Here is a 72,089-nt window from a genome sequence, read left to right as displayed (position 1 = left end):
CCTCTGGAGTTTCCTTCCCCTGGAAGTCAGGATCTGCAAATCTATTCATTTGTTCAAGCATTCCACTGCACCCACCTGGAATCCATGGTGATGGAAGTATTGCCCCATGCCTAGAGAGTTAAGTATTCCTCTCTGTGTCCAGAGGCAAGTACTCCTTTATGCCCAGGGACAGTATTCCAACTGGAATATTGCTCACCTCCTGGTGCTGGGATACTCAATCTCCCCTTGCTGCCTGGGTAATGATATATTCCATCTTGCATTTGCAGAAGAATGAATTTTACGTTATTTTAAGAGTAGCAAGTAGAACCCTGTAGACTGAGGATTTGAGCATTCCACTCTGTGTAGAAACAAGCACCTCATTTGGAGCTCAGCAACAAGTACTTACTCCCTCTGGAGTTGAGAAACAAGCAAACAAACACTGGGAGTCAGGAGACACAAATCTCATTCCAAATGGGAAATGCAGTCATCACACTTGAATGCAGGAAAGAGTAAGCCAATAAGGCAAATATTTTTTTTTTTTTTAGTGAGGCAATTGGGGTTAAGTGACTTGCCCAGGGTCACACAGCTAGTAAGTGTCAAGTGTCTGAGGCCGGATTTGAACTCAGGTACTCCTGACTCCAGGGCCGGTGCTCTATCCACTGCGCCACCTAGCTGCCCCAATGCAAATAATTTTTTAAAAATCTTAATAGTATTTTAATTTTTCCAGTTTTACATGTTAAGATCCAACATTCTTTTCTTTTCTTTTCTTTTCTTTTTTTTTTTTGTGGGGCAATCAGGGTTAAATGACTTGTCCAGGGTCACACAGCTAGTAAGTGTCTGAGGCTGGATTTGAATTCAGGTCCTCCTGAATTCAGGGCCAGTACTTGACTGCACCATCTAGCTGCTCCTCAACATTTGTTTTGTAAGATTTTGAGTTCCACATTTTTCTCCCTTCCTTCTCTCCTCCATCCCCAATACGTACAATCACATTAGACGTTTCTGCATTAGTCATGTTGTGAAAGAAGAATCAGAACAAAAGGGAAAAACCTCAAACAAGAAAAGTGAAAATGTATGGTTCAATCTTCAATTCAGACCTCACAGTTCTTTTTCTGGATGTTGAAAGCATTTTCCATCAAGAGTCCTTTGGTGTTGTCTTGGATATTGCTGAGAAGAGCTTAGTCTATCCTAGCTGATCATCATACAATATTGCTGTTACTCTGTACAATGTTCTGGTTCTGCTCAATTCACTCAGCATCAATCCATCATCAGTCCATTTAAGTCCTTTCAGGTTTCTCTGAAATCTACCTGCTCATCATTTCTTACAGCACAAGAGTATTTATTCAGCCATTCCCCAACGGATAGGCATCCCCTTGATTTCCAATTAAGACAAAGAATTGTTGAGCAACAAACATTGCCCTTGGGATCAGGAAGAGCAGGCATTTTACTTGGAGTAAAGTGAAGACACAAGGTTCTTTCGGAGTCAGGACACCCAATCATCCCACTTGGATTCAGAAACAAGAAGAAAATTTTACTTTTGGAGGTACGAAATTTCTACTAGGTGTCAGGATGAGAACACCTCCCACTTGGAGTCAATTTCTACCAGGAGTCCAGGACTAAGTCAACAAGCATTTATCTTTCCTTTATTTTCTTTTCTTTTTTTTTTTTGGTGAAGCAACTGGGGTTAAGTGACTTGCCCAGGGTCACACAGCTAGGAAGTGTCAAGTGTCTGAGGCCGGATTTGAACTCAGGTCCTCCTGAATCCAGGGCCGGTGCTCTATCCACTGTACCACCTAGCTGCTCCTCAACAAGCATTTATTTTTTTTTAAATTAATAAAGTATTTTATTTTTTTTACATGTAAAGATAGTTCTCAACTTTTGTTTATACAAGCTTTACAATTTCAGATTTTTCTCCCTCCCTCCCTCCCCCGCCCTGCCCTAGACAGTAGGTAATCTGATATAGGTTTTATATATATATATATATATATATATATATATATATATATATATATACACACATAATAACATTAATCCTATTTCTGCATTAGTCATGTTATAAGAGAAAAAATCAGAGCAATGATGAAAAACCTCAAAATAGAAAAAAACAACAGCATCAAAAACAAAAGAAATAGTATGGTTCATTCAGCATCTCTACTCCACAGTTTTGGTTTTTTTTTTTCTTGGATTTGGAGATCCTCTTCCATCACGAGTTCCCTGGAACTCTTCTGTACCATTGCATTGGTGAGAAGAATATAGTCCATCACAGTAGGTCAACACTCAATGTTGATGATACTGTGTACAATGTTCTTCTGATTCTGCTCATCTCACTCATCATCAGCTCACGCAAGACCCTCCAGTCAACAAGCATTTATAACCTTTTTTCCCATTTGTTTAGAATTTTGTTTTTCCCCAATTACATGTAAAAACAGTTTTTAATGTCCATTTTTAAAACTTTGTGCTCCACATTCTCTTCCCCCCGAAGAAGGCAAGCTATTCAATATAACTTCATATGTATAGTCATGCAAAACATTTCCATTATTGGATTGTAAAAGAAAACAGACCAAAAAACCTCAAATAAACTGAAAATAATTATGCTTCAATCTTTATTCAGACACCATTGTTTCTTTTTCTGGAGATGGATCACATTTTTCATCATAAGTCCTTCAGAGTTGGCTTGGATCTTTGTATTGCTGAGAAAAGCAAAGTCATTCATAGCTGATCATCCTACAATATTGCTATTACTTTGTATACAGCCCATTTCACTTTGCATCTGCTCATGTAAGTCTTTCCAGATTTTTCTGAGATCCTGCTCATCATTTCTCACAGCACAATAAGTGTTCCATCATCACATCCCACAGTTTGTTCCGCCATTTCAACAAGCATTTATTAAGAGCTTACAATGTATCTGGCAGTAGGAAGCATCAAACACTCCCCTTGGGGTCAAGTACAAAGCATTCCCCTTGAAGTGAGTATTAGTAAATCACCTATTGAGTTCTCCTTGGAGACAAAGCACAATTCACAATGGAGTCGAGACCCAAGCCTTCTACCTGATGAACATAAGCGAGCATTCCCTTGGAGTCTGGATACAAGCCCAGCTGGAGGTGAGGAGACATAAGCATACCACTCCAAGGCAGAACCCAAGTAGTTCCATAATCCTAGAGACCTAAGTACTCTGTTTCAGCAGAAGCTTACATTTCCCATGGTGCCTATAGACTTAAACATATTGCCTCAGTTTTTGGAAATGTAAGTATTGCCCTGTGCCTAGAAAAGTATTGCTTAGGCCTAGAGACAGAAAGATTCTTCTTGGTACTTTGAGACTTGAGTTTTACTTTGTTCCTAGAGAAGCAGGTATTCCTTTTGGTGCCAGGAGACTGAAAGAAAGTTCGCCTGGGTTCCTGGAGATGCAGTTATTGCTGTCTGCCTGTGGAGAAAATGATTCTCTTTTTTGTGGGAACCAACCCCAAAATTAATTTTAGAAAGAAATGCCATTTGGTGGAAAGAGCCAGAGAAAAAAGTGTGTGGGGTGGGGGAAAAGTGATTCTTTAACCTAAAGTCTTTGCGAGGTTTTGTTATAGAGTTCAGATGAAGACAGGACATTACCCTGATGGACTTCACCTAGGCAGTCGGTTTTCTCCAAGAGAAAGGCAGTTTGAGATGGACCCCAGCTGGTAAGTGGATCTATTTGGGAGAACAATAAACTCCACCTGCAACAACCCAAAAGAAGCACTGGCTGGGATGTAACCCTTCCATAGAATCATCCTGATTCATTCACTTTGGCCTCTCTGAGGTCATGCTGCCCTTGACAGTAAGCTTTTTGGGTTCAAACAACATTACTAGAGGGTAAATAATCCAGCATTCTTGGTGCCTGTAGAAAACGATTCCTTTTGGAGAAAGGATTCCTTTTGGCACAAAAGGAAAAAAAAAGTATTCTTGGTGTCAAAAGAAAAAAGGATTCTTTTTGGCATCTGGAAGGAAAAAAAAAGGAATTTTTTTGGTGCCTGGAGAAGGGGGAGAAAAAAAAAAAGAAAAAAGGAATCCTCTTGCTGCCTAGAGGGAATAAAATAAGATTCCTCTTGGTACCTGGAAGGAAAAAAAGATTCCTTTAAGTTCCTGGAGGAAGGAAAAAGGATTCTTCTTGGTGCCTGGAGGGAAAAAAAATATTTCTGGTGCCTAGAGGTAGGAAAAAAAACCTGAACCAAGGATTCCTGCTGATGCCTGGAGAAAAAGAAAAAAAGGTTCTTTTCATTCTTCTTGGTACCTGGAAGAAAAAAAGGATTCTTCTTGATGCCTGGAGGAAAAAAAAATATTGCTGGTGCCTAGAGGTAGAAAAAACCCCAAAACAAGGATTCCTGCTGATGCCTGGAGAAAAAGAAAAAAAGGTTCTCCTTTCCTTCGAGGAAAAAAAGAATTCTTCTTGGTACCTAAAAGAAAAAAAAAGATTCCTCTCAGTTTCTGGGGGGAAAAGGATTTCTCTTGGTGTCTGGAGGGAATAAAAAGGATTTCTCTTGGTACCTGGAAGAAAAAAAAAAAAGAATCCTTTCATTTCCTGGAAGAAGAAAACATTCTTCTTGGTGCCTGGAGGAAAAAAGAATTCCTCTTGGTACCTAAAGAAAAAAGGGATTCTTCTCAGTTCCTGGTGGGGGCAAAAGGATTCTTCTGGTTCCTTGGTGAGGCAAGTAGTAGCTGTGTCTGGAGATCCCTCTGTAGCTACAGAAGCATGCTGTACCCTTCATTTTTGGAGACTCAAGGAGATAGAAATATTGTCCTGTGCCAAGTGAACTCGGTATCCTTGGGCTCTCCAGACGCAGATGTGTTATCCTGTGTCTGGAGACAAAAGTATTCTTTGTGCTTAGAAGGGAAAAAAAAAAAGATTTCTTTTGCGGCCTGGAGAAAATAAAAGAATTCCTCTTAGTTCCCAGAGGTAAAAAGGATTCCTTTTGGTACCTAAAAAAACCACCACGATTCTTTTTGGTGCCTGGAAGGAAAAAAAATTCCTTTTGGTGCTTAAGGAAAAGAGGATTCCTCTTGGTACCTAAAAGAAAAAAAAAAAGGATTCCTTTTGCTGCTTGGAGGAAGGGGAAAAAATTTCTTCTTGGTACCTGGAGGAAAAAAAAATTCCTCTTGGTGCCTGGAGAGGCACATATTACCCTTTGTCTGGAGGATCTCTTGTGGCCACACAAGCATTCACTATCCTTCATTCCTGGAGACCCAAGGATTCTCATCCATGGAGATGTAAGTATTGTCCTATGCCTAGTGAAGGAAATACTACTGCCTTCTGCAGAGGCTGATATTATTCAGTTTCCTTAGAGAAATTGCCTAGAAAAGCAACTCTTGCCCTTTTGGTCCATGGTGATGATTCAACTACTTCCCATTGATGCCACGTGATGTTCACATTCCTCTTGAGCCACATGATGTCCACATTCCTCTTGATGTCCCCAAATTTCCCTTGATGCCAAGAGATGCCCTTTTTGACTACAGATGAAACCATAACCCTTGATGAGTCGATATGTAATCATTTTCCTTCATGAACGGTGATGTAATCATTGAAGAAGCATATCCCTTGATGCAAACATCCCAACAATTTCCTGGAGAATCAAATATCCTACTTGTTTTAGAGAGTCACAGGTTCATGGACAGTCAAAGCCCTCTTGCTTTTTGAAGAGGTCAGTGGTTCCTTTGCTTTCTGTAGAGGCAAGCATTCCAGTTGGTGTCCAGAAACGCAAATATTCTAGGAAATTCCAGTATTTCTCTTGATGCAATAATTTCAATCATTTTCTGGAGAATCAGATATACTACTTGTTTCACGGGAGTCAGACACAAAAAGTCTCATTGCATTCTGGAGAGGCAAGCATTCTATCTGGTGTAGAGAAATGCAAATATTCTAGGAAATTCCAGTATTTGTTTTGTTGCAAGTATTCCTATAAGTTTTCTGGAGAATCAAATTTACTAGTTGTTTTATGGGAGTCATGTGTTTAGAGAGGTAAAAAAAAATCTTGTCTTCTGGAGAGGCATGCACCCACTTGGAGTCTGGAAATGCAAGTACTCCAGGATAATCCAGTATTTCCCTTGATGGAAGTATTCCAATCATTTTCTGGAGAATCAAATATTCTACTTGTTTCATGGGAGTCAGATGCAAAAAGTCTCATTGCTTTCTGGAGAGGCAAGCATTCCACTTGGTGTTTGGAAATGCAAATATTCTAGGAAAGTCCAGTATTTCCCTTGATGCAAGTATTCCAATCACTTTCTGGAGAATTAAATATTCTACTTGTTTTATGGAGTCAGAGGCAAAAAGAGGCAAGCATTCTGCTTGTTGTTTGGAAATACAAATATTCTTGGAAATTCCAGTATTTCTCTTGATGAAAGTATTTCACTAATTTTCTGGAGAATCAAATATTCACTTGTTTTGTAATATCCTTGCCTTCTGGAAGTTAAGCATTCTGCTTGGTGTTTGGAAATACAAATATTCTTGGAAATTCCAATATTAATCTGGAGAATCAAATATTCCATTCTCATGGTAGTTACAAGGGCTTTGGAAAGGCACAAAGTCTTGCCTTCAGGAGAGGCAAGCATTCCACTTGTTTTATGGGAGTCAGTCAAAAAATCTCCTTGCCTTCTGGAGAGGCAAGCATTCTGCTTGGTGTTTGGAAATACAAATATTCTTGGAAATTCCAGTATTTCTCTTAATGCAAGTATTCCAATCATTTTCTGGAGAATCAATTATTCTACTTGTTTTATATCCGTGCCTTCTGGAAGAGGCAAGCATTCTGCTTGGTGTTTAGAAATACAGATATTCTTGGAAATTCCAGTATTTCGCTTGATGCAAGGATTCCAGTAATTTTCCGGAGAATCGATTATTCTACTTGTTTTATGGGAGTCCAGCAAAAAAATCTCCTTGCTTTCTTTTCTGGAAGAGGCAAGCATTCTGCTTGTTGTTTGGAAATACAAATATTCTTGAAAATTCCAGTATTTCCCCTGATGCAAGTATTCCAATAATTTTTTCTGGAGAATCAAATATTCTACTTGTTTTATGGGAGTCAGAGGCAAAAAATTTCATGGTCTTATAAAGAGGCAAGCATTCCACTTGGTATTGAGAAATGTAAATGTTCTAAGAAATTGGTTCAGGTAAGTTCTAGAAATTTGACACCCAGAGAAGAAAATATTTTGCCTGTTTTTTTTCCAAGTCTCACTTGGCTTATGGGATCATAATTTTTTCCCCCCTGCCTGGTTTCTGGAATCCACAATTTTTTCCCCCTGGAATCTAGAATGTTTTTTCCTACCTTTCCACTTGGTTTTCTGAAATACTAGTTGTTGTTTTGTACCCCCTTCTGTTTGGGTTTCTGGAATTGACAATTTTTTCCCCTGTGTTTGGCTTAGGGGAACAAATGGGGGAAAATGTACCCCCCACCAAGTCTGGTTTCTGGAATCTACAATTTTGCCTTGTGCTTAGTTTCTGGAATATAATTTTTTTTTCTTCCCTGGATTTTTGAAATCTACAATTTTGTCCTGTGCTTTATTTCTGGAATTCGCCCCCCCCCCTTCTGGAACCTACAAATTTTTTTCCTGCTTGGTTTCTGGAATCCACCATTTTCCTGGAATCTAGATTGTTTTTCCCTACTCAGGACCCTCCCCCCCAACTGTTGGCTTCTGGATTCTCTACCCCCACCCTTCTACTTGGTTACTGAAATACTAGTTGTCTCTCTCTTCTCCCCCCCCCCTTTAGGTTTCTGGAATTTACAATTTTTTCCCTGTGTTTGTCTTAGGGAACAAATGGGGGAAAATGCACCCCCCCAAGTGTGTTTTCTGTAATTTCCCCCATGTGCTTGCTTTGGGAATATAGTTTTTTCTGCCTGGTTTCTGGAATATTTTTTCTTGCTTGGATTTTGAAATCTATTTTGTCCTGTTCTTGATTTCTAGAATTTTTTTCTGGTTGGTTTCTGCAATCTACAATTTTGCCTTGTGCTTTAGTTTCTGGAATATTTTTTTCTTGCCTGGATTTTTGAAATCTACGATTTTGTCCCGTGCTTTTTCTGGAATTTTTTCCCCCTGTCATGTTTCTGGAATCTAGATTTTTCCCCCCTACCTGGTTTTTAGAATCTACAATTTTGTCCTATGCTTGTTTTCTGTTTTTTTTTTTCCTGCTCAATTGCTACATTTTTCCCCCTGCCTGGGTTTTGAAATCCACAATTTTGTCTGTTGCTTGGTTTCTAGAATATTAAATTTTTTTCCTTTATTTCTGAGATTTACAATTTTACCTATTCATGCTTCTGGTTCCGTGCTTAGTTTCTGGAATATTTTCCCCGCCTGGATTCTGTTATCTATGCCCCACTCTGGTTTTTGGAATATTAATCCCACCTGATTTCTGGAATTTTCTGGAATATTAACTTTTTTCTGCCTGCTTTCTGGAATTTCATCTGGAATCTAAAGTAGAGGGTATTAAAAAATTTAAAAAATAAAAATAGAGCGTATTTTCCCCCTTTATACTTCGTTCATGGAATGTCATTTCTCTACCCCCTTTTTTGGGGGGGAAGTTAAATTTTTTCCATTTGGTGACCATAAATACAGATTTTTGTGTTGGTAAGTATTGATTGGTAAGTATAATACAAATTTGTATTCTTTTTGTGGCTTTGGTAAGTGCCGCTTTTTCTCTAGGTATTGATCACATTTTTATGTGCCTTCTCGGACATTCAAGCCTCCTATGTTTTGTGGAATACAAATTATTTGGCTGCTGGGAGACCCAACTCAACCTCCTTGCTTTTGTGGAAGTTTTTCCCCCCAAAAGAACTTGTGGCATGCAAACTTGCTTATCAGCTCAGACATACAATCATTCCCTTTTTTCTCTTGAATAAAGACTTACAGCTGGGGGTTCTAATTCTGCCTCCTTGACTCCTGGAATAAATGGTTTTGTTTTATTGGTGACTGGGAGATCCAATCATCTCCCTTGATTTATGGAATACAAATTTTTAAAAAGATCTATGACTGGAAGAGCAAATCGCTTCTTTGTAGGTAGAATACAATTTTAAAAACTGATAGCTGGGACAGCCAACCAGTCCCCCCTTTATCTGTGGAATATAAATTTTTTAAATTTTGCAGCTGGGAGATCCAAATCATCCTCTTTGATGTGTAAAATACAAATGTTTTTAAATTGGTGTCTGGGAGATTTAATCATCCCTTTTGATTTGTGGAATACAAATCTTTGGCAGCTGGACAATATAATTGTCCCCCTTGCTTTTGAAATACAATTTTTTAGTCAGATTTAATCATCCACCTTTGTGAAATACAAGTTTTGGGGTTTTTTGATTTAGCACTTGTTTTAATTTGGTAGCTAGGAGATCCAGTCATCTTTGATTTGTGGAATACAAAATCTTCAAATTGGCAGCTGGAAGACCTAATAATCTCCCTTGTTTTCTGGAATACAAGGCCCCCCCCCCCCAATTTGCTAGTTGGGAGATCTTTAATTTGTAGAATACAAGTGTTGGCCTTTTTGGGGGGGGGGGCGTGTTTTTTATCTGGTAGCTAGGTGATCCAATCATCCTCTTTGTGGAATACAAAATTTGAAAGTTTGGCAGCTGGGAGTTCTCATCATCCCTCTTCATTTGTGGAATATAAGTGTTGGTTTTTTATTGTTTTTTTTTGTTTGTTTGTTTTGTTTTTTAATGGCAGCTAAGAGATCCTATCCTCCTTGATTTGTGGAATACAAAATTTTTTAATTTGGCAGCTGGGAAATCTTATCCCCCTTAATTTGTGGAATACAAAGTTGTTGGCTTTTTCATTTTTTGTTCCCTTTTATGGAATATAATTTTTTTAAAATTTGCCAGCTACTTGATATTTTGTGGAATATAAAGCTTTGGGTTCGTTGTTTTTTTTTTTTCATTTTTCATCTGAAAGATCCAATCATCTCATATTTTGTGTAATACATGAAATACAAGGTTTTTTGTGTTTTGTTTTTTTTTCCAATTTGGCATCTGGGAAATATCTTCTATTGTGGAATATAAAGTTTTTTTCCATTTGGCATCTGGGAGCATCTAATCATCTTTTGTTTTGTGGAATGCAAGGTGTTTTTTGTTTTGGTCTGGAAGATCTAATCATTCCTTCTTGGTTTTGGGGAATACAAGTGGTGTTTTTTTTCCCCCACTACTTGGTAGCTGGAAGACCTAATCACCCTTAATTTGTGGAATATAATGTTTAATCTGGCTGCTGGGAGATGTAATCACCTTCCTTGTTATGTACAATATAAGGTTTTTAAAATTTGGCTACTGGCCAAATTTTCAGCTGGTCACTGGTTTGTGGAATATTGCTCTTTTTTTCCCTTTATTTTTCAATTTGGAAAGAAATGTTTTCCTTTGAATTTGGTGGCTGGACATTCTAAATATATCCCTTGCTTTTTAGGATAAAAGTTTGTAAATTGGTAGCTGGGAGATCTCATTGGTTTATGAAGTACACATTTTTACAGTTCTGTGGCTGTGATTAGATCATTGACTCCCTTTCTCTACCCTTTAGTTTGTTGAGTGCAAATGTTTAAAATTTAGCTGCCGTGAGAAATAATTGAACCCTGTTTCCTTGGTTTATGCAATTCAGGTTGTTGTTGTTTTATCTGGCAACTCATTGATGGAATTGCTCCTCTTAGATCACAAAATAATCTGTTATTTTAATTGGCTGTTGGCAGTCAGCTCCCTTGGTTTATACAAGTTTTTGCTGCTTTAATTTGTATCTAGAAGATCTAGTTGATCCCTTTGGATTATGTAATACTCATTGTTTTATTTGGCTGCTGGGAGATCTAATCAATTGTCTTGGTTTATGTAATACAAGTTATTGTTTTAATTGGCACCTAGGAGATCTAATCTTCTTGGAATATAGAATGTAACAGAAGTGGATGTTTAGCTGGCAGTTTGAGAGATCCAGTTGATTCCCTTGCTTTATGCAATAAAAGTTTTTGCTGCCTTTATTGGCAGCTGGGAGGTCTAATCAGGCTCCTTGGTTTAGGCAATAGTTTGTTGTTTTAATTGGGAACTGGGAGATCTAGTAGATCCCGATTGTTTATGCAATTCCTGTAAAACAAGTTGTTTTAATTGGCAGTCTGGAGATAACAGATGACTCTCTTGGTTTAAGCCATACATGCAATACAAGTTGTTCCTCTTTTAATCGGCCACTGGGAGATCTAATGAATTCTCTTGGATTGTGTTATTATACAAGTTGTTTCTATTGGCAGCTAAGAGATCCAGTGATCCACTTGATTTAAGGAATGCCGATTTTTGTTGGTTTAATTGGCAGCTGAGGCTGCTTTGTGGAAGAAAAGTAGTGTTGCTTTTGATTGTATTTATTTTAGAAGGTTGTAGATCCAGTTATACTCCTTAGTTTGTGTGATAGATGTAATCAGATCCAATTGTTCTCCCCTCCCCCCTTTATGAAATACCAGTTTGTTTTTTAAATTTGGCTGGAAGCTCCAATTTGATTTTTTTTGGATTTGTTGTGAGATCTAATCGCCTTCTTGGTTTGTGGAATGTTAATGGTTTGTGGAATATGTTATTGGTTTGTGGAATATGTTATTTTCTTTGGCAGCTGGGAGATAAAATCATCTCACTTATTTTGTGGAATACAAAATTTCCTTTGACACCCTGGAGATCCAGTTATCCTTGGTCCTTGGTTTACGGAATACAAGTGGAATACAGTATTGTGGAATATTGGCAGCTGGAAGATCTATTGGGCTCCCTTTTGTTTATGTGGTGGCCAGAAGAATGAACCATCCTCCATTAGTGGAATACAAGTTTTGTTTTGTCTTTTTTTGGGGGGTGGGAGGGGCTGCCTGGAAGATCTCATCATCCTCCTTGGCTTGGAATACAAAATGTGTCATTCTCTTCATCTGTGGAATACAAAGTTGTGGTTTTTTCCCTTTTTTTCGTTTTGTTTTGTTTTTGGTGCTTAGAAGAAATCATCAGAATATAAGTTTTGTTTTTTGTGGGGTTTTTGTTTTGTTTTTTTTTTTTTTTGGTGGTTTGTATGGTGCTTGGAAGATCTCATCATCCTCTTTGGTTTGTGGAATACAAAATTCATCCTTCCTCATTCCTGGAATACAAGGTCTCTCGGGGGGTTTGTTTGGTGCTTCGAAGATCTCGTCATCCTCCTTGGTTTGGAATACAAAATTTATTCTTTGGAATACAAGGCGTTGTTGGTTTTGGGGGTTTTTTGGTTTTTGGTTTTTGGTTGGTTTTTTTTTTTTGGTGTGCTTGGAAGATTTCATCATCCTTGTATTGGAATATAAAGTCTTTCGGGGGGTGGTTTGGTGCTTGGAAGATCTCATCATCATCATCCTTGGTTTGTGGAATACAAAATTTATCATTCTTCATTTGTGGAATACAAATTCTGGCTTCTTTTGGTGTTTGTTTTTGGTTTTGTTTTTTTGTTTTTTGGGTGTGTGTGTGCTCAGAAGATCTTTGGAATACAAAGTTGGGTTTTTTTATGGTTTTTGTCTTCTGTGCTTAGAAGATTTCATCATCCCTGGTTTGGAATACAAAATTTTTATTCGTTTGTGGAATACAAGTTTCGAGGTTTTTATTTTTGTGGTCCTTGGAAGATTTCATCATTCTTGGTTTGGAATACAATTTTTTTTATTCGTTTGTGGAATATAAGTTTTTGTTTTTGTTGTTGTTGTGGGGTTTTTTGTGTTGTTGTTTTTTTTTTTTTTTGGTGCTTGGAAGATTTCATCATCTCTGCTTTGGAATACAAATTTTTTATTCATTTGTGGAATATAAGTTTGGGGTTTCTTGGTTCATTTTTTGGTGCTTGGAAGATTTCATCATCCTGGTTGGAATACAAAATTTTTTCATTCGTTTGTGGAATACAAGTTTTTTTGGTTTTTCCTTTTGGTGCTTGGAAGATCTTATCCTCTTTGGAATACAGCATTTATTGTTCTTTGTGGAATACAAGTTTTTTGGTATTTTTATTTTTTGGTTCTTGGAAGATCTCATCATTTTTCTTGGTTTGGAATATAAAATTTTTCCCTCTCCACTTATGGACTATAAGCTTTTGGGGTTTGTATGGTGCTTGGAAGATGTCATCCTCTTTGGTTTATGGAATATAAATGTGTGTGTGTGTGTGTGTGTGTGTGTGTGTGTGTGTGTGTGTGTGTGTGTGTGTGTGAGAGAGAGAGAGAGAGAGAGAGAAGGCGAGAGATTGGTATTGGTAAGAACCCACACCATTTAGGTAAGTGCCAGTTTTTCTCTTGATATTTGGAGTATGTAAATATTCTAAAGGATCCTGGGACAGAGTGGGGAGAAGGATTATATCTACAACACAGGAAGTCTCCACTGAGGAGAAACTGTATTGCAGAGTAAGAGTTAAATTATACTTTAGATATGACTCCCCATCGTCTCTTTTTTTTAAATTTTGTTTTTTTTGTTTGTTTTTTGGTGAGGCAATTGGGGTTAAGTGACTTGCCCAGGGTCACACAGCTAGTAAGTGTCAGTGTTCTGAGGCCGGATTTGAACTCAGGTCCTCCTGACTCCAGGGCCAGTGCTCTATCCATTGCGCCACCTAGCTGCACCCCCCCATCCTCTTTTATAAAGCTGAAAGTAACATGACTGGATTTGGAAGCAAGTGGAATTAAGAGGCCTTTGGTTCAACTGTCTAGTCTGTTACCTAGAAGCAATACCACATCTATATGACATGTCTCCACTTAGTTGAAAGTGTATTGCAAAGTAAAAGGAAAAATATTCTACTTATAACACTACTCCCCACCCTCTTTTATTAAGCTGAAAGTGACATTAGAGGATTTGGAATCAGGTGGAATTTAGAAATCCTTGGTTTGAATCTCTTGTCACTTTCTCTCTCTGGGCCTCCATTTACTCCTTTTTAACAGGCTTTGAGATTCAGTTGATCTTCAAGGTCCCTTCCACTTCAGAATTCTCATAATCCTACTTTCAGCAGTCTGCAGTAAAAAACATTTAAACAGAGAAGCAGCCTTTAAAAGGACCTTTCCAGTCCTCATGGCTTTGTAGTAATATGTATAATTTGTTTTCCAGGTATGTTGCAAGCCCTGCATTCAAGAGCTTGAGCAGTCCTCCAGGTCATTGGTCAGATCCTTTCTTTGTGGATTTCCAGACCAGAATCATAACTCTTGAAGGTATGGTGCTTCTCTCTTTAGTATCTTTAAGGGAATATCTTGTACAAATTAGATTTGGGGTAATTTGGAAAATATTTGCATCAGTGTTTATACTCTCTGGGGGCTTAAAAGGGGGCATTCTTTTCATTCTCTATGTTCCTTATTCTTTGAGATGTAGTGGGCCATTCCATGGGCTCTTTAGCCAGTTCCCCCCTTTTGCTTGTTTTGACTTCCTTGAAACCCATTCCCAGTAGTGGTATTGCATTAGAAGGGCATAGTCAAATTAACTGTACAAATTGCATTCAAAAGATTGTGCCCCTTGTCATCGCCACAATTCTGGTGGGAGTACGGCTGTTTCCCCACAACCCTTGCCAAGACTGAGTTTTATCATTCCTGTTTACTTTTTGCACTCTTGGCTGGGCATTAGATGATCCCCCTTTAAAGAAGCTCATAGTCTATTTGCAGTCTGTGCCTCTGTGCATTAGCTCAGAAAATCCTTTGACTGATGGATACCGGGCAGATGTTAGCTGCTGTACTATTTCCCATTTTCTTTTCAGTGAAAAAGAGCTGATATTTGAATTAAAAAACTGATAGCCTCTTGGCCAGCACTGTAGGATAAGAGGTTACCTGACATAGAGCCTAGGATCTGTGTCCCAATCAGGTCTGTGACATTTCAGGATAACAATATGCACTCCTTGCCTCAGATTCAAATGTGATGGTGCAAAGCAATGCTCACCCAAGATAATGGCCATACCATCGCCTTGTATAAATCTTGAAATCTAGAATTCCAAGGGATCTTAGAGATTACTGAGTTCATTCACTTCATTTTATAGAGTGTCGAGGGCTAAAATTCTAGCTAAACTGTCTAAAATATCTAATGAGTGGTTGCCAATAAATTATAAGCTTTAGCAAGAGTTAGACTTTTAAGCATTTATTAAGGAGAATAAGAATTTGGTAAAGAGAGAGAAAGGCCTAGATTCCTATCTATTAAAGGGAGAGCACATTTCTAGCTCCGCTCTCCACCAGAGTCCAGAGGAAAGAGCCTGAGACTGAGCACCAGTCTCTTCCTTCCTCCTCCCACTAGCCCGCGTCACTTCCTAACGCCAAAGAAAAGACTCCTGGTCTTGCCCTCAAAGACCTTCGCTTCATGGGCGGAACTCTTCTACAGTAAGTCTCCAACAGGTGGCATCATTCCATTACAAGAGGAAGCAATTGAGGCCTTGAAAGGGAAAGGGATTTGATGATGTTGTCGGAAGGATCCCATGTAGCACTTACAAGTGTCCTCTCCTCTCCTCCCCCCCCCCCCCCATTCAGGTACCAGCCACAACGCAGACCAGTTGCTGAGGAAATCCCTACCACAGATGCCCTGGGACCAGAGAAGAAGTATATCCACCGAGGAACCCCCTTTGTTAATTTCTTCAATAATTATATGCCCTTTGTTATAATGCAAATCATCTCCATAGACTGTAAACTTCAAGAGGGTAGGCTATTTATCTCTAAATTTGGACCACATTTGGTTATTTTCCTCCTTTCCCTGTTGTATTATGCTTGTTTGAACTCCCTTGTTGCTACAACAGAGCTACCTTCTGTAAACTTGCTGTTTTCCTCACCTTCCCCTTCCTTCTCCCCCTGCCACTCGACCCTGTCCCCCCCAGATCATGTACATTGAATAAACAGTTCCTTTTTTAAAGAATTTCCTTGGTATTGAAAATGATTTTCTGAAGGGGTCAGTCTGGAATACAAGTAATCAAGAAGCAGAATTAGTTTTTAATAATGCTGCAATTGTTAGTCTTCTGCTGGGGTTTCCTCTTCTTGGCTCAGGGAAGATAATGTGGGCTGGGGTGGAGTGAACACTGAGAAATCATTCAAACTCATCAGCAAACAAGCCCCTAGGACAGTGGAAAGAGAACCAAAGTAGGAATCACAAGCTCTGGATTTGAGTTTGGGGTCCGTGATTCCATGAACTCAATTCTCCTCTTGGCTACAATTTCCTCTGCAAAATGAGCAGGTTGGACTAGATCCCTCCTGAGTCTGCTGCATCTAGGTTTCATTAAGCTCATTCTGTTATGCTTCAGTTGGAGACTCTTAACAGCTTGACCTTCTAACCCTCCCTCACATGGCACCATCTAAGGCTGGAAACTCAGCCTAACAGTCAATGCCTTGTTGGCCTGAGAGATGATTCCAATTTTAAGCTAAACCTATCATTTTTATTTTTAATTTTAATTTTTAAATTTAAATTTAAATCTATTTATTTATTTGGCGGGGTAATGAGAGTTAAATGACTTGCCCAGGGTCACACAGCTAGTGTCAAGTGTCTGAGGCCAGATTTGAACTCAGGTCTACTGAGCCACCTAGCTGCCCCACACCCATCATTTATAGAGATAGCCTTTGCTTATCCCCATTGCATTGGTTAACTCAGATTGGTTACTCTTGGCAAATTTCTCAGCCTTTCTACCAGTTCTATTCACGTTATTGATTTGTAAACAAACAGATCTAACATTTAATTGGCCCTGTCTATAATGCCCTACAGGAATTCTTTGGTAACTGACAAGCCCTTGTGTATATATACCCACAATTCCTCAGTTCCATTTTGGTAGGCATATCTATGTAGTAAGCATAGCCAGCTTTGGGGGTGGGGAAAAGGAGTCTTCTACCAGTATATAATACTCCTGCTCCCTGGGCAGGCCTCTTTATTTACATTAAACACATTGAGAAGGGAATTGGAAACTGGACTCATCTTGTCATTGGAATCCCATTTCTCTTATTCTTCCTCTCATTCTCTCAGTAGTATGGTCTTATCCAACCTATTTTTTTTGGGGGGGGGCAGGGCAATGGGGGTTAAGTGACTTGCCCAGGGTCACACAGCTAGTGTCAAGTGTCTGAGGCCGGATTTGAACTCAGGTACTCCTGAATCCAGGGCCGGTGCTTTATCCACTGTGCCACCTAGCTGCCCCCTTATCCAACCTCTTGACCTTGGGTCCAGGAAGTTGGAGGGGGAGTGGGGGGAAATTCCATCTTTATTTTCACTATCCTTCCATTGAAATTTAGCATATCTGTAAATGATTCAAGGGTATTCCAAGAAGGTGTCCATGATACACAAAAAAATTAAAAACTTCTGCTTTAGAACACCAAGAAATTTGGAAGCCAGCCCGGGAACAGGCCTGCAGGTCCTGGGAATCACAGGAGTTCGTCCTCCCCTGCTGATATATTATAGGTTTTTTCACTTGGGGAGGGAGAACAAGGGGGGGTGGGGAATGACAATATTTCTTTTCCAGTTACCACCCTGTCAGCTCACCGTACGCACCAGGAAGAGGATCCAGACATCGGAGTGACCTCACCTTGGACTCCCAGCCCACTCTGTCCATCTTGTCCCATCCTTTCAGGTGGCTCTGGATTTTCAGCTAACAATTCTTCCTAGTCACATGACCCTAACCTAGCCCGGGAAGGTTTAAAAACTTAAGGAGCTGCTTGGAGGGTGGAGGGTGAACTGGCAATAAGACAGGGTCTTCTGTTAGACTTCAGCATTCATCAAACAACCCATTGATTGGTTATGTTCCAGCACCTCTAGATTGAGGGCAGTGAGGAGCCAGTGTAGACAATTGGTTCAGGAAAAGAAAGGTACTTCTTCCCCCCCCCCCCCCCCCCCCGGCCCCGTGACTCCCAGGCTTTCTGGCCCCAGGGGATTCCTCCACCTACCTTCAGTCTTAGCTCTAGAGGAAACTTCTATCTGGAGAAGAAAAAGCCTGGAGACTCAGGACAAGCTGGAACTGGTTTCCGGCTTTGAACCAGGTAGAGGTCCAGTCATGCCCGAGACCCTGTAGAGACCTTGGACTTCCGGAGAGGCGGGGCCGATAACAGTTTAGACAATAGGCTCTGGTGCAGGCTAAACCCTGCCCCACCCCTTCCCTTTAGGTCGTGATTTCTTTCTTTTTTAATTATGTAAAACCATATTAGTCATTTTGTGTAAGAAAACTCGAATAAAAGGAAAAAAAATAGCCTGCTTCAGTCTGTGTTGCACTAATATCAGTTCTTTCATTGGAGGTGGATAGTACCCTTCCTTTGTCTTGGATCATTGGCCCCTGCCCAGACTGTTCCCTCCTTTCCTTCTACCCTTCATGTGTGCCTCCCTAGATCTCATCCAACCTCCAAGGACACTATAGATGGCAACTTGCCATCCTGATTCTCCTAGGTCATTCCCCCATTACTTTTTTTGGGGGGGGCAATGAGGGTTAAGTGACTTGCCCAGGGCAGCTAATAAGTGTCAAGTGACTGAGGCCAGTTTTGAACTCTGGTCCTCCTGAATCCAGGACTGGTGCTCTACCCACTGTGCCACCTAGCTGCCCCCCATTACTTTTTTTGGGGGGGCACCCATTACTCTTTTTTTTTTTTTTGCGCAGGGCAATTGGGGTTAAGTGACTTGCCCAGGGTCACACAGCTAGTAAGTGTTAAGTGTCTGAGGGCAGATTTGAACTCAGGTCCTCTTGAATCCAGGGCCAGTGCTCTATCCACTGTGCCATCTAGCTGCCCCTAGGCACCCATTACTCTTTATTTCCACAGCTGTAACATTCCAATTCCCCTGCTTAGCCTTATTCCGCCCCCCCCCCCTCCAGCTTTACCCACCTTATTTTTCTCCTCCTTCGGTTCACACATTTCCCCATGGGTGTATATTTTTCTGGAATAAAGCCCCTTAGCTTACTAATCTCTATAGTACTCATCCCCCAACCTTTCTAATTAGACTTGTTCTTCCTGAGCAAATTATGTTCTTCCACTCCTTTGCTATATCCCAGTTAGTGTCAGTTTATCTTCTATATTCTGTACCATGGGTAAAGCATACAGGTTGTACTCACCTCCTCATATTGTTCTAGTGCATTACCGGTTAGCCTATGTATCTTTATGCATTTTCTTGTTAATATCTGTTCTCTGGCCTGTCTAGTTTCATAATTTCTTCAGGGCATTTTTCCTGTGCCCATGAAATTTCTGTTCAAAAGCACCTTGTTGGGGGCAGCTAGGTGGCACAGTGAATAAAGCACCAGCTCTGGATTCAGGAGGACCTGTGTTCAAATCCAACCTCAGACACTTGACACTTACTAGCTGTGTGACCCTGGGCAAGTCACTTAACCCTCATTGCCCCAAGCAAAAACAAAAACAAAAAACAAAAATAAAAACCCAACCAAAAAACCCCAAGCCAACAAACAAAACTACCTTGTTCAGATTGGTGAGCTTCCCTCTTGCCAATCATTATCAGTCCTTGTGAGATGCACTGTGCCAAACCTGAAGCTTGTTCCTTCGGTATTATAAAGCAGTGTCCAGGAAAACAAATCCTGCTCTTAGACACCATCTATGTAGCTAGCTGTTCACTTTTCTCTCTCCAAATCCCAACCTTCAAGTAGAAAAGAGTTAACTGTGCCCCTAAGTCTTTCTGTTTGGTATGCAAGGCTTTTTTTTTTAAATAGGTTTTATTTTATTATTATTATTTTTTTAGTGAGTCAATCGGGGTTAAGTGACTTGCCCAGGGTCACACAACTAGTAAGTGTTAAGTGTCAGAGGCCAGATTTGAACTCAGGTCCTTTTGACTCCAGGGCCGATGCTTTATCCACTGCGCCACCTAGCTGCCCCACCTAGCTGCCCCACCATGTCTTTTTAATACCATACTAACTTTTCATTCATTCATTCATTCATTTTTTACTATGATAACCTTCAACACAACTATTCCCTTACATTTTATTTTAGTCTTTTAAGAATCTTATTCTGAGGGGCAGCTAGGTGGCGCAGTGGACTTAAAAAAAAAAATCTTATTCTGAGAAAGGGCCCAAGGGCTTCCCCAGGCTGCTGAAGGAGGCCTAGTGGGATTGGGATAATTCTCCAGGCAGGATGAAAAGACCCCACAGGCCCATCTGACCCTTTTTGCTGTGATCCCAGGCTCCACTTTGCTGCTGCTGGATTCATTTTTCCTGGTGCTTGGATATAGGAAGAGGATATCCTGAATGGCAAGTGCCAGTGTGCTGCTTCTAACCCTCCTCCTGTTTTTCTTCTTACTGTCCAAGGGGACACCGCCTTCTGGGCACCCAGGTTCACAATTTCCATGTCATCTGATCACTCTGAACCTCCAGATCTCACTTCTATTCCCCAGCCTCCTCAGTTCCCTTTGGGGTTATCACTGACTGTTGCCAGGTCTGTCTCCTCTAAGTTTCTCCCCACTCTATCCTCCATTCAGCTATAAAATTGGTCTTAAGCCCTGGTACCTTGGTACCTCATTTCCTCCCTCCCCACATTCAATCAACTCTAGTATATGTCTCCAGCATCAAATGGCCAATCTTCTTGGTGTTAGAGCCCTTCAGAAGCTGACCCCATTCCACCTCTCCATTCTTCTTCTTTTTCTTTTTTTTAGTGAGGCAATTGGGGTTAAGTGACTTGCCCAGGGTCACACGGCTAGTAAATGTTAAGTGTCTGAGGGCATATTTGAACTCAGGTCCTCCTGACTCCAGGGCTGGTGCTCTATCCACTGTGCCACCTAGCTGCCCCCTCCATTTTTCTTACTGCATCTGATGCCCCTCCGCCTGCCTACTCACAGCAGTGGTTTCCTGGCTGTTCCTCCCACTTGACCCATCTCCATAATCTGGACACTTCCCCCCAGGCTGTCTTGATTGTCTGGGATTGTTTCCTTATCCTTATCTCTGCTGCCTCTACCCATCTTTTTTTTTTTTTTTTTTAGTGAGGCAATTGGGGTTAAGTGACTTGCCCAGGGTCACACAGCTAGTAAGTGTTAAGTGTCTGGGCCATATTTGAACCCAGGTACTCCTGACTCCAGGGCCAGTGCTCTATCCACTGCACCACCTAGCTGCCCTCTTCCCATCTTCTTAACCCTATTGCCCTCTCTCTGAGATTACCTCCCCATTTATCTGTTTGTTTTCCCATCAAATTAGGAACTCCACCAGTGTTTTTGTCGATTTGACTCAACTAGCCATCCAGTGCCCTGGAGGTCAATTATTCCTCCAGAGAAATCACTATCTGCATAGCTGAGGATGACCCCATGAGAGGGCATAAAGGCTCAGGGCAGCATTCACCTACCCCCCTGATTGATAATGAAGGTAGAAAGCTCCCTTGCCAGAGCAATTTCAGAGAGTGGTGACACCAGGGGACAAATTCCTTCCCTTTGTGCATATCTTTCACCTCCATCTATTATATAAGCTCCCTCAGGGCTGGGACACTGTCCCGTTCATCTTTCCCAACTTTCAGTCCCGAGTTTGACATACAGCAGGTGCTTAACAAATTGGAATGAGAATTATTTATTATCCTGACAAATTAAGTTCAAAAAGCAGATGAAATAAACGATGTTGGTGTCTTTCCCAGTCGCCCAACGCACCTCTGTCGTGTTGCTTTATTTTGACAGATCCCCCCCCCGCCCCAGTTTCTTATTCGTCAATAGAAAGCCCCCCACCCCCATATAAAGTGCTTGGAAGGAGGGTTGTGGGTTTGGAGGCTATAGATCTGGATCTGGGTTTTAGCCCTGGGTCCATCGTTTGTTGGCCGTGGGAACTTGGGAAGCCCTTTTCCCTCTCTGTGGTTCAGTATTCTCTTCTGTAAAATGTGGGGGATCATAGTAGACGACCCCCAAATTCTCTCAAACTCAGGCTCCTTGAGAAGCAAAATGCAAGCGCACTTCTCCACTTTGGACACCAGGTGGCAGGCTTTGACTAGAAATGGGGGGGGGGGGGTGAGCCTGTGTTTTTGGCAGACAGCATTTGACACAAGGGGGCGCTCCAGCTATCGGTCCACACAGTGGAGCCGTGTTTGGCCGGCGGCCGGCGCGGAGCAGAACATCGGGGAGCTTAGGGAAACCTGGAATGGCCGAGGGTGATCGGGTGCGGTTACAAGAGCGGCGGAGACCCAGGAGAGGGTCGGCGAACGAGCGCATTCGGGCCCAGATTAGCCGGGAAAGCGGCGGCGGCGCGGAGCGGGGCAGCCTGCTAGAGCGCATCCCCGCGCTCGGCCCGGGTCTCTGCCACTTGCCTAAGACGCGTGACCTTGAGAGCCCCTTCTCCTCTCTGTGCCCGAGCATCTTCCTCTGTAAAACGGGGGGAAATGAATTCAGGCGGCCCCGCAAAATCCCTTCTCCCCCTGTCCTGTGAAACCGAAACAATGCACTCAGTGCAAGCCTTCCGCTCTGCCATCAGATGGCGCTCCTCGACTAGAAATAAGCGATCCATCGTTTCGGGCCCCCCCCCTCCCCCCGCGCAGTGGCCGGCCCCAAACATCAGATGGCGCTCCTCGACTAGAAATATCCAGCGCCGGAGTCTTGACCACCATGCAATAGTCTGCCCCCAACACCAGGTGGCGCTCCTCGACTAGAAATAACCGGCCATGGCGCCCTACGCTGACGCAGTGAGTCCATCCGGACACTTTGGGGTGCTCGATTTCGTGGCCCACTCCCGACACAAAGACAGAGAGGCACAAGCACCGGTGGCTCGGAAGGTCGGCCTGCAAGTCGGTAGCTCCTGCCTGCAATTTCCTCTTTAAATCAGAATACACAAAGAGCAGCAGGGAGGGACCCAAAGCACCTCAGTGTACAAATCCAGAAACTGAGGCACGGGGAGAAGCAGCCACTAAAACTGAATCTAGGTGGCCCCACCTCATTCATGGGTCCATGGTGGGGGGAGGGGGAACGGGCTATTTCCTCTACAACTCGGTCTCTCATGGCCCTCAAATTTACCTGAGGCCAACTTAGGCGGTACTTGCTCAGTACTGGGGCAACAGAAACACAGAATCGCTACAGGAAGGATGGTTCGCCTTTAGTAATGCTGCCAGCAGCTGGACTCCCTCCACGGGGACAAACATTGGGAACCCAGGGGTCCGGGATGCTGAATCCCATCAAATCCTGTAAGCGTAAAGTGCTTTGAAAAAACTGTAAGGTGAGGGCAGCTCGGTGGCGCAGTGGATAAAGTGGATAAAACTCAGGAGGTCCTCAGTTCAAATCCGCCCTCAGACACTTAATACAAGGTATTATACAGTATTATTCAGAATGAGAAAATTAAATGTTTTTTTGCTATGTTACCCCAAATCAGCCTTCCTGTGTATCAAAGTCGTTATAGAAAAGAAGACGCCCTGTCTGCCTTGTCTAACAGTTTCCAGACCCACTGTCCACCACTTTTTTCTACCAAGGTTTAGGCAGGGTTTTGTCATACTAAGTACTAGGGAGTTAAGAATGGACATTGCGATTTTCTTGGTGCTTACTAAAGTATTTTTCTCCTGTTTCTGTTTGTCATATATCAATTTAGACAAGCTCTTCCATATGCCTCTTAATTCTTATTCATCTTTTCACCACTGGTTTAGCCAGTCCCCAATCAGTGTAGTACTGTTTCTCCCTCTTTGCTACCACAAAAAATGTTGCAATGAATCCTATTTTTTTTGTCTTCTATGTCTTAGCAGCAGGATGTCTGGGTCAAAGGATTGTGGACTCATAATTTAGTCACCTTTCTGGTATCTTCCCCCAAAGTCTTACAGAACAGTGGAGCAAATTGTTAGTTGCTGCCTGTCTTCCCAACACTGAATATTTTCCTCTTTTAGATCTTTACCAGTTTTATGGACTAAGAGAGAATCTCAGTTCCTGTCATTTGCATTTCCCTATTCATTAATGTTTTCAAATGGATAATAGTTTGCATTTAAAAAAAACCTATACTTTGCTAATTTTGGGGAAAATAACTTTTTATCAATTCTAAATATTTCTTGGATATCTGCCGATATTGTTCCCCCTCCCCCCAAAAACTTTCCTATATTGTTTACAACTGTGCAAAAGGTTTTCCATTTTCCAAAATTAACGTTATTTTGTGACCTCCTCTTTATGATTACGAATATGAATTTTCCTTAAAACCAAAGCTGTAAGATACTTCTGTTATTTTGAATAATGTTACCACCTGCTTCCAAGTTGCTTATAAATTTGCAGCTTATTTTGGTATTTGTTATGTTAGTTTAAACTCTCTCCCAATGCTCTTTAAAAATGTAATCTCAAAGCACCTGACCCTGGTTGATGACCCCCTCTCCTCTCTCTCCTACATCGTAGGTGATCAGAACACTGCTCTTTCTTGCTTCTGGGCTAACCTGTCTGACAGCTCTTTCTGTCTTCTTTTGCTTATCTTCATCTAGGACTGGTGGTGTCCTGATCTCATAAGCTCCCATGGGCTTCACTGATCTCTAGATGTCTTACAGCACATAGGCAGGCTTAATCTCTCGTGAGTACTTGTCTCATAAAGTGTCAAGGGGGCACCTCAATCCCAATCAGTTTAGTTCAGGTCTTTATCACTTAGAGCCTGACCAGTAGCCTCCTAAAAAGGCTTCCTGCCTCAAGTCTTTCCATTCTTAAATAGATACTCACACCCTCCCCATTCTATTCTCTTATCTCATTTCCTTGTCGAGTTTGCTGTATTTTTGCACCAAATTGTGTTCAATCCTCTTTTGTCCACTTGAGTTGAGTGAAGTTTTAATGCCACCTCCCTCTACCTCTTCCTACATACTTGTGATTTTTCTTATACTTCAAATATGAGAAATAGCAAGTCCTATCCCCCCACTAGTATCGGTTTTTTTTCTTTTCTTTTCTTTTTTTTTTTTAAGTGAGGCAATTGGGGTCAAGTGACTTGCCCAGGGTCACACAGCTAGTAAGTGTTAAGTGTCTGAGGCCGGATTTGAACTCAGGTCCTCCTGAATCCAGGGCCCATGCTCTATCCACTGCGCCATCTAGCTGCCCCTATCTTTTTTTTTTAAACCTTTTTTCTTTTCTTTCCTCAAACCCATAACAGAACCAATCCAACCCCAGATCCTCTGTTTTTAAAACTTTGAAGACACATCAAGGTTCTAAGGGGATACTGTTTATGGAGTTGCTCAAAGAAATTTATTTTCCTAGATTTCTTTGGACTTGCCACCCCCCCCCCAGCTTTAGTCTTTTCAGATACTTTAAAATCTTCTATTAATGTCCATTTTTCCCCTTGCAAGATTTTAACAACCCTGCAGGGAAAGTTGTAAACCTATCCCTTTTTACCCTTTGGAATAGTGTATTGCAAGATTGCCAAGTTTATAACTAGATTTGAACAGTCCTCTCTGATACCCATTCGCCCCTTCAACAAGAACAATATGTTCCAATTCTACAATCTATGCCAATTGTTCTGGGTCTTACTCAGTCAATTCTATGGTAGTTTACCTAAAATATTGAAACAAAATGAAATACTCATACAAACTGAAAAGTTAACAAAAGCTGTAGGCTATTGAAAAGGCCTTGCAAACACCTTAGTCTGTGCCCACTCTTTTTTTGTGGGGGGGGGGGTGAGGCAACTGGGGTTAAGTGACTTGCCTAGGGTCACAAAGCAAGTTAAGTGTCATGTGTCTGAGGCCGGATTTGAACTCAGGTCCTCCTGAATCCGGGACTGGTGCTCTATCAACTGTGCCACCTAGCTGACCCTAGCCTGTGCCCACTATTGACCACAACACTAGAGAGGGGAGCCCGGACCTCCTACTGGATGTTTTTGTATTCAGGAGACCAGCAATTGGTTAGTCTGAGCCAACCAAATCTTAAGGATGATCTCAAAATATTATAAGGATAAAGAGACCTGACTTGCAGTGGGAAAATTTGTTAGAATATTGTGCTGACCACATACCCTAATTCAAGTACTTTCTCACCTCCCACCTAGACTACTAAAATAGCTTCCTAACTGATCTGTCTCCCTTAAGTCTCTCCCATCTCCAATCTACCTTTCCCACAGCTTATGTAATCAGAAGCACATATTTTTCCCCCAGTACAAACAGGGATAGAGAGCAAGGAGGCTCACTCTCCTCACTATTATTTAACAGAGTTCTACAACTGCCAGCCCAGCAGCTGAAAGGTACAGATATCAGTAGCAAGGAAACAAAATTGTCCCTATTTGCAGCTCACAAGATGGTCTACTTGGAAAACCCCCCAAAATCCCTCACAATACTAAGATAAAGACCTTTAAGCCATGTAGCAGGATACACAAAAAAATCAACCCCCAGAAATGATCATTTCTAGAACAGTACTAAAGGCAGCAGAAAAATCCCACTCAAAGTAACTTCAAAATGTGTAAAAGAGGGTGGCTAGGTGGCGCAGTGGATAAAGCACTGGCCCTGGAGTCAGGAGTACCTGAGTTCAAATCTGGTCTCAGACACTTAACACTTACTAGCTGTGTGACCCTGGGCAAGTCACTTAACCCCAATTGCCTCACTAAAAAAAATGTGTAAAAGAACTTTTGAAGTAAAGTAACTTCTATAGACAAATAAGATTCATAGCAATACAACCATAAGACACTCTTAACTTTAGACCCACCAACTGCCAAGTAGGTACTTCTGCAAAACAATAAAATTCATCTGGAAGAACAAGTGGTTTAAAATCTCAAGGGAATTAATTAGAAAACGTGTGAATAAAAGGGGCATAGCTTATTAGGCCTCAAATTATAATGCATCCAAAACAATTTGCTACAGGTTAAAAAAACCCAACAGAAAAGCACAACGGCATAAAACACTAGATAAGCAAGAAAAGAGGCAATCAAGAATAGTATCCGACTGTTTGATAAACACAAGAACCTAGAGGAATATTCCCCTTAATATATTTTTAGGGGCAAGGCAGGGCAATGAGGGTTAAGTGACTTGCCCAGGGTCACACAGCTAGTGGCAAGTATCTGAGCCTGGATTTGAACTCAGGTCCTCCTGAATCCAGGTGCTTTATCCACTGCATCACCTAGCTGCCCCCCATTAAATTTTTTTTTACAAGAAAATGGGAAAGCAATTCGGCAAAAATTAAGTTTAGGTCAGCTTCCTATGCCACATGTATACACACATACACACAAACACTAAATCAATTTGAAATGTACAGAGTACTGAGGAATTTAAGTGGTCAAACCATGATTCCAGAAGAGTCACAACCCACCCTCAATCAGGAAGATGGATTTAAGAGCATAGACTGAATTACATATATACCTATACACACATACATGCATATTTGGGCATGGGCAAGGGTAGGGATCAATTATACTTGAAAATCTTATTTGCTACAGGGTTTTCTTTTTTTAATGTGGGGGAGAAGAGACGAGACGAGAGGAAGAGATAATAGATTTTTGTTCATTTAATTTTTAAAATTAAGGGGAAGGGGCAGCTAGGTGGTACAGTGGATAAAGCACCGGCCCTGGATTCAGGAGGACCTGAGTTCAAATCTGGCCTGACACTTGCCACTTACAAGATGTGTGACCCTGGGCAAGTCACTTTTGCCTTCCCCCACCAAAAACAAAAGGGAAAATTCCTAACCACAGTGATCATAAAGGATAAAACTTACTATGTCTACTAAAAACTTGGATAAAAATCTGATATCCAGGGGCAGATAGGTGGTGCAGTGGACGGAGCACCGGCCCTGGAGTCAGGAGTACCTGAGTTCAAATCTGGCCTCAGACACTTACTAGCTGTGTGACCCTGACTTCCTTAACCCCAATTGCCTCACTAAAAAAAAAAAAAAAAAAGACAAAAAAAAATCTGATATCCAAATATATAGATAAATCAATAGGAATATGTAACTTCCCAAGAGTGGAATGGGCAAAGGATAGTTTTGAAAGAATTTAAAAGACCAATGATCCATTTGAAAATTATCTAATAAACTAATAAAATTTCAATTACCGGGGGGCGGCTAGGTGGCGCAGTGGATAAAGCACCGGCCCTGAATTCAGGAGTACCTGAGTTCAAATCCGGTCTCAGATACTTGACACTTACTAGCTGTGTGACCCTGGGCAAGTCACTTTACCCCCATTGCCCCGCAAAAAAATAAAATAAATAAAATAAATTTCAATTACCTTTGAGGTTTTACCTCACCAGCTCCAAAAGGTCAAAAGATGAAAAAAAAGTGGAACACTAAATGTGGAAGGGGTTTTATGTAACTGGTATACTAACTACACTCTTGGAAGTGGAAGTTAGTTAGTTCATCCATTCTGGCTATCAATTGGGAATTATGAAAGAGAAATGACTCAATTGTTTATACCCTTCGACCCAGTAATCCCTCTAACTAGGCATGAACCCCAAAGAAGTGACAGACATCAAGGTCTGTTAAATACTAAGATTCATGGCAACACTCCAGTAGTGAACTGTAAACCAAAATTATCTTCTTTCAATTGTAAATGGAATATTAAGGAATGAAGAAAGACTTTGGAACACATGAGATTTTATGGACTTCTAGAGAGTGAAATAAGTGCCAAGAGAGACCATACAAAAATGATATCACAAATTAAAGTCAAACTGAGCAACTGAAATGGGCTTGGAGACAAATAGTGACCAATGCTGTACATACTATCAGATGCTGTGACTGTATCGGATGTTTTTGCTTAATTGTTTTTCATAAGGAAAGGTTCAATCTGGAGGAAGGGGTTGAAATGACTGATGTAAAAGACAAAAGTCAATTTTTTTTTTAAAGAGACAGCCTTTATTTTAAGCAGTTTGCATTATAGATTTCAAAAGTAAAATGTCAAGAATGTCAATTCATCTTTAAAAGAAAACTACTTTTGACTGGCGAGCACAGAAAGGAAATAATCTGTAAGAGTGGGACAGATAGCTCAGCAGAACTTTTTTTTTTTTTGGCTTTTCGTTCTATTGCCCATCTCAATCAAATGAATTCTTTGCTTTCATTTTAATTCCCCATTAGCAACAAAAACCAAAGGCATTGAAATAATAATGTAATTCCAGGAGATAGATAGGGTTATCATAAAATAATCAAACCTCTTGGATTCTGTAACAGAACTGGAACAGATATCAAAATCGACTGCTCCCTCTTTGACACCGAAAAGGTGTTAACTAACAATATTCAATCACTTCTCTGCATTTTCATTAACATATAAAATTAAATTACCAATTTAAAAAATCAATATATCCTCTTTAAACATCTCTTACATTCACAATACTTTAACTATTTCAATTCAGTGTCGGTGTGGTTTAAGTAATTTCCCATTCATAAGTCAAACAGCAATTCAAGCAATACAACCCACCCAGGGGTAGTGATAGTCTCTTTCGGTTTTGTAGTGCAAATGAAACAGCAATCAGAACTGCAGCAACTGTTTGACATTCCTAAAATATAAACCAGACAAGATACAGTACATGCAAAAAGCTCTAATAAGCAGATGGTCACAGGGCTGAAACATTGGACAAATTTAGCTGGTGGTCCAGAGGTGAAGGTGATGGGTTTCCCCAAAGTGTTTCAAAGCTTCTCTGCACACCAAGTTGCATCTCATGCTTTGTACTTGTCTTTGCCAGTCTCACTAATGACACAGACATGCTGGGGAAAGAAAAGTCGGAAGGAGACGTTAGGACACGGGATGGTTGATCTTAGAGGCAAGGATCAATTGCATGTTCTAAGAAGCAAGTCAAGATTTGTGTTTTATGTTCAACTTGGCTCTTTTCCCTCATCTCCTCCAACTCTTTTCACAAAGCTATCTGTGTGACTCGTGCCAATTCAGGGTGGGATTTTGACATTTCAAGGGGGAATGAATGAAACCTCTCTTTAGGTTTAGTTTCTCATGGACAAATAACAAGAGAAAGTTGTTCAAGAGCTCCAATCAGCAGGAGTGTTCCCTAGTCTGGTCAGGCGCCAACTCCAAGAATGTCTGTTCTGGACAGGAGCTTAATGTGTCTAATGGGAATTACCAGACTGTTTAAATTCTCTTTCTGAAATGTTATGAAAAATGAGAGCATTACTTACGTTTAAGTCCCTGAAGTATTCGTTGTAGTCAAGGGCATATCCAACGACAAATTTGTCTGGAATTTCAAATCCAACAACTGAAAAGAATCACAATTTATCACTAAGATGCAGGAAACATAATGTGAAGAAATCAAATGCTTGCCAATGTGTTTTCACTACACACTTTTAAATAGCCTTATGCCAATATTATACATTAAAAAATTTAGGATGAAATTCATGAAACCGAAAAAGCAATTTACTTACAGTCAGGTCTGTATCCTACACTTCGAGGTGTCCTTTTCACCAGCAAGCTGTTTAAAATAAATATAATTAGATGAAAGATGGAGACACCGAAGTGTTGGAATTGGAAGCAAGTTGTATTCTCCCCTTATACCAAACCTTGGCAATCGGATAGGCAATCTTTCAAAATTAAGTCAAATTATGGAGGGTATTAGGGAGGGAGGCCTACTACAATGAGGCACCTTTGGTACAGAAAGATGAATAAACAAAAAGGAGAGATGAGCAATAGCTGTGGAGTTATGCAAAGTACAGAGAGGACAAACGAACTCATTTATCAAGTCCTTGAATACAGGATTTAAAGGCTACTTCTTGAAAGCTGAAAGGCTAACAAAAGCCGCTGCTATATAGCAACAAGAGAACCCAAACTCAAATAAGGACTACGCATAAACCTATTTACTATCCAGATGACATACCTGGCTACTTTCACCATCTTTGGATTATACTGCTTGACCAGGGAAAGCAAAGTCTGCATCGTTTTACCCGTGTCGATTATGTCCTGATTATTAAAAAAAAAAGGTGTTAAAATGGCAAAGGAAAGTAGCACATCTTCCCCCCTTGGAGTTCTTTGTGGCAGACAAGAAACAGCAATGGAAGATGATCAGGCTGTTCACAAGTCTGTCTGTAATACAACTGATGACACTGGGCAATCAGTTTATTTTTTGGTTGGTAAAGAGTTAACTTTTTTTTTTTAAGTGAGGCAATTGGGGTTAAGTGACTTGCCCAGGGTCACACAGCTAGTAAGTATTAAGTGTCTGAGGCCAGATTTTGAACTCAGGTACTCCTGACTCCAGGGTCGGTGCTCTATCTACTGCGCCACCTAGCTGCCCCTGTCACTCCCAATTTGAGGACTATAGAGAGACAATCTGTGACATAACAATACACTGAGTTGAAAATCAATGTCATCCCCAAGATGAGAACCTGGCGGGTGCATGCTTTGAAAAAAAGAAAGGGTCATCAGTTTCATGATGTCTCCATCAGGTTTTTCTGCACTCTTGGAAGAGAGGCAAAGACAGTGGGCCCTCAGGCCCTGGATGGGGTTTTGGCGAGGCCTTGAGCTCAGGGATACTTCACACGCATACTTCCATCTCATTATTTTGGAATATCCAAAATGTCCCAAATATCCAAAGTGCCCCAAAGAACCTCATAGTTCAGCCTCTCACAAATGTGAAATGGTGTTTTTATTGTAAGGTACGGATTATTAAGTAATAAAACCAATTCCACAAGTCATGTATGAATGCAATCGAGGATGTGCATGACAGTAGGAGGGGACTCCATAGGGCAGGCAGAAAAGTGTTGGTGGTGAAACTAGAGTACCTGGGTCCAGCCTGGGTTTTTTTTTTTTACTCCCACCTTCCCTTAACAGGACATGTACTGGAAAACCAACTTTTGGAGAGAGGGGTGTATGACATTGTATGTGACTGCAACAGTTTTGCTATTACTGATTATAGGATCAAGAATTAAGGAAAAGAACCTTTGAGGTTAGCTTAGTCCAGACCCATCAATTAGAAGTTAGGCAAGAGCAACCCAGCCCAGCCTTTCCAATGCCCATCAACCCATGAAGTGACCCCTTCCCCCTTTTAATCTGGCAACTACTTCCACAGGTGTTACAGGGTTTGCCTCCTCAGCAATCACATCTACTGAAGACCTGGAAAGGAAAATTCTCAACACCAAAGTCTCTGACACTTTTATCAGTGGAAATGACACCAAAGAAGATACATCACTATTCACGTGGCTGCTGTTGCCTAAGGTCCAAGGGGGCCTTTCCATCTGAAACCTTATTAAGTGCGTAAGATCACACAGGCAGCAAGTGGCAGAGCCAGAATTTGAATTGTGGATTCCTTTGGTTCCAAAGCCAGCTCTGTCACTACCTGTCCACTGGCCTTGTGCTTCTTTGGGATTTGGTGTCCTAAATTCAAATTGAGGGGATTGGACTAAGATGACCTTGGAGGCCTCAATTTATGATCCTAAGATCAATAGGGACACAACATTTATTTCTTTCTTTTTTTTTTAGTGAGGCAATTGGGGTTAAGTGACTTGCCCAGGGTCACACAGGTAGTAAATGTCAAGTGTCTGAGGCCAGATTTAAACTCAGGTCCTTCTGAATCCAGGGCCAGTGCTCTATCCACTGCACCACCTAGCTGCCCCCCAAGACTGCTTTTAAAACAACTGAATTCTGGCACTGGGACATGTGGCTACATTTCTCATGTAGAACAAGTCTAAGCCCCATTTCAAAGCAAACAGGCCATGTGCCTGAATGCCATGTACAAGTTTATGTTCTTCCATTGCACTAATATCTCCTGGTAAGAAGTAAAGCAAGTACACAGTAGCAAGTGTATTTTTCTTAAAGAGCTCCCAACTCTTAACAAGTTGCTGAAGAGGGCCAACTTCATTCAAAGTTCTGGGGATGTCCAAAGTACAGATTCCCAGCATTCTGTATGACACTTTGGACTCTTGCCTCCCTCCAGCTGGTAAATGTTTGTCCTCTTGGGATATTAACAACCCCAAGTCATGGAGACACACACAAAAGTGGCCAGGGAGCAAGGAAGCTAGACCAGGCCCACCCTAGTTAGAGGGACTCTGGATGAGCCAGCTAGGAACATCCGCTTTCTCCTCCGCAAAGGGAGGCTAATAATTCTTAGGGCATTTAAGATGAGTAGCAGCTGAAACTTCAGCTTGAGGCAGTGGATTAGGTGAAGAGAGCCAGCTTTGAGGCCTGGATTTGAGTCCTGCCTTAGGGACACACATATGCATACACCTCTGGGAGAGCCACAAGGTTTGCCTCCAATTTCCCTTTCTCTATAATTATGTTCTTTGGAGTATAAAGTGACATAAATAAGGTCAAGTAGGGGAAGAAGATGACTCATTTTTGTTAAAAGGGATTAAAAAAATTTTTTTTGCTCGGGGCAATAAGGGTTAAGTGACTTGCCCAGGGTCACACAGCTAGTAAGTGTCAAGTGTCTGAGGCCAGAGTTGAACTCAGGTCTTTCTGAATCCAGGGCCAGTGCTTTATCCACTGCACCAAATAGGGATTTTGAAATGGTAAAACTCACTTGGGGTATCTAAGTTCTTGGACATTTCTCCTTTTAAAACTACTTTACACTTGTACCAGTTCAGTGGGCCCCCTGATGAGATGCTCAGGTTCCAGGAATCCATCTTTTTCCTATTGTTACCTCTAACAGTGTTTTAAGTTATAAATGTCTCCAGAATCCTCTTCTGCCTCTTGTATCTGCATTCTAAGAAACCTCCACTCTGTGGCCCTCATATCCTAACTGGTGACTTCACTTCCACTGGCCCCATGGGGATAAGCTGATTCTTCCCTCTTACCCTCTCTTCAGCTCCCCTTTATGCACTGCCTTCCCCACCTTAGACTATAAATCCCCCGAAGGGAGGGACTAGTTTGTTTACTTGTATTTGTATGCTCAGTGCTTGGCACGGTACCTAATAAATGTTGGATCTATTGATTTAAATCAGTCACAAGAAAAAATTCAAACAGAAACATGGTACTTACTTCAACAATCAGGACGTTCTAGAAAAAAAGAAAAGAAAAAGCAGAACTTATTCTTCAGCTCAAGTCAGAAAATGAAATGTTTTCAATTCCCAAGCCCATCCCATCTCTAGGCCAATGCTTCTCAAAACTTGAGCTGGGGCCAGCATGGATGGTGGTAGGGAGGGGGCACAGTAACTTTGCAATTAAACAAACATACCACCTCACACATATACGAACCCCCTTTCCCAATGTAGACAGACGCTGTTGTAATCAATAAGACACATTCATTTCCAAGTGCTGTTGGAACGCTCATCAAGAACCAACTCTTTGTTTTCCTCATCAGTGTATACTAATAGTACATTACTATTATGTAGGGATCTGGGACATTTCTTTTTTATTAATTTTTTTTGATAATAGTGGGGGGCCCCCATAAATTTGGAAAGCTCTATGGAACTGTGATTAAAATAAGTGGCCCATTAAGTTGGAATAAACTCTTGGGCCCAAGGTCCCTTCCAGCTTTACATTTATGATTTTAAGCCCCTTCACCTCCCTGGGCCCTCAGTTTCCTCCTCAGTGAAAGTAGGGCCTTGGAGGTCTCTTCCATCTCTCTATGTATGATCCTGAGTCTAGGCCATGGTAGGTCAGAGTTGCAGTTCTGGGTCACTTGGTTTCTGCTAATATGATCTTCTGCCTCCTATGCCTCAGCAGCATTTATGTGGAGGCTGAATTGGACAGGGGGAAAGACTGGAACAAGGAGCCCAATTAGAAACCTGTTCCAATAATCTTGGCAAAAGGTGATATGGGGCATGAATGGAACTAAGAGATGTTGTAGAGATAGAATTGGTTGTCCGTAGAGAGGAAGGGAGGGGCAAGAGTCCAGGGAATCCTCGAAGTCAAGGAATATCGGGTGACTGGAATGAAAGGAGTACCCTTGAGAGAAACAGAAAAGTTAGGATGGGGTGGGTTTGGGGCTCAACAGAGCCAATTTGGTTTGAACACCAAGTCTGAGGTGCTATATATCTATCACAAAGCTAGGTGGGTGACAAACATTATTTCAAACATGTTTACAAGCCTTACAGATGTTATCCCAAAAGTCCTGTATGTTCTTAAGCTTCAATAAGCTTACACACATGTACACATTTATATGTATGTGCACGTATACACACATACAAATAAAGAAATAAATGAGATTAAAGAATCATGTGTTTTCTAACAACAGGACTCCACAGCATTTGAATAAACACAGCAGCACCAATTCTAATGAGTCTTTTCACACATGATGCTCTTTCCTTATAATTCAATCAATATACAAACCTTTCTCCTTACAATTCAATCAATATACAAACCTTTCCAGTTAAAGTTGAGAGATCATCTCCACCAATCACTTTTATGTCCCCTGTTGACTGGTCATTCTAATCGAAAAGGAAAAGGATTTACAACACTCTGATTATCAAACAAGAACCAATGAGATTTCAGAAGTTAGCTGTCCATGCCAGACATTACAACATACATACATACACACACACATACACAGAGACATATATAGTTAGACAGAAGGGAAGAAAATCCTAGAAGTAACTGGGGAGTGACAGGAAATATTCCGTTTCCAGGGGGTTAGTATGAAGGAGGGAGTAAAAACACAGGTAGAAGCAAATGCTATAGAGGAACCTGGGGGACCTGGGAAATGGGCTAGAGCAGTTTGCCATGACGTTGGTAGCATATTCTGGGGCGTGTTCAGCACTCCACTAAGCTGCTGGACATCTTAAACTCTTTCTTACTAACCAAAAGGATTTCAACTCAGTATTTGGGGGAGTTGTTTTCTGTGCGATCGCACCCCCAATTTTGAAATGGAGGTCTAGGGTGATAAATAGGATTCTGAAACACAGGTAGAGATGAAAAAAAATTAAATAGGCAAATAGCTGCTTTTTGCAGTGAAGGTCACCTAAATAAGCACTTGGGAAAGTGTATCTAATTGCTGCCCCCCCCCCAAGCTCATTAGAGTGGTGGTGTGGCTTAGTGGACAGAGTGTTAGCCTTGGAATAAAAAAAGCCCCTCTGATAAGTACTAGCTGATGAAAAGTACATCACTTAACCGCTTAGAGCTTCAGGCAACTCTCAAAGTCTAGACAGAGTTGAGTTGGCTGATGGGAGGAAGTCCCCACTATGATGGAAATCACAGGCTGGATAGACGGACCCCATCCCCAATTTTCTTATAATACCGCATTTATTTCGTTTCTGTTTTGTCTCCACCATTTCCCTTTGTCTGACTGCCACTACTACTCTCTCTAACATATTTTCAAATAGATGTACTCAATAAATGAATCCAAGGGAAGAACTGTATTGTTTAAAACTAATGGATGACACGTTCTTGGCAAAGTACTCTGGATGACATCTATCAGACTCTGTAGGGAAAGTTCTCACTCTGAATTATAAAAAGGACAGCCAAGTTATCAACTATTACAGAAATGTGATGGAAATTTTTTTTTAACAAATTAAATTTTTTTTTTTCTTAAAAAGATTTCAACAGGCTGAGTTGTTGAATAGCCTCTGGATTGAACATCCTGAAGCAATTCTTTAGAGTTGTGGAATTTGCCTTTTACTTTAGGAAAAGAAGAGACTACCCTTTTCTATGCTTGCCTGAATGTTTTCTTTAACATCCTCAGGAGAGCTAGGTTCTTGGGGACTGGGGGGAATCTTTTCCTCGGTTTCGAAGGACTCCTGGCTTTTTGATTTGGGTGTAACAGGCTCAGAATCTGTTGTTTCTTCCTCCATGTTGGGCGTCTGTCCATTCTGTGCTGGACTACCAGGATCAGACTTGTTCTCTAGAGGGTTGTTATTTTCAATTTCCTCCTCCTCTTCCTCCTCCTCCTCTTCCTCCTCCTCCTCTTCTTCCTCCTCCTCTTCCTCTTCCTCCTCCTCTTCCTCCTCCTCCTCTTCTTCCTCCTCTTCCTCCTCCTCTTCTTCTTCCTCCTCCTCCTCTTCCTCTTCAATCTCTTCTACCTCCTCCTCATCTTCTACCTCCACCTCTTCCTCCTCCTCATCCACCTCTTCTATCTCCTCCTCATCTTCTGCCTCATCATCGTCTTCTTCCTCTTCCTCCTCTTCCTCCTCCTCCTCGTCCTCCTCGTCCTCCTCCTCCTCAGACAGCTTTACCTTTTTGGGTGGGATCTTGTCATCGATTTCAGAAGCGGCTCGCTTGGCAGGCAGATTTACAGGTTTCATGTTATTTTCTTCTACATCTTCCTCGAGGGCGACTAGATGCTGGCCACTAATGTACACAGGCCCGGAACCACATTTCAGACGCAGAACGACTGGTGGGGTGATCTCAAAGCCACCAAGCGAAACCGTGGGCTGCACAGACAACTTCAGCGATGCCAGGGTGACTGTAGTCGGGCTGCCTTCGAAATTCAGGGCCTCAGCTTCAACGACATGCAATTCATCCTTGGCACTTGCTCCTAAGCTCACCGTTCTCAACGAAAGCTGGTGTTCGATTTGCTCGTTCCCCACCTTGAAGTGGAAATCTTTGTCTGCCTTGAGCTCACAACCGAAGAGGAAGCTCTGAGCCCGAATGTGGTTCACATCCATATCCGTGTTATCGGGGGGGCAGTTGTACGAAAGGCAGCGGGAAATCGGGGTAGGGTGGGGAACGGGTGGCTCCTGGACTCTTTCTTCCGTGGGGTTCTGCTCAGGATGGAATCACACAGAGGGAAAAAAGCAGGAAAGTATATTCTTTCAGGCCATTAGGACAGTGCTTTCTAATTACTTTCAGTCTAACTGAACTTGCTGGGACACATTCATTTCCCCTGCATCCAGCTATTCAGAGAGCCAAACATCTCTTCCTCCACCTTTTATAGCCCTCTGACAACATTCTATGCATGTATACACGACATGCATACAAAAATGTCTAAAGGGCACCCCCCCAAGGATCCGTGGTTCTGTCAGTGCAGCCACCTCTTTCCACTGACAGACTGTGACCCTTCTATGACTTCAGAGGGTCCTTAAGAGTTGCTGTGACCAAAAAATTCATGCCCACATGGCCAGCCTGGTAGTATAAGCCTTTCCACACCTCGCTAGCCTGGTTTTAGAACAGACATACAGTCTATAACCAACCAGGCCTATACCTGAAGCCTTTCCAGCTTGGTAGGACCCTGCTGGGACTTGAAGGACTCTGGTTCCTCCAAGGACCCAAGTTCCAACTTCATGCTATAATGAGGCATCAGAACAACACTCAACCGGAGTGTGCATACCTATAGCTTATTGTATACATGCATACATATATACATGTATCACAGTGATATACATGTGTACAACACTCAGATGCCACACATAATACACATATATCTGCATGTATGTGTATACATACATATATGTATATATGTGTATGCATGCACACAGACATACACACAGTCTAACCATGCTCCCTTCCCTCCATTCAAATCTTAGGAATGTGAGAAGATACATTCAAGCGTTTTAGGGCTTAAGGGACTTAGTGATTCTAACAACAAATCGTTATTAAGCAGTTACTATGTGCCAGGCACTGGGCTGGCATTTAGTACTACAGAGTACCCTCATGGCCCAGAGGAGATAATGTTATTAACTGTTACTCTGAGGCACAGAGTCTTCAGATTTGTTTGGTCCATGGAACCTTTTATTCTTTTCTTTTTGGGAAAACTCCAGAATCCTGGGTTGGGATCAGGGCTTAATGGTGAAGGCACAAATTAAACACATTCACCACAACCAACCACACTTCCTTTCTGGAGTCTTCACTGAATCCCGAGAAAAGTGGGTTCCATGTACCACAAACTGAAAAACTACTACCTATAGCTCCAAAGGAATTGGGGAGGAGCCACACCCCATTGCTTGGGAGCACTGGTCTTTGAGTTGATTTTGATAAAGTTTCCCAATTACCACCACAGGTAGTATCTGTGTCCATCCCTAATTATTTAAATCAAGTGGGTTTCCTTTCTCTGCCCTTTGGTACAGTCATGAATTACATTTGCTTTTTATGTATTTATACAAGATAAGCTTCAAGCAATCCAGTGTCAAGATGTATAGCCATATTTAACCTCAGAGTTACTGAGTACATACACATGCACACACAAAGGTCAAGCTGAAAGCTACAACAAAAAAAGACTAGAAGAAAACACATTCTGAACTACAATTCTCTTTTCCTACTCTGGTCAGATCACAGTCCTGGGTATTGTGTTCAGGTCTGGGTGCCACATTTTAGGAAGTATATTGCCAAGCTGGAGCGTCTCCAGAATCGGGTGACCAGGAGGCTGAGGGAACTGAAGGTCATGTGATACAAAGATCAGTTGAAAGACCTAGGGATGGTTAGCCTGGGAAAAGAAGACTTGGGAGGGGGCGTGGGAGGAGGGTGGATGATCTGAAGTGTTAAAAAAAGGCTATTATGGGGAAGAGGGATTGGACTTATTAGGCCCCAGAAAGTAGAGCTAGGAGTAACAGGTAAAGGTTTCAGAAGCAGATTTGGCCTCAATGTAAGAAAAAACTTGCTAGCCATCAGAGCAGTTCCAAAATGGAATGCGCTGCCTTGGGAGGTAGTGGGGTCTCCATCACTGTAGTTCTTCAAGTGGGAGTTGATGACCACTTATTCAGACATGAACTGGAGTAGATGATCTCTGTGGTCCTTGTCAACTCCGAGATTCTTCGTTTTTCTAAACATTATCAGCTACCAAATGGCAACATTTATATTGACGTTTGTACGTACAAAATAAACTTCAAAACATCCATGTGTGCAGAGTTCTTCAATGCTTCACTGTTGCACTGGGGTAGTAGTAGCCCAAGCTCTGGCAGGCTCTCCTAGGCTCTTGAATGGGTCTTGGCAACAGACCAAGTCTGCTTTCCAAGGATCAGCCTAGCTAATTAGGAGGAAGCTCATCACCAGTAAGTTAGCCACTTGGTAACGAATTCTTTGGCCATGGCAACCCGGAACAAAGAAAAATACAAAATGGCCAGTGTTTCTCCTTCTGCTACTGGACTGATGAGGATTAAGTGGCGGAGAAGGGGACAGAGGGTGCTATATATGATGCTAAAGATTAAGGTGAAACACAGGGTCAGGTTCAGATACAATCGTTCGTTTCCCCTGTACTTCTTTGTCTATGGAAATGTTGACGATTGTTGATGCCTGTCAAGTTTATTTAAAAAAAAAAAGATATCAGCCTTTGGTGCTCTAAATGTGAGATCTTTGTCCAGGGAATGAGGGGGCCATAGTACTAGAGGAATAAAATCCTGTCGAACTCGACATTCTTGCTATCAATGAACCCAGAAGAGAAGAGGAAGCTGCAATATATTACCAGCCAAGAATTGTGGAGAAGTGGCATAAAGGATGTCACCAGAGAGATGCAGAACTGGAAAGGAAGGTGGGTCAGTCATGTAGTGAGAGCAAGGGACAACAGATGGACAAGCCGTACGCTCCAATGGTATCCGTGCGTTGTCAAGAGATCTAGAGGAAGGCTCCCATCCCAGCACGTTGGGTGGACTCCCTGTGGAGGATCTACAGGAGGATATGGACAAGAGGCATACAGGATAAAAAGGCGCGACTGGCGTTGCGGATCTGCATCGCTGGAAGGAATGCCCATATCAAGGAGATCACAGATCTATCCAAGTGCCTATAAAATCATTTTAATCTTGAAGCAGGAAGCAGCTGCTTATTCGTGACCCATAGTAAGTGAGTGTCACTGAAGACTGACGGTTGTGACTTGGCTGTAATGAATGAGGAATGCTTCTGTAAGAGGCAAAAATGAATAGCTGGTTTTCAAGCAGAAGTCTTTACTAATATGGAATGAAGAAAGAAATAGGGCATGAGCCCCAAGGGAGGCGTGAATATTTGTCAACAGATCATAATTCTTAAGTTTCCCATGTGGTGTGAGATTTCAAATTCTTCACAGATTTTTTTTAATGGGAAAGAAGAAATTGGGGCAGAAGGGAGGGAGAGACAGGAGAAAATAGCAATATCAGAAAGGAATACATTTTGTTTTTAAAGGAGAGGAATTTAGAAAACACTTTCTTTAACATCACTCAGGGTCAGACTAATCCTATTTTAGGCACATAACAGATCATTTTAACCTTCCCTTTGGTTACTATGTCACAAAAATGGCAAATGCCTATCACGTTTACCTGTCATGACTTAAAAACAGAGAGCTGGGACAAGCTCCTATAACTGTTCAGATTTTATTGCCCTTACAAAATAATGGGGGGGGGGCAGCTAGGTAGCACAGTGGATAGAGCACTGGCTCTGGAGTCAGGAGGACCTGAGTTCAAATCTGGTCTCAGACACTTAACACTTACTAGCTGTGTGACCCAGGGCAAGTCACTTAACCCCAATTGCCTCACCAAAATAAGAAAGAAAGAAAGGAAGAAAGGAAGAAAGGAAGAAAGGAAGAAAGAAAGAAAGGAAGAAAGAAAGAAAGGAAGAAAGAAAGAAAGAAAGGAAGAAAGAAAGAAAGAAAGAAAGAAAGAAAGAAAGAAAGAAAGAAAGAAAGAAAGAAAGAAAGAAGGAAAGAAGAAGGAAAGAAGGAAAGAAGGAAAGAAGGAAAGAAGGAAAGAAAGAAAGAAAGGAAGAAAGAAAGAAAGAAAGGAAGAAAGAAAGAAAGAAAGAAAGAAAGAAAGAAAACAAAATAACAGGGGCAGCTAGGTAGCACAGTGGATAGAGCACCGGCTCTAGAGTCAGGAGGACCTAAGTTCAAATCCGGCCTCAGACACTTGACACTTACTAGCTGTGTGACCCTGGGCAAGTCACTTAACCCCAACTGCCTTACCAAAAACAAACAAAAAAAAACTTTAATAGAAAATTTATTACAGTGTGAAGCGAAATCAAAATTAAAGAGGAAATTACACTTGCACAATGCATCAGTAGTATTCTTTATTTCTTTGCATGGCCAGAAAATTCAATAGCTTAGAGAAAGTTGCATGATTAGTACGAATTAGCTAGCTTACAATTCACTGTTTTAAAATAACTTTAAAACAAGTGGTCAGAGATCAGCATGTAAATTCATTTTATCCTCCTCCCATTAATGTTAGCTGATCCCATAAACAATTTTAATCTCCATTTCATGGATTTATGAAATTAAGCTTCCAATTTAAAAAACTTTCCACTGGCTTTCCATGTGTATACTTGAAATATACTCTTTCATGATTCACTGCCCTCCTCCCAAATTTTTTCAAATTATTTCTTGAAACATATGTTTTTCAACAGCAAACTTTTTTTTTATAAATTACAAGTTAAAAGATTGACATGGATAGCCACAAGACAGAAATTAGTTTATTAGCATTTTAAAAACCAATTATTTTGCCTTCACTGAAGTCCTATGACTCAGTGTGATGTGGTAGGCATACTGGATTTTCTAAGGCTATACACACACACATATATATATCTATCTATATATAAGTGGAGCTATATACATACATATATCAGTGGAGCATATGCTCCAAGAAGTCCTACCAAGCTGGAAAGGCTTTGAACACAGGCCCTGTGATATCTGTTGTCTGAAGAACATCCCAACTTTGGAGAGGACAAAAAGGGAATAAATGATATTTTTTGCTATAGCAACTCTCTGCCAAACAAGTTACAGAGGGGTTGAGATCTGTATCAATGGAGAGGATATTCACTCTAATCAAATTACAGATCCTTAAAATGTTCAAGAATTTTGACTGGCAGGGGGACATTTCTAAGAATTTGATTTTTCACCTTGTTTTTTACTAAGAGAATTTTAGGCAGGATTTGCTACAATTTCTTAAAATTCTAGAGGAAAAACAGTAGAGAAATATGCTTCTCTTTTTAAATAATAAAAAATTAGACATTTAAAACAGCAAGTTTTTCATAGCTAAGTACCCCTTAATGCTCTAGGATCTAAGAACAACCTAAATAACTTTACTGTGAATAAAATTCTTAAAAACAGAATTAAATCTTAAATATGCTCACGCCCTTCCTTAAAGTGCAGCTATTAAGAGTATTAGAGAAGAAGAATTCTTAACACTTCCTAGTTCAAAATACATGAATTCAATACAATGATTTCTGAAATCTACTAACCCCTGCTCTGTTAAAGGAGAAGTTCTCTGTCCAATTTCCTAGGCATATGAGTTTTGTTCATAAAAAACAATGCCAATGTTCTCAGGTGGCTAGTGGAAGAGGAATTGACCCAGTCATAATGGAGACATATTGGGACAAGTTTTAACTTGCAACAGCTGCGACCTCAGGGTCACTTGGCCCTGCCACCAACAGCTGTGGCCAATGAATGGGGGTGAGTGTTGTTTTGCTTGCTCACAAAAAAAAAGAATGACCCTTATTTAGCACAAAGATCGTCAAATTTTGTGTGTAGTTAAACAAATGTGCAAGTGAGACATCTGGCATATTACAAAAAGCTTTAGGGATGGAGTAATGTCTGGCCAGAGTTTGAGCTGGCACAACAACTTTTAAGATGGTAGTGGGGAAGACGACATCCACACTAAATGGTTTGGCCTACTGCCAACAGAGATAAGTCCCGACCAAAGGGTTCCTTCGGAACAAGCAAACCATTGTGTGAATGGGGCCAACTCCCACACCCCAGTTTAAACTGAAAAAGAAAGCATTCTCAAAGAAAACCCACATGTGAGGAATTTCTGTGAGGACTGTGCCACCCATTCAGAGGAACGTACTGAAATAGTGAATATGACATTTGCTCTATCTTGTGAGTGAAGTATGAGAAAAAGTAACAGGCTTTTTGAGGAAGAAAGTAATCAGGATGAAAATAAGAGTGTTTTCAGCATGGTGTGGGAAAAAAGTCCCCAATTTTATAGTGAAAAATTTGAGTCCCAAGACCCCTAAAGGTGTATATATTCAATAGCAAATGTACAATCCCATAACAATTAAAGAGTCAATTACTTCTGTAGAAATTCAGAAGCAAGAGAGAACTTCTGTGGGAAGCAAAAAACCAAAAGCTAACTGATTTCTTTATGGTAGCAATTGCCCAGACTCTGAATAGATAGAAAGATACTAACTGGGAAACAGGTTTTGATCAAAAATTCTATTGTGACCTACCTTATTCAGGCTTGGCTCCAAGCAGCCCTTGGCTTTTACTCAAAATCAAATCTATCTTCTGAAGACAAAAACTTACCTCAAGTGCAGATATGTTACAAGTACCAAAGGCAGCTTTTAAAGGAATCACTAAAGCCACAACTTAGTTAAATTCATGTAGTCTTAGATTCGCTTTTGTCTTGAGAGCAAACTTAATGAAATCGAAAACCAGAGAATTTAGTACTTCAGAGAACCAATGGCTTGGCTTTTCAGAAAATGGACAGAAAACCTCCAGTTCCCATGGAAAAACACATTCCTACCCATCCTTCCACAGTGGGCTCTTCAATCACCTTAAACAATCTTGAATATACTTACACAGTAGCTCTTCAATCTGATAAAATCTACCGTCATAGGAATTGATTTGTCACTATTCCTGTTCAGTGCCTTGATATAATCCAGCAAATCAGCAAAGAATTTATAGCCACCCTTGAGGACACAGAGGGCAACGATGTGGTGGCCTCCCATCTCCTTCATCACATCTCGGGCCAAACGTTCGGTCCTACTTGGAAAAAACCCCAAGAATTTAATAGAATGTGTTTAATATTGAATACTCTTCCTCCAAACTCCCTGAGCCTAAGTCTTGAACTGTACTAATCTATCCCACCAAACCCCCACTCCCCCTCTGAAAAGAATTCTTATTTTATTAGGGTAAAACAATTCACAGGCAAGCCAAGCATACAAGAGGAGACAGGTAAGAGTACCCCCAGTGGTCAATTTCTTCAGTGCAACTTGTTGCACTGAAGACATGACACCATTTATTTTTAGAAGAATTTCTGCATGCTCCAGATGCACAGCCTAATTCGGTCCTCTAATTTCAGTCCCATCCCATTTCTCAGTAACAGGAAGGCGAATATACCACGCTGGAACTTTCACAGAAGTGTTCCCCCATGTTCCCCAGCATCTCACTTGGGGTGCCACATCTCTAGCTTGTTAATCCTTTTTAAATCTAATCTTTTTAAATTTGAAAATCGTTCCCTTGATACTTTTGTTTTTCATAGTAATTTTCCAACCCCCCCCCCCACAATTAAGCAAAGGAAATCACCTCCACTGGGATCCCATGTGACCCAGAGCATCTGGACATTCTGTATGTATCTCCAGTCCATCACCTAAATCCTCTGAGGAGAGGGGCATTCCTTGCATCGTCAGCCTTTTGGATTTTGGCAGAGTAGTGGTTTGGGAGGGTTTTTGTAAGTGAAGATTTGAAAGTATGAAGAACTCTAAGAAAGGTGGCATAACAGTGGCAAGAGAACTGGACCCCGAGTCAGATGACCAGGGTTCAAATCTCAGCCATTTCACTTCTTTGGTTCCCAAACGATCCTTGAATTAAAGCTGGAATGGACCTTGGGGGCCAGTTAGTCCAATCCTCCTATCTTACAGGTGATGAGACTGAGGACTAGAGAGGTTAAAAGTCTAGTCCATTATCAAGGAGCTAACAAGTGTCAAGTTTGGAACCCAGATCTTCAATATTTGATACTCAAAGTTCAATACTTATTTTTGTATCACGCCAGTTCCTAATGAGAGATTGGATTTGATGGTCTACCTTTCAAAGAAAGTTTTCAAACCTTTTACATATATGAGTAACCAACGTTTTAAAAAATTACATTAGTTTTGTGATTAAAAATAAATTATAACTTAGAAACTATTCTTTTACTCTCTCTTTTTTTTTTTTGGCGGGGCAATGGGGGTTAAGTGACTTGCCCAGGGTCACACAGGTAGTAAGTGTCAAGTGTCTGAGGCCGGATTTGAACTCAGGTCCTCCTGAGTCCAAGGCCAGCGCTTTATCCACTGTGCCACCTAGCCGCCCCTACTCTCTTTTCAATAAAATTGTTTTTATGGGAAAAAATAAATTATAACTGTACAGATCTGACATTCTGATCCATTGAAAGTCGCACTGACCTGTCCATGATAAGCCCATGAGGAATGAATACTTTCTCCAAATCTTGAGCATAGTGCTTAGGGATGCAAAATAAGTCCAGGTCATAGCCTGGTTCGTCATCTTCAATCTGAAAAAAAGAAAGTTTCACAAAAATATGAGGGCTTGGACAGAAATAGCACAAGACTGCTGACCCTGATCCAGGAACATCAGGTCTTAGGCTAATAGTTACATGTCAAGCCGCAGGAGTAGCAAGGAACTGCTGTCCCCCAGGGTCTTAACAACCTACAGATAAATATCTACAAAGGAGCACAGGAGGCCTCTGCCTATGTCCAATCACCTGAACCGCAACACTAAAGCATCTGCTAAATATTTATTTCACCCATAATTGATTCCTCTCCTGCAACTTGGAAAGAACGCAGTTTGCTAAGTCATTGTCCCAAAACAATGGAAAATGAATTACAAAGAACAAGCTTATCTTTTAAAGAGACTTTCCTTCTTTCCTTCACTTTCTTCCTTCCTTCCTTCCTTTCTGGGGCAATGAAGGTTAAGTGACTTGCCTAGGGTCATACAGCTAGGAGACTGGAGACCTCTTTCATCACCACCCCCCAACATTTTATCAGTTTTGTTTTGTTTGGGGGTTTTTTGGTGAGGCAATTGGGGTTAAGTGACTTGCCCAGGGTCACACAGCTAGTAAGTGTCAAGTGTCTGAGGGCATATTTGAACTCAGGTCCTCCTGACTCCAGGACCAGTGCTCTACCCACTCACTGTGTCACCTAGCTGCCCCTGATCAGTTTTGCTTAAAAAAATTCTTTGCTCTACAAGAAAGTTCCCTGGGAGGGGGATGAGGGAAGGAAATTTAAATGGTGTAAAATGAAATCTATGAAATGGCCCGTTTGGTTGTCTTTCACAGCATCTGTCCTCACAAAATCCCAGAATGCCAAATATTGACTTTCCCCATGTCCTTGGGATGGGGCTCCTAGGCCCTTGCAGCTTCTGCCAATAATCTCCACCAGAGCCAAAAGTTCTCCTTTAGCTCTGAAACAGGAAGGGGAAAGCTTTTCTTGGAAGGCACAAGGTTGGGGAAGTAAGGGTCATGAGTGATTGGCTGCAGAGCAACATCAGGAAATTAGGAAACTATCTCAAGCTAACAAAACTGCAGAATCTGTTGGAAGAGATCTGAAAGAACATCTTATCCAAACTGAACAAGAAGCCACTCTACAACATACCCAGTAATTATCATCTAGCCTCTGCTTGAAGACCTTTACTGAAGGGGAAACCATTATCTTCCCAGTTGGTCCCTTCTACATTTGGAAAGCTCTATTCATGTTTTCCCCAAGTTCAACCCTGAATCTGCCTCTTTTTGCAACTTAGGCTCATAAACCTAGAGCTGGACGGGGCCCCAGAGGTCATTTGGTTCAATGCCCCTCCACAGTCCCCAAGACACTGCCAGCAGTGTAGCGCAGGCCCTCCTCACCTCCCCCCAGACCATGCCAATAGCTTGCTGGTTGGTCTCCCTGCACGAAGTCTCTCCCCTCTCCAGTTCATCCTCCACTCAGCTGTCAAATTCATCTTCCTAAAGCAAAGGTCTAACCGGGTAACAGTACCCCCACCCTGCGAAAAACTCCAGCGACTTCCTAACACTTCCAGGATCAAATATAAAATCTTGTTTGATGTTCAAAACCCTTAACACAACTTGGCCCCTCCTAACTGTACCATCTTCTTCCATCTTACTCATCACCACACACTTTGGGATCCAGTGACACTGACCTCCTGGCCATTCCTCCCATATAACACTCCACCTCTGACTCTATGCATTTTTGTGGGCCATCCAATTAAACAACAAAGGGTAATTTGATTCAGTAACAAGGCTCAGCCACCAGACTCTACCAGCCCCTCGGATTTAATTTTCCAATCAAATCTGATTTCCCCTGTCTACCTTTGGTGATGAAACTTTAGGTATCTAATTATAATCTAATTTATATATTGATTGAAGCCCAGTCTTTGCAAGTCCATGAGGTATAACAGTATAAGGATTATTATCCATGGCATTGTACAGGGGAGAAAACTGAGGTTTGGGAAATGAAGTGACTTACCCAGTCACACAGCTAGTGGGACCATAGCCAGAATTTGAACACAGGTGTCTCCTGACTCCAAGCCCAAGGCTCTCTCTCTGGGACTATGCTGTTGCCTCTCTAAGAACATGAGGAGCCTGCTTAGTTCAACCATTGATCAAGAACCAACTATGAGCCAGGGACTTGAAAAATGCTGAGGATCTAAAGACAAACCCCAAACCAGTTCCTGCCTACAAAGAGTTTCCATTTCATTAAGGAGGAAATGAAGGGGGCAGAAAAATACAAGCAGCTAGGACGGTAGATTAGGAAGGGCCTCAATACAAGGGATTTGGAGAGGAGATTCTAAGAGAAATGAATTTCACGCTATAGAATGTATGAAAAGGACTACTGTTTAACAAGCCTTGAAAGGGAAGTTGGGGCCAGGTTGTAAAGGGCTTTAAATGTCAAACTGGAATTTGTGGTAATAGGGAGCCACTGCAGTTTAACAGGAGAATGACATGGTTTTTTTTTTTTTGGTAAGGCAATTGGGGTTAAGTGACTTGCCCAGGGTCACACAGCTAGTAAGTGTTAAGTGTCTGAGGCCAGATTTGAACTTAGGTACTCCTGAATCTAGGGCCAGTGCTTTATCCACTGCGCCACCTAGCTGCCCCTGAGAATGCCATGGTTAAAAGTGTATGACTATTATGTCAGAGGAGCTTAAGTTTGAAGAGAGACACTGTGGGGTAGGGCAAAGAAGACTGGATTGGAAATGAGAATAGCAGAGTTCGAATGCTACCTGTTCTACATTGTGTGTTTGTGTGTATGTGCGAGGGCAAGGGCGAGGGCACAAACAACTGGACAAACTGTTTAACTTCTCGAAACTTCAGGTACTTTGTTTATAAAATGGGGCTAGCACTGCCTGTCTCATGGGCTTATTGAAAGGAAAGAATGAGATGAGGGCTACAAATGCACTTCACTGCAAGGTGCTATACAGAATAAAACAGCATTGTTATTTATTAATATCATCTATAATTTTGCAAATGTTAATTAGCATTTGGGATTATGATCTTGACAATTTTGTTAATGTTTCAAGGAACCAATGAGATCATGATATGAATGCATTCCATTAACTACTGCAAAGTGATATACAAAATAAGAGCACTGTCATAAATTTATTAACATTATCCTTATAATTTGGTTAATGATAATAATTAGCACTTGGGATCATCATGTGCTTTACAATGTTACCAATAACAAGTAGTTTATAGGATTGCTTTGGGGAGCACATGAGAAAATGGCTATGAATGCGTTACATTAATTGAAAGCTGCTATACAAAATAAAATAGCGTTGTTATCAATTTATTGATATTATCCATAAGATTTTGTTCATGTTAAGAACGAGAAATTAAGATTGTGGTCTTGACAATTTTGTTAATGTGAAGAGCACATGAGATGATAGAATTCATTTTATTCATTGCAAGGTACCAAAAAATAAAATAGCATTGTTACTAATTTATTAATATTGTTTCTATTAATTTTTTAAAATTGTGTTCATGTATTTTTACCTTTATGATTCTGTTAACGTTAACAATTAGCTTATAGGCTCACCATGAAAGAACAAATAAGATCATGGCCATGAACAAATTTTGTTAACAGCCTGTGATTTTAATAGTATTTAGGGTTGTGATTATTAGCGGCAAGGTGATATACAAAACAAAATGGCATTGCTATCGATTTATTAAGCCACAAAGTATTTGTTATTCTTCAAATTTATTAATAATTAGTATTTAGGGTAGAGCTTTACAATGTTATTAACCCTAACGGTAAATTTATAGCATTGTTGTGAGGAGCAAATGAGATAATGGCCACGAATACATTTCAGTAACTGCAGAGTGCTAAACAAAATATCAGCATTGTTATGAAAATTATTATTGTAATTTCATTAATGTTACTAACTGGTATTTAGGAGTGTGATCTTTACCACTTTTTAAGGCGAACAGCACATGAGAGGCAAATGATACGAATTAATTTCAATAACGTCACACAAAATATTATGAATTTATTAGCATTACCCATCACTTTGTTTATGTAAATAATTAGGGCTGTGATCTTTATAGCGTTGCTAACATTAACAATTACCTTAGAGTATCTCTGTAAAGAGCAAATGAGATAATACCACGAATGCATTTTATTAAATGTAACGTGCTAAACAAAACAACAGTACTGTTATTATCTTTGTGATTTTTGTTTATATTAATAATTAGTATTGGGATGATGACCTTTTCAGTTTTGTTAATGTGAAGAGCACATAAGATAATGCTATGAATGCATTTCATTAACTGGAAAGTGTTATACAAAACAGCACCGTTAACATCTAATTTTGTTAATGTTAGTGACTAGTATTTGGGATTGAAATAGTGTTAGAATTTTATTAACAATTCATTTCATTAATTTCAAGGTGACATTCAAAATAAAATAGGATTGTTAATTTATTACTATTATTTGTATAAGTTTATTAATGTTAACAATCAGCATTTAAGATTTGATCTTTATAATGATGTTAACATTAACAATTAGTTTATAAGATTGCTGTGAAAAGCAAATGAGATAATGGCCACAAATACATTTCATTAACAGCAAAATTTTAATAGCTTTGTAATTTTGTTAATATTAACAACTAGTATTTAGAATTGTGATCTTTACCATTTTGTTAAGGTAAAGAGCACATGAAATAATTATATGAATTCAGTTCATTAACTGCAAGGTGCTATACCAAATAAAATGGGGTGCTTATTAATTTATTAACATTAGTTTTATAATTTTGTTAGTGCTAGTTAGAAAATAAAATTATAATCTTTACATTTTGTTAATTTCAATAATAAATAAGATAGGGGCAGCTAGGTGGCACAGTGGATAAAGCACTGGCCTTGGACTCAGGAGGACCTGAGTTCAAATCCAGCCTCAGACACTTGACACTTACTAGTTGTGTGACCCTGGGCAAGTCACTTAACCCTCATTGCCCCCCCCCCAAAAGAGAGAGAGATAATAATATGCATTCATTTCATTAAATGCAAGGTGCCATACAAAATAAAATGGCACTGTTATTAATGTATTATTCTTATCAAAATTTTGTTCATCTATTTTTTTACCTTTACAATTCTGTTAACGCTTACGATTATATAGGATCACTGTAAAGAGCAAATGAGACAATGGCCATTAGCGCATTTCATTAACTGTAAGGTACTTTACAAAAATAGCATTTTCATTAAATTATCTGTCATTTTTGTAGATACTAAAAATGAGCATTTAGGGTTGTAATCTTTAGTTTTGTTAATGTAAAGAGCAAATGAGATGATATGACTACATTTCATTAAGTGCAAGATGCTCCACAAAATAAAATAGCATTGTAATGAGTTTTTTAAAGCAGTAATAATAAAGCTGTCAACATTCAATAGCCCCATCAACCGTGTAAATAATACTAAAAACAATTAGCCCACAGTCCCTACCTTACCTTCTGGTTGGACTCCCATTCAACATGGTTCTCTCCAGGAGAACATTGACCCTCTCAGAGCAGGGTTGTGTGGCCTATAGCCTGAAGGCGGAGGTCACAGAGCAGCTTCTTTTGACCTCTGAAATCTTAACAGGGAGCATCTAGCAGAAAGCAAGTACTGCTACCACCTGCATAGATAACACACTGATTGACCAAGGAAAAGAAAACTTGGGCAAGAAGGGCAGTATTTCCTTTGAGAAGGTGGCACACAGGTGGAGTGTAGAGCTAGGTGCTTGGGATGCAAATAACAAGATAGATCTTGCCATGAAGGAGCTTACATTCTAATTAACAGGAGATGATAGCATATAACGGGGAGTGGTAACCAAAGAGGGTTATTTTGGTCAGGGAAACCAGAGGGATACCATCCAGTTTTGAAGGTCTATTAAGCAATGGCAGTATCCAACTTTCTCGATGGACACTGACCATCCTGTCTGGCTTCTCAATCAGTGTCTACTGAAGCAATCTTCAGCAAATGGTTAAGGAAGCTCATCCAAACTGGCAAAGATGGCTACCTGAATGGGAGCCAAACCACTGAGTGCCTATATACTCTAGCAAAACACTGGAATTTGCACCAGATTGAATAATGATTTTTTAAAAATCACATTAGGGGCGGCTAGGCTGGGCAGTGGATAAAGCACCGGCCCTGGATTCAGGAGTACCTGAGTTCAAATCTGGCCTCAGACACTTGACACTTACTAGCTGTGTGACCCTGGGCAAGTCACTTAACCCCCATTGCCTCACCAAAAAAAAATCACATCAGGACCCCCCCCCCAATAGGAAGAACTGATAAAAAGAGCACTTGTGGACTGTACAAATATAACCTGGTTGCTGTCTTGTGGAGGGGGAAGGAAAGGGAGGGAGGGAGAAAAATTTGGAACTCTGAATCTTATGAAAATGAATGTTTAAAACTACCCTTACATGTAACTGGAAAAAATAAAGTAAATGTTTATTGTAAAAAAAAAAATCACACTAGAAACCTGAGTAACTTCTGCCCTAGACCTGCACAAAAAACAGCCAGAAGGCCCCCAGAAGAGGAAAGGACGCCACCCTGCCCCCAGCTAAGGCAGTGGACCCACCTACCAGCCCAACCAGAGAAAGTACCATGGTGAGACCATTAGACAATGACCAAGCCACTGGAATACTAAGACCAGGACAGGAGTTTTTACTCTTCCACCCAGAAGAGAAAGCTAAGTCCCTGAAGATCCAGTGCTCTGAACCTCAAAGATCCAGGGAGGGGGTGAAGGTCAGCACAAGAACCCAGAGCAAGGGCATTCTATAAATGCAGAAAGAGGGAGCCTTTCCCTAACACAAAGCCCCAATGCAGGAACTAAAGCTGGAGACATGTGTAAATCAAACACTGATCTGTACATAAAACTAATGCAAATTTTGAGATTCCCCCAAAAGAAGGAAAGAGGGAGAAGGGGAAGGTAAGAAGCATTGATTAAGTACCTACAATGTGAAAGAAGGGCAGTTAGGTGGCACAGTGGATAGAGTTCTGGGCCTGGAGTTGGGAAGCCCCAAAAGGGATCACACAGAATCAGATATGACTAAAAAATTACTGAACTACGTGAAAGAAAACAGTAAACAAAGACTCGGAGAAAAAAGGACGATCTCCAAGGACTGCATGCATACCTAAAAGAAACAAAGTATGAGATTTTTCTAAAAAATTAAATAAAAGCCTTGTGGGAAAGAAATGTGCCAAGTATCTTAGAAGAGAAAGTTCTAACTCTAACCCACGAAATGGATTCCCTGAAAACAATGAGAAAAAAACGGAGATAAAAAACAAGATATAAAAAACAACTGACCTGGAAAAATGGGTCAAGGGGAGATAATTTAAGAATCTTTTGCCATCATGGTTTACTTTAGCAGCATTTGGAAGGAACTGGAAGGTTTTCAAAGTAACAAAAATATAACTGAACAATATTTGACAAAAAACAAATTGTAGTAATTTTCATCTAAATAATTGAGTTGCATGATACTGCCTATATATCAGCTATGGTAACATGAATCAAATGAATCAATGAATCATATATTTCACGGAATCCTAAGACCTCTTAGATCTTACCCAGATCTATATGATCCAGAGGGCAGAAGAACCCCAAAAGGAAATGTCTAAGAATGTAAAAATTCAGAGTCCCCACAAAATACTGCAAGATCCAGAAAGAAGCAGTTCAAGTACCAAGAACTCCAGCTGAGTACACATGATCTGGCAGATTCTTCTAGAAACAAGGAGATCTTGCAATACACTATTCCAAAAGAAAAAAGAGATAGACCTACAGCCAAGAAATAACAAGTTCTGCAAAGCTGAGTATAATCTCTTGCAAGGGGAAAAATGGAATTTTAATGGAATATAGGTCTTAAAAGCATTTTTGATAAAAAGATCAGCTCTGAGTAAGAACTCTGAAATGCAACTATAAGAATTCAGAGAAACTCAGAAAAGTAAATTTCTTTGAATAACTAGAAGTTGTATTATGATGTAGTGCTAACAGTCTTATAGGGGGAGAGAACAAACAAGTGTCCTTTCAGAAGTTCTATATTTTCAAAGGATATTAAAGGAGTTAAATAAGGAAAAACAGAGGAGGCAGGGTAGATTGGTTTTATTTTGTAGGGTTTTTTTGTTTTGTTTTGTTTTTTTTGCGGGGCAATGGGGGTTAAGTGACTTGCCTAGGGTCACACAGCTGGTAAGTGTCAAGTGTCTGAGGCCGAATTTGAACTCAGGTACTCCTGAATCCAGGGCCGGTGCTTTATCCACTGTGCCACCTAGCTGCCCCCATTTTGTAGGTTTTTAGGAGAGGAAAAAGGAAAATTTAAAGCATTAGTGTAGAAAAGAAGAGGGGATGAGTAAAAAGAAAAACATACAGAGGTGTCCTCCTTTGGGAAATGGCTAAATAAATTGTGGGAAGTGAATGTATTATCTTGCTCTAAGAAATTATGAAATGGACAATTTCAGAATTAGCTGGTTAAGTTCTCAGAAAAAATACAGAGCAAAGTGAGCAGAACTAGAACAATCTGTACAATAACAATATAAAGAAAAACAACTTTGAAGGATTTCTATGGAACCTTGATCAGTGCAATGAAGAGTCCAAAAGAATGAAGATGAAAAGTGATGAACTTAAAAATGCACAGAGACATACATCTTCAGATATGGCTGATGTGGGAATGTTTTGCTAGATTACGCCGCACATTTGTTTTGTTGGACTTTAGAGAGCTTGATTTATCTAGTTTCTTTTTAAAAATTGCTCAATGGTGAGGTACAGGAAGGGACAGGTTTATAAAAATTACTGCCAAATGATAAGTTAAATTAAAATTAGATTAAAAAATTAAAGGGTGCTTGGCTTGGTCTCAAGATCTCAATTATTGAGGACCCCAAAGAGCTTTTGTTTCTTTAGGGTATGTGTTCATTTATGTTAGAAATTAAAATAGATAAAATTAAAATTGACTAATTTAAGAAAAATAATAAATCTGTTGTGTTAACAAATAACATTTCCTAATGAAAATAATTATTTTCCAAAACAAAATAATTTTAGTGAGAACGGTATTGTTTTATGTATTTCAATTACCCAAGGTATCTTCAGGAGAATTATGAGAAAGTCAGAGGTGATGGACACAAAGTACAGAGACAGACCTTTTTTAGACATGGCCACTGTGGACTCATTTTGTTTGAATGAGCTTATTTATTACTAATATTTCTTTCTGTTTTTAATGGGGGGAAGGTGGTGGGGAAAAATCATGGGAAGGGGAGCTAGTAGTGCTGCCAAAACAAAGAAGGCATTGTAAAAAAAATGTTAAAAAAACCCCAGAAGGGAGCCCAGACCAGCAGGGCAGTTTTGATTGTACAGAATTTATTATATACTTTTTCTTTCTTTTTTTTTGTGTGGAATTTATTATATACTTTTAAAAAATCATCCAATGGTCCAAAACAGAGATCCACAGTGTCACATAGATTCCTCTATATCTTTTGTTGTGTGTATGAAAATGGGTTTTTTGTGTGTGTTTTAGAATTTTTAAAAATCCCTCAAATAAAAAACAAAGAAGACCAAAGATTAATCAAGGCTCCCTCTTTCAAAATACTGATTGAGAGTGAAAAATCACGGAGAGAATATTCAAAACTGAGTGGAATATTTGTCCAGATCCCACCCTCCCAGCCCAAGGTCCATACTGGAAGTCAGGCCAACAGTTCCCCATTACCACCAACTATTCACCAAAGCACTTGAGAAATGATTGCAGCTCTCTTTTCCGACACAAATGAAAATATTTCCAATTCTAACCTATGTGAGCAAACAAAACATTCAACAAATCTTCAATCATTTAATAAATCCAGATAAAAGTGAAATTTATCAATAAAAGGCAAAACATTAATACACATTCAAAACTAATAAACTGGAACAACTCATTGAAATTCAGTCTAAAATTCAAGGCTATGTGCTTTAGATTGTCAGGGAAGATATGAAAATGCCTTTTATTTTCCAATAAAACCAGCATGACATTTTCAATAATTTTGTGATTCACATACATAATTGATGGTCTACATTAAGATTTGTGTATGCATACAACTCATGCCTAATGTGAAATCATCTTCTTTCTGAGCAACCTTGACATTAAACAAGGAAATGAAGCAGTCTACACTTAGCCCATCAATTCACTATTTGTGACTGCTGGTCTCTGAATACCACGGCCAAAAGATGGCAACAGGATTAACACAGAGGCCCCAAACAAGGAAGACAAAAGTGGGAGCAAAGGATAGCCCCAGTGTTGAGAGAGGCAGTCTTTTAATACAAAAAAGCTGTTCTAGATTACTAATATCTAGCAATGCACTCCAACCTTTTAGAACTGTGACATTCTTATTTTGAGTTCAAGAGATTCTCATTGTACAAAAGGCAATTTGGGGCAGATTTCCCTTTTACATGAAAAGGTATTAAAATGCACAAAATATTCTCATAAAATTAATTCTGATAACCCTCTGAGATCATCTGAGATAGCCCAGAGCTTCATTAGGGCTATTAGTAACTACTGAGCTACATAATCTTCAATGTTAATTAAATTGATAGCTACTCTCATAGTTTTATTTTATAACAAGGCTTGCGAATTAAGTACTATTTTTGTGTTGGTATTTTAATATTTTTTACTATCAAAATCTTCTTCCTTCAAAGCCCAGCTTAGGCACCACCTCCTCCACGAAGCCTTCCTTGCCTTTCCTTTTGTTTTTCTACTATCAAGCGTATACCACAATGACTAGCAAATAGTAGGAGCTTAATAAATGCTTTTTGTTGTTAGTTGTTAGTGATCTCTCCCCTCTTTGATTTATCATAGGATCAGATATAGAGCTGAAAGGGATCTTTGAGGTCAATGAACCAACCCCTTCATTTTACGGATTTACTGGGTCCCAGAGAAGTTGTAATCTGCCCAGATCACACAGCTAAGTTAATAAGTGTCTAAGGTGAGATTCAAACTCAGATCTTCTTGATTCCACGTCCAGACTCTATCTACTATCTCACATTGCCTTTTCAAATTTACTCTGCTTATTTGAGGACCTGAGTCTTTCATTTTTGTCTTTGTGCCTAACAGTGCCTGGCACTCTTAATAAATGACTTTTGGGGGATAATTTAATATTTTGTTCCCCCCATTACATATAAAAACAACTTTTAACATTTTTTTCTTTCAAATTTTGAGTTCCAAACTCTCTCTCTCTCTCTCTCTCTTCCCCCTCATTGAGAAGGCCAGCAATTTGATATAAGTTCTACATGTGTAGCCATGAAAAATACTAAATGTTGACTTCTTAAATCACCTTATTCTGCTGTCATTTACCCCAAAGAAAATGTAGTTATATATGTGGTACCACAATACTTCATATATGACTACAATCTTTGCCTCAGATACTTAATAGCTGTGTGATTCAGGGTAAGTCACTTAACCCTGTTTGCCTCAGTTTCTTCATCTAATGCATAAGGGGATCCTCCTATCGCTTAGCAGTTCTGAGAAATTAAATGTGGCAAGGAAACTCACACCTTCAGCAACCAGGTAAAAAAATAAAATCAACATTCTTAACAGACAAATGCTCCCTGGCCCCAGCAAACAGTATCATTGAGTTGTCCCCTCACCCACTCCCCTGCCAATCCTACCTATTTTTTGTTTGTTTGTTTTGGAGCCCCTCTGAATTTAGACTGTTATGGTTCTTGAGGGGAGGGCCTCTTTCTGTGTGTGTGTGTTGTTGTTTTTTTTTGTCCTTAGCATGTGACTGAAGGGATCCTAGCTAAACTGGTCTTCAGGTGTTAGATACACAGGTCTGTCTCCAGGCAAAATTGAAAGCTTTTTCGGCTAGGTAAAACCTGATGGAAGCTTGGGTTGAGCTACCGTTGCCTAGGAGACCAGAGGGTGCCCTCCACACTGGATGAGGCACGAGTGGACTTGAGGAGGGGGGCACAGGAGTGATGGGGTAAACAAATGTTTACCTAATTTAAAGGCTTTTATTCGGTTTCCCCAATTAAAAATCATTAAATAATTTACCATATGAATATAAAACAGTCAAGGAGGCAGCCTGATGCAGAAAAACAGGAAGGGGGGGGGGCTGAATTTGGATACCAGCTCTGCCACTTACTATCAATCTGATTTTGGGCAAATCCTTTATTTAACCTTTCTGAACCTCAGTTTCCACATCTTTAAAATGGGGGGGGGGTGTTGACGGGATGATTAAACTAGACCATTAATTTAAGGTCCTTTTCAGATTGAAATCTATGATCATAGGAGGACATCATTAACACTGTAATAATGTCATTATTTTCCGAGACTAATTAGGTAGTCAAGGGCAGGAGGATAGGTTTGACTATTTTTTTATTTCTGCTTTTTCTAGTTGGATCTGCAGGCGTACCATCATTTTGATGTTAATATATTTTTTAAAATGGCAGCTGCTTTTATTCATATTTTAGTGAAACAAAGAAAGAGAAATCAAACTCCTGTGATCTTTTAATGTCCATAAAATAAAGCATGTAGTGAGGAAGAGAAGGGGATGACTGTCATCATGTCTGCATCATGGAAAAAAAAATCCGCAGTCCAGTTTCTGCCTAGCAAACCCCAGGTACTGAAAAGCAAAGCAACAGATCCCCCCTCCTCTTTTGGATTATGGTAGGCTCCATCTTCTTTGCCTTCCATTCTGTCTATGGCTCCCACCTGCATTATCCAGATAAATACTGTATGATTAATCATATAACACAGAATCAAGACATACAGAGGCATAGCATGTCATTCCTCAAAAATAAAAACGCACAGAACTCTTAGTTGAAGACATTAAAGAATATTTTTGAACATCTCCAGTCTAATTTCTAATCCTTGCCAGCACAGCTGCTAGACTCTAGGTGAGAAAAGACACATTTAATAGCTCAACAAGCCCTATTGCCAAGGTGAAATTCAATTCTAGTACAGGGATTAACATACCAGTAATAACAGATTTCAAATTAAGAGAACTGCACATATCACATTATCTATGCACCTTATATAGTACATATAACATACAAAGCACTTATTAATTATATACAAATAAATGAAAACACAGCATCTCACCCTTGCTGCATTAATCATCTTTTAATTAGAATTTTTTTTTTAAGGTACACACCATGCCTAGGTAGCCAAAGAAACAAACATGGCAGACAAAGCATGATGGGATTACCCATATAAAAACATTCCATGATGGGCAAAATTTTGACTATCACCCATTTTATATCACACAATATGACAAATAAGCAGCACCAAATCTTGTTCAATTGCAGACATCCTCTATACACCAGAGCTTAGAAAATGTATGAGAATCAATAAAATACACCGAAATTGAATTTCTTCAACGTGCAATCCTTCCAGTATAATATATAAGAAAATGCTTTCTCCTACGTTTACACTGATTAATGTTTTCCTGGTCTCAAATCCAAAAGAAAATATATATATATATTTCAAACTTAAAAGCTGAATAAAAAAAAAGCTGAATACAGCTCTTTGTGGGGAGGGGTCATGTTTGGAAAAATTCAGTATCCCACCTGGTGTAATGTACACAGCTCCCAAGCTTCAACAGAAGGAATTTCCTTCTGTGCGCCCGCCCCCCGCCCCCCCCCTCCCGCCTAGGACAGTGCCTTTACACGAAGCATATCCTAATATTTAAAAAATATTTTCCTAAACTAGATTGATGACATAGTTAAATTTTATTTAAAAATCTCCCCAATATGTAAGTATTTTTGTAGGATTCATTTGGTTCATTCTTTCCTGGTTAATTGCCTGGTTCAGGTGATTCATGCTTGCTCAAATCTAAAAAGAATTCATCTTAAGCTACTAGAGGCTGAATGTAGCTCTGCAGGGACGAGGTTGGGGGGGGAGGTTGTTTGTGTGTGTGTGTGTGTGTGTGTGTGTGTGCGTGTGCGTGTGCGCGCGTGTGTCTGTAATAGGTCTAATCAAACGGTATATTCCACTGGGTATTTTATACATTGTGGAAATTCAACAGAAGCTCCCAGAGGGTAATTATGGCCAATGCAGTTGTAGTGGGCTCCTCTCCCCGGGTGCCTAGTACGGGGTGCCTTGCTTGCACTTGGTGGACACTTGAAAAATCCTTTTGCGGGATCGTAATTAATGAATGGAAAAAAAAGGCGCTTTTTTCTCTTTCCCTGCTCACTTGGCTCCGCCCTTGACTTTTTGGGGTACCCTCCAGTCACCCACACGGCACCCCTAGCCTATCAAGCCTAAAAGGAGCCCAGCAACAAACGGGGGGTGCTTGGCTCACCCCCGAAACCCTCTATTCCCCGCCAGTCTGGTGGCCGCATATTCCCCCCCCAACATGGCTGGTGACCATCTCTCTCATAACCCGCATTTTGGAGCGCAGCCCCCCTCCCTCCTTTCTAGCTCCTTCGACCGCCCCCCCCTTCCCTTTCCCTCCGCCGCCCACGTCGTGAAGCCGAGCTGGGCAGCGCCCCCCCCCCTCCGTCTAGTCTAGTCTGGTCTGGTCTAGCTCAGTCTTATGCCAACCCAGCCCCCTCCCCCCGGGGATCGCTCCCCCAGCCCTCCAGGTTGCCCAGATGGGGATCTTCGGGCAGGAAGGGAGAGGAGCGGGCAGGCGGGGGTGGGGGGAACGGGCAGGAGAGGGCAGGGGGGGGAGAGGAGCGGGCAGGAGAGGGCAGGGACGGCGGGGTCGGCTCACCACGATGCTGGGGCTCAGGTTCGCCATGACGCTGCGGGAAGTTCGACGGCGGCGGCCGGGCAGCTGCGGGAGGAGAGGAGAGGAGGAGAAGGAGAGAGAAACAGTGGAGAAGAAGGAAGGATTAGAGGAGGAAGAGGAGGCGGCGCCCGGAGAGCCAGGGAGCAAAGGAGCGATGGAGATGCGACCGTGCCAGCCCCAGCTCTGAGCTGAAATGGCGCAGACTCCGCCCGCCAACCCTGCAAGCCACCTCCTCTGCGGCCCCGCCCCTTCCCTTCCCCCCTTCTGCCTCGTCTTTTCCGCGCCCCCCTCTCCTCCGGTCCCCTCCCCCACCTCGGCTCTGCCCGCCCCCGCCCCCGCCCGCCCCGCGGCGGGCAGGCACGCGCCGCGCCACGCAGGCACGAGCCGCGCCACACACTCACATCCACTCACACAGGTATTGTCTCCCGCCTTTATTTTATTTCAGGATGGAACCCAATCCATTAAAAGCACGTATTAAGGGCCCACTAGGTATAGGTGCCAGGCATCGGGCAAATGCCAGGGATGCCAAGACAAAAAAGCCAGCCCTTGCTCTCCCGGAGCTCGAATTCTGGAAACAACCCATGCACACTTGCAGCACGACCTCGTCTCCCCAGATATGGACCCCCCACCCCGCGCGCGCCAGTTTTTCCCTCGAACATCTCCCGCACCTACTCCTCCAAGGACTCTGCAAAAGCTGAGCCTTCTCTCTGAGGCCTTCTGATGCAGTCAGTGCAGTGGTAAGGGCGCCAAACCTGGCCTAGGTCCGAAGACCCAGGTTCCAATCTCATCTCTGCAGTTTACGATCCATGCGACCTTGAGGTTTCAACTATGTAAAACTAGGGGATTAGACTGAATGACCTCCACCATCCTTTAGACCTAGGATCTCCCCCCTTCTCAAATTATTTTGTGTCACTGCTTGTTCAGTGCACTCCTTTCCCACGACTCTCTGAGAAATAAGAAACTTTTGTTGCATCTCTTGCAAAGCTTTGCTCAGGGAGTTGCTCAGGGCATTGCACAAAGTGATAGAAACTTTGGTGGCATGAATTGCAAAGCCTCAAAAGGCAGGGCTTAGATTCTGGCTTCTGGACTTTTGTTGTGGATGCCCCCACCCCTGTTCTGTGCCAGGTATAAGATTTTGAGTTCCAAATTTTTCTTCCTCCTTGCCTTTCCTCCCCCCTCCACAAGACAGCAACCATTCTGATATAGGTTATATGTGTACAATCATGTTAAAAATATTTCCACATTAGTCATATTGTGAAAGAAGAATCAGAAGAAAAGCGACACACTCCCTCCTCACCTGTACCTCTTAGAATCCTTACTTCCCTTTATATAGCAAGCTAATGAAAACTTTCCTAATTCTTCTGGTTGTTAATATATTCTCCCTTCTCGCTGCTGCTAAGTGAACTGAGCAGAACCAGGAGAACATTGTACACCGTAACAGTCTCATTGTGTTAAGATCAGCTGTGATAAACTTGGCTCTTCTCAGTCATACGATTCCAAAGGGCTCATGATGGGAAAAGCTCTCCACATCCAGAAAAAGAACTATGGAATCCGAATGCAGATTGAATCATACTATTTTCACTTTTCCCCCCCTTTCTTGTGGTTTTTCCCTTTTCTGATTCTCCTTTCACAACATGACTAATGTGGAAATATATTTAACATGATTGTACATATATAAATATATAACCTATATCAGATTGGTTGCTGTCTTGTGGGGGGGGGACGGAAGGCAAGGAGGGAGAAAAATTTGGAACTCAAAATCTTATAAAAACAAGTGTTGAAAACTATCTTTTCATGTAACTGGAAAAAATACTATTAAGATTGAAAAAAAAGAAAATGTATAGGATTAAAAAGGAAGCCAATGATATTGAAACAAAATCTCCCCCCTTCTCAAATTATCATGTGTTGAAGGATATTAACAGATCAAACTGTTAACATTCCTATATGGGAAGATAATACAGAGGACACAGGTCTGAACTGAATACGAAGGGAAGTTATGTTTTGTTCTTTGTGGGGTGTCGTATGTATGGGGCCGGATTTGGGCTTGGGGCCTCCTGGGTCCAGGGCTGGTGCATTGTCCACTGTGCCACCTAACTAACCCATAATGACATCCTTAAAATAGGGTTGAGGTGTAGGAGAAATAGACTGGGGGAGGGGGAGGGGGAGAGATGGTCTGGGGAGAGGTTATTCATATGAAGGAAACAAGAAAAAGGCTTATGGAGGGGAGGGGAAGAGGGGGAAGGAATTGGGGAGTGATTGAACCTTAATATCATCAGAATTGACTCAAAGAAGGACTAACATACATACTCAAGTGGGTATAGTAATATATTTTGCCCTGAGGGAGGGGAGGGAGATTGGGGGGGGGAGGGGAAGGAGGGAAGGGCAGATTCTGGGAGAGAGTAGTAAAAAGCAAAATACTTTCAAGGAAGGTGAAGACGTTCTGCATAACGGCACAAGTATGAAATATTGAATTGCTTGATTTCATAGGGAGGGTTGAGGAGAGAGGGAGGAAGAAAATTTGGAACATAGAATTAGCTCAAAGACCTTAAACTCATCAGAATTGGCTCATGGAGGGAATAACATTCACACCCAGTTGGGAGGAGTAATCTATCTAACCTTACAGGAAAGTACGAGGGGAAGAGGATAAGGAAGGAAGGGTGGGAAAAAAGGGAGTGTAGAGTAGGGGAGGGGACAGTCAGAAGTAAAATACTTTTGAGGAGGAATAGTTTAAAAGAAGATGGAAAATAGAGTAAATATCATGGGAAGGGAATAGGATGGAGGGAAATAGTTATGATGACTTTGCTGGGCTAATACGAAGAAAATTCTTTGTCAAGTTTAAGGTACATTATTTAGGGTATGATGAACAGGATACTATTAGAAAAACCTGGAAAGACCTACATGAACTGAAGCAGAGTGAAATGCACTGTATACAAAATAACAGCAATAGTGTAAAATGATCTGCTGGGAAGCATGTGGTTATTTTCAGCAAGGCAATGGTCCAATATAACCCTGAAAGACTATGAAAATAGTAACCCATCTACAGAGAAAGAAGTGATAGTATCTGAAATAGTTGGAAACACATTTTTTTTTCTTTTCTCTCTTTTTTTTCTTTTTTGGTGAGGCAATTGGGGTTGGGTGGCTTGCCTGGGGTCATGTGGCTGGTGGGTGTTGGGTGTGTGGGGCTGGATTTGGGCTCGGGTGCTCCTGGTTCCAGGGCCGGTGCTCTGTCCGCTGCACCACCTAGCTGCCCCTGGAAACACATTTTTTAAAAAAATGTTTTTTCTCTTTGACAATTCCTCAGTCTGAAGTTTTGGGAGTTTTTTGACTGTTTTTTCCTCACAACCTAGCTAATGTGGGAATGTTTTCCATGACTACTCATGTATAATTTATTTTGAAATGCTTGAGTTCTAGTGGGTGGGGGTGGGAATAGAGGAGGAAGAGAAGTTGGAACAATTTTTTTTTTAAATTGATGTTAAAATTTGTTTTTACATATATTTTGGAAAATAAAATTCTATTCTACAAAAAAAAAAATTATCATGTGTTAATGCTTCTCTGTTTACATGTTGTCTTCCCCCCAGTAAAATGTAAGCTATTTGAGCTAAGAGACTGATTTCGAGTTTTTTTATCATAAAAGTATTTTATTGTTTTCTGGTTACATGTAAAGATCGTTTTTAACATTTATTTTTTATAAGATTTCTAGTTCCAATTTTTTCTCCCTCCCTCCCTTGCCCTCTCCCTTCCCAAGACAGCAAGCAATCTGATATGGTTTATATATGTACAATCACATTAAACATATTTCTACATTAGTCATGTTGTGAAAGAAGAATCAGAGCAAAAAGGAAAAACCTCAAAAAAGAAAAAAGGAAAAAAAAAGTAGAAACGGTATTGTTCAATCTGCATCCAGATTCCACAGTTCTTTTTTCTGGATGTGGAGAACATTTTCTATCATGAGTTCTCTGGAATTGTCTTGGATCGTTTTATTGCTGAGAAGAGTTGTCTATTACAGTTGATCCTCACACAATGTTGTTGATACTGTGTACAAAAGAGACTGATTTCTGTCTTAGAATTTCCAGTATCTAGCATAGTGCTTGGCATATAGCAGACACATGTTGATTTGGATACCCATAGCCAGATTCAAGTCCCAACTCAATCACTTGTTAATTGTATGACAGAATTATGAGATACTTCACTTTGTCTTTCTGGGCCTCAAGTTTCTTCATCCAAATGAGGGAATTGGATTAGGTGACCTTTAAGGGCCTTTCTAATGATTAGGATTCTTAGATTTCTATCACTGGTTTGTTGGCTCATTCAAAAAATACTTGTTAAGTGGCTGCTGGGTGTTTCCTGCTAGGCCCTAAGAGGAGGAAAAAAAAAGTTAGCAAGATACAGATCCTGCTACTCCAGGGGCTAGGAGGAGGGTAAGACAGAAACAAATAATTATGTGTAACCTATGGCACGGGGCCTAAGCTCTGTGTGTATGGAAAAATATTAACAAAAAATAAAAAATATAATAATAAAAATAGAGCTGACCTTAAGGTCAGAAAATCTGGGGTTAAAGTCCTACCTCTGGCACATACTAGCTGTTGTGATCCTGGCCAAGTCACTTAAACTCCCAGTGCAACTAAAACTATATATTAAGTGCCAAGATTATAAGGTCCCAGGAAGGTCTGTTTTTCTTCAGTCATTTTCAGTCGGATCTGACTCTTTGTGATGCCATTTGGAGTTTTCTTGAAAAAAATACTGGAGTGGTTTGCTGAGTCTTCCTGACTCCAAGCCCAGCACTCTATCCACTGTACCACCCCTTCACCCATATACATATACATATACATATACATATACATATACATATACATATACATATACATATACATATACATACACATATACATATACATACACATATATATACACATACACATATACATACATATACACATACACACATATATACGTGTGTGTGTTTAAAATATATTTTTGAAATCATGGGTCCCTCAGGGGGGAAAAATATGCCAGCCTGGGGACAAAAAAAGACAAAAAACAAATCAATCTCTTTCTTCAAAGAGGTTACCTTCTATAGGGGGAACTAATATACCTACATCTATGTATATTCCCAGGCTTCCCTCACTACCCCCACCCCAACTTAGTTCCAGAAAGAGCAAAAGGGATTTGCTATGGACTTCTTCCTCTGACCCAGTGCAAAGCTGTGGCTTGGACCCACAATAGTCCAGTCAAACAGTTCATTCCCAATAGATGAGAATTAAGATGTCCTCATATTCATTGAGGTATTACTGGACCAGCCCAGCCCTAGTAGATGTTCCCCAAGTAAGAGATGGTCAGTGGACATAAACACAGCTTTTGGAAGAAGACGTAAAGATCCAAAGACTCATCAAGTAGCCCCATCAAGCTCCTTTATGTAACACACACACACACACACACACACACACACACACACACACACACACACACACCACCACCACCACCACCAACAACAACAATGGTTAGGTATATCACAAAGATGTAAACAACATACTTCCACAGGTGGGGGCAGAGTGGAAGGGATGGTTTTATGATTTTTTTCTTTTTTTACAGGGCAGTGTGGGTTAAGTGACTTGCCCAGGGTCACACAGCTAGTAAGTGTCAAGTGTCTGAGGCCGGATATAAACTCAGGTCCTCCTGAATCCAGGGCTGGTGCTTTATTCACTGTCCCACCTAGCTGCCCCCAATTCCTTTTTTTAAATTAAAATTAAAATTTTTCTATTTTTTTTAGCAACAAACATTTATTTTATTTTTTCCAGTTACATGTAAGGGTAGTTTTCAACATTCATAAGATTTAGAGTTCCAAATTTTTCTCCCCCCCTCCCTCCCTTTTATCCTCCCTCCACAAGAACGCAACCAGGTTATATATGTATCTGCCCCCAATTCCAAAGTTCTTCAGGGAGACCTTCTTCTGACCTCTGGGAGTGCTTTGCCTTGTGTGAGTTTTCCATAAAACAGTCTCTTTGGCAAACATACATTGGGCATTTGGACATGGCCAGCCCATTAGAGTTGCCCTCTCTGCAGTAGAGTTTGGATACTTAGCAGTTCAGCTCGAAAGAGGACCTCAGTGTCTGGTACCCTCATCCTGCCAGGTGATTAGAATCTTCCTAAGATAATTCACATGGAGGCGATTCCGTTTCCTGGCACGGTGCTGATAGACTGTCCAGGTTTCAAGGGCATACAACAATGAAGTCACCACAATGACTCTGTAGACCTTCAGTTTGGTATGCAGCCTAATAATACCTCTTCTCTCCCACACTTTCCTTCAGAGCATTCCTTCAGAGCTACCTCTGGCAATGAGTGCATCGACCTCATCGTCTATGTCAACATTCCTGGAAGGTATACTGCCAAGGTGAGTGAACTTATCCACAGCATTCAGCAGAGGTTAAGTGACTTGACCAGGGTCACATAGCTAGTCAATGTCTGAAGCTGGATTTGACCTCAAGTCTTTCTGACTTGAGCTGTAGTTCTGTAGTATTTCCTAGTTTTTGTGTCTGTGACACCTGATTTCTCTTTCCTTTCATGTCTTCCCTGGTAATTTAGGGTTCGTATCATTTGCATTATCGACTGAGGGCTGTCGTTAGGCTCAGATGAAATGATGTTTGCTCATCACTTTGCAGATCTATATAAATAAATTTTAGCATTAAGTTCAAAAACTTCTGCCTGGCTTTTGAGACTCTTTACAATCTCAGTTCACTTTTCAGTCCTCCTCTGCCTCTTTCCCCATGTAAGGGGGTAAAATTCTAGTTATACTGTCTAAAATATCTAATGAGTGGTGGCCAATAAATTATAAGCTTTAGGAAGAGTTTAGACTTTTAAGCATTTATTAAGAAGAATAAGAATTTGGTAAAGAGAGAGAGAAAGGCCTAGATTCATCTATCTAACTTGGGGAGCTACAGTTCTCCTGCTCTGCTCTCCACGAGAGTCCTGGCGAAAAGAAAGAGAGAGAGCCAGCCTCCCCCCTTCTTCCTCCCACAAGCAAAGGTCACTTCCTGACGACAAAGAAAAGCCGCATGTCTTGCCCTCAGACACCTTCTCCTCATGGCGGAGCTTTCCTACTGTATCTCTCCAGCAGGTGGTGTCATTCCAATTGTTACACCTGCTACTCCCCTAACAGGGACCCTTAGCTCTAGTGTCCATAATCGCCATGTTTGTTCTTGTTGTTCTGTCTGCTTGTAATCCCCACCTGCTTCCCATCTGCCTATTCTTCCTGACCCTATCCATCATTCAAGGCACAAGTCATGTATCATGTCCTCCAAGAAGCCTTTGACTACTTTGATGGCTTAGGCAAACATTTCATTTAGCACCTGATGCATGCCAGATACCATGCTAAGCCTAGTGATACAGAAACCAAAGTGAAATAGTTCCTGCCCTCAAGGAACTTACATTCTAATTTCTACTCCAGCCTGTTGTTTCTTTCTCTCTTCCCTAAATTCCTCTCTCTTATGTCTTTACCACATCTTTAGGTCCTAAATTAGGTACTGTTCTCTAATTATTTCTTCTGTATAGGTGTAGTTGTCCCAAAGTGCAAGCTCTTTAGAGGCATCCCTGCTTTGTCTTTTCCCTTTGTTGCCCTATAGTGTATAGCACAGTGCTGGGCACTTGGTAGCTACACTAAAAGTGCTTGTTGATTGCTTTCACTTAGACATACACTCTATGGCTGAGAATTGATGGGAATTTGTTTCCCTACAGGGCGAGTTACTAGGCTCCAAAGTAATTTCTTGTGGTTTGCGCTTAGTAGCTCGTTTTATTACCATTTGTGGTTTTAGAGATTTCACTTCCATTCCCTCTCAGTTTTGTCTTTCTAGATAGAGGAGTCAGTCTTTTCTTCTCTGTTGGGCTCAGTCCCTTCTGCCATGTAGGTTGTCCCTTTTTTCTCTATTGCTGTTGTATCCTTCCTGGGGTGCAGTTACCAAGCCTGAACACAGGTATACCAAATGTGGGGATGGCTACGGTTTTGTACAAATAGAAATACCATCTGCTTTGGGCCTAGTCCCTTTCCTGACAGTGCCTCATCTCTTGTTGATCTTTGGGCCAGGCAGAGTGCTATGTCAGCTATGCCATCCCAGACTTTTACATAGCTTTTAGGTTGTATCCTACCTATGAAGAATCTTTGTTATGTATCCCCAGGAAATCAATAAATCTCTCTCAGGGTCCAAGGCAATCCCCTAAAACAATAAGTTGCAGAGAAAGTGCCTTCCTGAATTGGTAGAGAGAGACTCCTCTTCTGGGAAATCCCTACACTAATGAGATCAAAGATCCAAGCCTTATCCCTATTGAGTTGGAGCCAAGGAAAGGAGTCCACAGTCACCCCTGGGGTAATTTAAATTGTCTATTGGCAAGGATACTCAGCATGTGGAAGCAGAGGGTCTGGTAAATATCCTGGCCCCATCACTTACTACTTATGTCAATAGTTTTTTTGGTTTTGTTTTTTTTGTTTTTTAGTGAGGCAATTGGGGTTAAGTGACTTGCCCAGGGTCACACTGCTAGTAAGTGTTAAGTGTCTGAGGCCAGATTTGAACTCAGGTACTCCTGACTCCAGGGCCGGTGCTCTATCCACTGCGCCACCTAGCTGCCCCGTGTCAATAGTTAATAAACATTTATTAAGTACCTACTATGCACCAGGATAAGAGCTGGGGAAACAAATATGAAAAAAAAAAAGTCTCTACCCTCAAGGCTCCTTACAATCTAATGGAGGAAGTGAATGCACAAAAGGAAGCTGAAAAATGGAAGGATGGACTTGGAAGGCATCCAGTGTAAGAGCAGGGTGAAGTCAGAGAAATCCCCAGGTAATGTAACCAGGTGAGAAAAGAAGAGATATTCTGAGATGTCGTTTGTTCAGTCATGTTTGACTCTTCATGACACTGGGGGACCTAAGCACACCATTACTGTCCATGGAGTTTTGTGGTTTGCCATTTTCTTCTCTAGTAGATGAAAGCAAACCATGGTTAAGTGACTTGCCCAGGGTCACACTGCTAATAAGTGTCTGAGGCTGGTTTTGAATTCAGGTCTTCCTGAATCCAGGCCCAGCACTCTAACCACTGAGCAACCTAGCTGCCTCATTCTGAGATGAGCTCTGAGTTCCTTCAGCCTCTGAAATCCTTTCTAGATCCAGATCTGTGCTATCATGATACTTAGCTACTTGTATGACCTTGGGTAAGTCATTTCCCATCTCTTGGCTTTCTTTTCCTCTTCTGTAAATTGAGGAGATTGGAGCAGATCAGCTCTGAGATCTTCAGACCTTGCAAGTCCATGAAATGTATACTTTATACCATAGTTGCTTTTGTCTTCCAGAATTTTCTAGTACTGGGGTTGATGGTGACCTAGTGACATTTTTGGAACATGAGGTGGGTAGTAGTCTCCTATGAAATGGTGGAACTTGTAATGGGTTGGTTGGCAACATAGCAGTTCTTGTTCTGCTTGGTGTTACAGCTCAATCCACGGTTTACCCTCACCCCAGGGATTCTTCTCTAGTCTTGGCACAAGTGAATCGATGAAAAGTGGTGCCTGAATATATTACTTTTCTAAAGTTTCTGGTAGATTGAATCAATAAAAGTCATTGTCTTGACTCAATGAACATCTTAGCATTTCAAAGTGATCTGATCCCACACAAAACATTACAGAATGTTCTGATCTGAATGGAGAGGTAGATTCAAGAGACAGTGGGTGCACTAGTCCGGACTCAGCAATGATTTTGTGTAGGTGAGGATTGAGAGATGAGGCTACAAAGGTGGGTTGGAAATAGATGGTAGAGGGCCATGAATCCCAGGCTAAGAATTGTAAACTTTGTCATGTTGGCAATCCTCATTACAGGCACTCAAAATTTTTGAGTAGGACAAAATGACTGTTTGCAACAGGTTTATTATACAGGCCTTAACTATTCTTTGGCAGATTTGCAGCTAAACTTAAGTGGATGGAAATTGGAAATTTATATCTTCTTTTACCTTGGCTGTTTTTGTTTTCTTTTACAAGTCAAAAATAAGCTAGATACTTTATTTAACTTTTAAAATGGTCTTTATTGTGCATTTGACAAGCATTAGCAAACATGAACATTTCTACTTACAAAGAGCATAAACAGAAGATTGTCCATGAAAATGAGTTTCTATTACCTGCAATTTGGTTTTGTAAAAAGTATATATTAAATTTGTCTTACTTTAGATACGTACTGGTTGTGTGACCTGGGCAAGTCATTTAACCAACTCAGTACTCTAGACCTTAGCTTCTTAAACTGTGGGTCACAACAACCACTGAATGTGGGGGTTGTGAAAAATTTGGTAACAATAAAAGGTTATGTATACCTGTTTTATACCTGGGGTTGCATAAAAATTTCTCAGGTGAAAAGGGGTCCTGAGTGGGAAAAGTTTTAAGAAGCCCTACTCTAGACAATTCTCTGAAACTAAAAATAGCAGAGAAGGTGCCGATTTGTATTGGTAGAGGGAGTTTCTTCATCCCTATCCCACTGATATCACAGGTCTAGTGCGTAATTCCATATATTACTTTTTTTTTTTTGCAGGGCCGTGAGGGGTAAGTGACTTGCCCAGGGTTACAAAGCTAGTAAGTTTCACATGTCTGAGGCCAAATTTGAACTCAGGTTCTCCTGATTCCAGGCCGGTGCTTTATTCACTGCACCACCTAGCTGCCCCCCCATATATTAAATTTAACGAAGTATCACCAACACTGTCTGTCTGTATTTCCTTTTGAATTTTTATGTGTATTTCTTAAATATTTCCTTGACACTTTTCTTTTCTTCATTTTTTTTTGGGGGGGACACTTTCACCCCCTTCCTCTACCTCCCCCACCAAATAGCATGGATTTTTATGAAAATTGTTAGTATGTCTCTTAGCGAGTCTTGGATCAACATTTATGTGGACACTACATAAAATGGTTATAATATATCTCATAGACTCTGACTGAACAAAATTCTTGGCCCTGATCTTGTTTCAAGTCCTTTTAAAAGAACTAATAAAGATTTACCAGTTTTTCCACAATTAAAAAAAACCCATTCCATATATGTTCATAGATTCATAGCCTTAAAGCTAGAAGGAAAAAAAAAAGCTAGAAGGGACCTCAGAAGTTGTAATAAACTGGTAGCAAATAAAATTGGCACATTTTGCTACTCCTTGCTATCTGTGTGGTGTTTGTTTTGGGGAGCTGGCTGTCTATAAAGCTGCTTTTTCTTAAATAAGTCATTTAAACAAGTTAATTTGGGCGGGTTTGGATATGAGACTTTCCCCTTGGAACCCATTAACATCTTTTTTTAGCTCTTTCTGTTTCTTTAGTATTTTCAGCAAAGAGACAGATATGCTCAAACCATTTGCCTGGGGTCACTTAATTTATGTTGCTGTCTCCCTCCCTTCCCCTCCGGGTTTCTTTGTTTGTTTGTTTACATATCAATGAAGAAATTTAGTAATTTTTTCACTGTGTGCTCCGCCTCAAGAGGCAGCATGGCATGAGTAGGCAGAGCCAATATAATAAAAATGACAATCCTACCTAAGTTAATTTATTTATTTAGTGCTATACCAATCAAACTATCAAAAATATTTTATAGAGTTAGAAAAAATAATAACAAAATTCATCTGAAAAAACAAAAGTGCAAGGATATCATGGGAATCAATTAAAAATACAAAAGAAGGTGGTCTAGCTGTACCAGATCTCAAACTGTATTATTATTATTATTAATTATTTGTGGGGCAGTGAGGGTTAAGTGACTTGTCCAGGGTCACACAGCTAGTAAGTGTAAAGTGTCTGAAGTTG

General features: G+C 40.8%; 1 protein-coding gene across 2 annotated transcripts; it reads right to left on the bottom strand.

Moving 5' to 3' along the window:
- Positions 1 to 28,498: 28,498 nt before the first annotated feature.
- HPRT1 (hypoxanthine phosphoribosyltransferase 1) lies at positions 28,499 to 60,532 on the bottom strand. Of its 2 annotated transcripts, XM_043973928.1 has the most exons (10): positions 60,282 to 60,532; positions 45,532 to 45,638; positions 43,951 to 44,134; positions 36,201 to 37,244; positions 34,911 to 34,976; positions 33,586 to 33,603; positions 30,491 to 30,573; positions 30,042 to 30,088; positions 29,799 to 29,875; positions 28,499 to 29,375 (listed from the first exon to the last, which is right to left on the bottom strand). In XM_043973928.1, exons 1-10 carry the CDS (start codon positions 60,306 to 60,308, stop codon positions 29,328 to 29,330), a joined length of 1,701 nt encoding a protein of 566 aa, XP_043829863.1. In that variant the 5' UTR covers positions 60,309 to 60,532; the 3' UTR covers positions 28,499 to 29,327. The 2 variants fall into 2 exon arrangements, with proteins under 2 accessions (XP_043829863.1, XP_043829864.1); XM_043973929.1 differs by lacking the exon at positions 36,201 to 37,244.
- Between the last annotated feature and the right edge of the window lie 11,557 nt (positions 60,533 to 72,089).

This window comes from Dromiciops gliroides, chromosome X (genome assembly GCF_019393635.1).
Source record: "Dromiciops gliroides isolate mDroGli1 chromosome X, mDroGli1.pri, whole genome shotgun sequence".
Taxonomy (NCBI): domain Eukaryota; kingdom Metazoa; phylum Chordata; class Mammalia; order Microbiotheria; family Microbiotheriidae; genus Dromiciops; species Dromiciops gliroides.
Note: the sequence above shows the minus strand (reverse complement) of the source record. Positions and strands in the feature narration are given on the sequence as shown.

Coding starts and splice junctions, on each gene's coding strand:
- HPRT1 (XM_043973928.1), bottom strand. CDS start 60,308: ATGGCGAACCTGAGCCCCAGCATCGTG. Junction 29,876..30,041: donor TGTAGGATACAGACCTGACT/GTAAGTAAATTG, acceptor GATTCTTTTCAG/TTGTTGGATTTGAAATTCCA. Junction 29,376..29,798: donor AATACTTCAGGGACTTAAAC/GTAAGTAATGCT, acceptor TTCTTTCCCCAG/CATGTCTGTGTCATTAGTGA.